A 50545-nucleotide genomic window follows, 5' to 3' on the forward strand; every position below is an offset into this window, starting at 1 on the left:
CGGCTGCTCAGCTCGGGCTGGACTCGAACCGCTGTTGCTCAGAGCTCAAACTCTTGAGCGAGCTCTTAACCAACTGAGCCACTCAGCCGGCCCTTTAATTTATACTTTTAACTGGCTTTTATTTTTTTCCTTTCTACTTCATTAATTTCTTATTTTATTTTATTAATTTTCTTCTATTTTTCTTTATTTTTTCCCTCTTTCTAGGTCTTAAGTTACATGTTTAGTTAATTTGTTTTTAGCATTTTTTAACCATAAAATAATTTGAAGTTATAAATTATCTTCTGAATAAAGATCACTGTACCCTGTAGGTTTTGATATAAAGAATTTCTTTTCTCCTTAATTTGATTATTGTAATTTCTGTTTCTATTTTCTCTTTACTGAAATATTTTCCTCCACCCACTTTTCCTGGCTAATTTTTACTTGTTTATCAGATTTCAGCTTAGACATTATTCCTCAGGGAAGTCTTCCTGACCCCCCAAATCAGGTTAGGGCTTCTTCTTGCGCAGTTGATACTTCTCCTTCTCAATACACATCATGAACGGTTATTTGTACAATTAGCTGTTCATTATCGTTTCCTTACCAGACTGTAAGGTCCAGAGCACAGGTACCATGTTTCTCACTGTTTCAATATGTGTTTATTGAATTAATGACTGGAAAATGCTTGTTAGGGAGAATACAAAATAGTACAGCTCTTTGGGAGGGGAACTTGGCAATACCTAAAAAAACCCTATGATTACTCATATATTTACCCTTTGGCCCAGCAATCCCATTTCCAGGATTCTAACCTAAAGATACACTGGAAAAAAAATGTTAAAGTGATCTATGCACAAGGTTATTCATGTGACATTATTTGTGATGACAAAAGATTGGAAATAATCCAAATGTTCTTTATTAAGAGACTGGCTGAATAAGCTGTGGTACATTCACACAGTGGAACACTGTCCAGCTATAAAAAAAACGTGGAAGGCACACTGCAGCAAAGTGATCTCTGTGATATATTGTTAGGTGAAAAACACAAAGTGTAGAACTGAGTATCTAGCAAACTATCTTTTGTGTATCAAGGGGTGGGAGGGGTATAAATATGCATACAAATTTTTTTATATTTGCAAAAAGAAGCACTGGAAGAATAAACCAACCAACAAACAAACCCCGCAAAAACAAACTAACAATAGGGCCGGTCGAGTGGCTCAGTTGGTTAAAAGTGGAAGCTCTGAGCAACAGGGTCGCCGGTTAGATTCCCACATGGGCCAGTGAGCTGCTCCTGAGCTGAGCTGCGGCTGAGCTGCCAACAGGAGGCAGGATGGCTCAGCTGGTGAGAGCACGTGCTCCTAACAACAGGGTTGCCAGTTCGACTCCCGTGTGGGGTGGTGGGCTATGCCCACCAGCTACTAAGGTTGAATGCAGCACCTTGAGCTGAGTGGCTACAAGCTGCCGTTGGGCAGCCAGATGGTGACTGGACGTGGAGCTGATCTAGCTGTGCCCTCCACAACTAAGACTTTAAAGATCTGAAAGATCTTAAGTGTATATCAAGTTGGTGATACATAACCACTCAGTGAAAATAATGATATCAAGTGGCTTAACAACATATTGACTGTACATGCTTAAAGAAATATTTTCTAAGGACAAAAAGAGCAGCAAAGAACTCTTAAAAATGTATCTGGAAGTCATATTGTTAGTACAGATACTGGCATTATTTTTGAAACTATTTTATATAAATCACAGGATAATGCAAGCAAGTAATTGTGTTAATGCTAGAATCTAAGATATTCAGTGTGTGAGAAAAAGAGTTACGAGGATAAGACCAAAGAAGTTAAGTAAAGGCCGGCCGAGTGGTGCATTGGTTAAGAGCTTGCTTGGAACGCAAACTCTGAGCAGCAGTGCCCCAGTTCGGATCTCACATGAGGGCCAGTGACACTGCCCTCTACAGCTAAGATGGTGAACAACAGCTTGACATGGAGCTGGGCTGCCGTGAGTCACCAGCAACGGTGTGGGTGGCAGTGGGCTGCCGTAAGCTACTGTGAGTGGCCGGCAGCCAGCGTTGAGTGGCTAGCAGCCAGTGTGAGCTGCCAAGAGCCACCGTGAGTGGCTGTCCAGAGGCCGAGACCAATCTGCCTCACCCGGGAAGAGCGCAATGATAATACCAACATGGACCAGTGAAGTAACATCCTCCACAACTAGACTAAAGAACAAAAGGACAGTAACTTGTCTGTTCCCCTTCCCTGATTCCCCAATAAAATCTTAAAAAAAAAAAAAGTGAAGTTAAGTAAAAATCCTGCAATCTTACATTTGAATTGGAAATGTTAGCAGCCACTCAAAATTCTTTTGTTTTTCTGTTCAAAAGTATGTATTTTTCAGCTCTGTCCACTGAAAAATTTAGAAGCAATGATAACCTGCCATCAATGAGTGTCCAGATTGTGTTCAATGACTAACCAGAACCAGGGCTCTTTTGAAAAATGGCTGATTCCTGGTCTGGGACAGGAAGTAGACAACATGAGTCTGGGACATCTTGTTGGGTCAAAGCAAGGACATTGTCAAAGAGCAATGGGATCATGACCAAAGGACATACAGCAGCCAACAAGAAAGGATGCTCACTGGTTACAGATGGGATAATTTGAGGATCAGAAAGCATAATGACTGGTAATGATTGAAATACACTGAATATAGAAATACTCATTTGTATATATTGATGCTCAGAAAGAAAGGGAGCGAGAGTCTCAAATTAAACAAATATCATTAAATATCATTGGAGGCAACTAGGGCACAATTTCTTGTCATAAGAATTAGCAGTGAGGGCTGGCTGAGTGACTCGTTGGTTAAGAGTTGGCTTGGGAGCGTGAGCTCTGAGCAGCAGGGCCACTGGTTCAGATCCCACATGAAGGCCAGTGATGCTGCGCCCTCTCCAGCTAAGATGGTGAACAGCAGCTCAACCTGGAGCTGGGCTGCTGTGAGTTGCCTGCAATGGCGTAGGCTGCAGTGGGGCTTCAGTGGGCCCCTGTAAAGCTACTGTGAGTGTACAGCAGCGGGCGTGAGCTGCCGTGAGCCGCCCTGAGCGGCCGTCCAATGGCCGTCGACTGATCTGCCTCAGCCGGGCAGAGCGCAATGATCACAATATCAACATAGGCCAGTGAAGCAATGTCCTCCACAACTAGACTGAAGAACAGAAGGACAGCAACTTGTCTGTTCCCCTTCCCTGATTCTCCAACGCTGTTCCCTCCCCCAATTCCCCAATAAAATCTTAAAAAAAAAAAAGAATAAAAAAGAATTAGCAATGAGTAGGGAAGAATTATGCGTTTAAATTATCATTCTTCTACTATTTCATCTCAACCTAAATGCCCTAGTTTATGAGGGAAAGTTCCTCACACACAAAATATTCCAATTAATAAATGTAAAAGGATTGATAGGATTAGAAAAATTGCCTTTTTTACAACCCTTAATAAAGTAATGGATTCAGGCAATAATTATCAATGGATGAAATGATTATATGCAAAGTTGATGGGGAATTTTATAATGGAGGGATCTGGTTGTCACTGCTTGAGACCACTGATCAATCTTAGCACCATTATGTGTGTCACACCATTAATGTGATATAGGATGTGTATAGCCCCACCTATGAAGTACTTGCCTTAGTTTAGATTCCCCTCAAAAGCAGACCTTATGAAAAAGATTGGGTGCCAGTAAGTTTATTTGGGAGATGATCCCAAGAAGTACTTTTAAGGGCATGGGGAGGTGAGGTAGCGAAGGAAGAAAGACAATAAAAAGTGAATTAATGAGGGGGTCACTCAGGTACCTGGGGCCAGTTCCTCTGGGGACCCTCTGAAAAACTGTGCAGAACATATGTCAGAAACCTCCTCTGACAGGAAAGGAAACTGGAGTACGAGACACAGACTCCTACCCGATGCTGATCAAAGGCCGCTCCAGGGGTACTAACTCCCAGTCCCCTCTCAGGACCAGAAATGCCCTCAGCTTAAGACTCAGAAGACCATTGGTACAGCATGTCTGCAACTGACCTCCAGGATTGGCCAGGAGTGTTTAGCCAGGCACCACATCACCTGCTATGGTGCCGTGCCAGCAGAGTTGAACTTTGGGCTGACTTTTATTTACAGGAAATACAGCAGATGGAGGAACAAGGTAGTTGATACCACAAAGGAGCTAGCAGACAAACCCAGAATGTGGGACATTCTACAGGCAAATAATGTCTTCTACTTTGTTGTTCTCTGAGCTGGTTACACTGTGGGCTCAGTCCCCCTGGGGCCCCTCTAAGGAACCACGAGGAAGGGGGCTCAGCATTGTTCTACTTCTGGCCAGAAAGCTGAGGCGTTTTTTGAGGACTCCAGTCCCTCACTGTTGAGGGTTGTTGCTTCAGGGGTGTGAGCCTCCCGCATTTCCAAATTGAGCTTCCTCGAAAGAGCAGTGGGGTGGCCTGCCCCAGCTAAAGAGAAAGCCCTGAGGCAGAAAAACCAAGGGGAGCCACAGGGCACATTTGAAATGGGGTGGGAGCAAGGGGCATAAAACCAGCTCCTCAGCTGCCATCAGCCTGTGGGCCAAAGGGATGTGGGAGGGGCACCACCTGCGTTTGTCAGCATCTCAGCAGAGCCTCACATGGGCTCAAAACCAAGTTCCTGCTGCCAGGTGCTGCTACTGGCCTACGAGGTGCCTCCAGCATGCACCCGCAGCCTTCGCTAGGTACCCGAATTTCTCTGTGCAGGCTGTAACAGATGTGCAGGGCCCTCCGTGGTGTGTGACGTGTGTATGAGAGAGTGTGTGTGTGTGTGTGGTGTGAAAGTGCTTTGTAGTCCCTGCCTTGCTCTCAGAAGTACCAAGTGCTTCGCATAGTGTTTGTGCCGGATCTAGCCCATTTCCTCCTCACAGACATGGGCTCTGTGAATATTCACGTTCGGTCATGTCACTTCCCTGCTTAAGATCATCCAAACACCATGGAGGGTCCCTGAGATGCTGGAACAAGTCTGGAGGATGGGCTGCTGCTCAGCTGTCTGGGTCAGGCACCGGCGCCTGTGGGGTTGACCTGGGTTTTGAGTGCTTGATGGGGATATGATGGGCCGGGGCCCTTCCACAGGCCTAGGCAGGGGCCTGGTCTCTGCCCTGGACCTTAGTAGGCTCCTGCCCCTGTCCTTGTTGCCACCTGTCATCTCCGTGGTTCTCTCAGCCTCACTCCTCCCCATCTCTCTGTCTCCCGGCTCTCCTTCCGTTTCTGTCTTCTCCCACCTCTGCGCCGGCTTCCCTACCACAGGTCCCATTTCTGCCTTTGTCTTGGCTCTGACCTCCACCTCTAACTCCCCAGTGTTTTTTTGTGTCTTTCCTCTTCCTTCAGGATAGTTTTCTGCCTTCTCATCACGAGCTAGTTAAAAAAAAATCATATAAAGAGATTTTAATCACAAACATACTATAAAGAGACACTAAAAGTTGGGTAGAGGAAAAAATTAATAATCCTTTCACTCTAACTCAGCAGCTGTGGTCAATTCTGGTTATTTCCTTTCAGTCTTTTTTTAAATGAGTTTTTAAACATATCACTCTATACTTTGATTTTATATTCTGCTTTTTAATCTTAGTAATAAATCCCTTCAGTGATTTCCAATCTCAGAGGAAAAACCAGAGTGCCTTTCCCATGGCCTATGGGGCTCTCCTCAGAGCTGCCTACCTCCTCCTCCTCCCAGGGGGCACCCTGGAGTGATGCCTTCCAGACTCCTCTCCCCTGTCCCCATTTCTTTGCTCCAGCCACAGTGGCATTCTCTCTTTCCTGACCATGCTTTTCATGTCCCGTCCTTAGGTCCTTCACACTGGCTGTTCCCATTGCCTGGACTGTCTTCTCCCAAAAGTTTGCATGGATTACATCTCAACTCCTTTAAGGGTTTACTGAAGGATGTGTTGACTGAAAAAGAACATTGACTAGGTGTTTCATCACCAACAAGGATTTATTTGGGGACAAGAAAGTGTTGCAACCTATTGCATGCAGACATGGCAAGCCACGTGCAGACATGGCAAGGCCCGAGTGCCAAGATAAAGGGGTATTTATAGAAGGGAAAAGGAAGTTAGAACCGTCGAGCTTTATTATAAACAGAGTTTTCTTGGTAGGGTTCTCATGATTACATAGAGTGTGAGAACTTCCATAAGCCCTAGTTCCTCCCACAGACCCTCCCGATTGATTTATGTTTGCTTAAAGTCCTGGTTCATCTTTATCAGATGGCTTTCTCAGTCAAGCCTACAGTGATCTACCCACTTACATGGCAGTACCTCCTTTCCCCTCCCCGCCCCACTGCACTCTCAATCTGTTACCCAAATTTTCACTACAACAATGTTGCAAAACAACTCTACTGACACATGTTGGACAGACCCCCATACCTATGATTTTCTCAACCATCGTCTGGTGGGAAATTTTGGTTGAAGTGGAATTGCTGGGTTTAAAGGTATACATTTACAATTTCTATGGAATTGCCAAATTGCCCTTTACTAAGTCTTCACCAATGAGTACTTCCACCAGTGGCGTATGACAGTGCTTTCTCCCCTTATCTGCCTTTCTAATTTTTGCCAATTTGCTAAACGAAATGTATTTCATTTTAATTTGTATTTTCCTAATGAGAACTGACACTAAAACGTCTTTCATATACTTATTCGCTATTTGTATTTCTTCTGTAAACTTTATTTTTCATATCCTCTGCCCATTTTTCTATTGGATTATTGGTCTCTTTTATTGATTTGTAGGAGTTCTTTATATTTAGCCAGGGTAGATTTTACCATTATCTAGTTCTAGCCAAGTACAGGTTGCAGGGATCTTCACTTCCATACTACTACTTCCTTTGTCAAAGATCCCACCCTCTGGCTTGGGAGGCTGATGAGTGTCCTGAGCATTTGAAAAGGGGCTGTATTAGAGGTAAGTGTGGATGGGGCTACTCAGCAAAGTCTCAGGACATGGGTGGGCATCACCCCTGCTGAGCACTCCAGGCACTTGCCAATGAAGGCCCTGGTGAGGCAGTGAACACCTGAATGGCTAATGTGGTTCTTCAGCCAAGGTGGCCTGTGGTGCCCACATAAGTGGTCACAGAGGATGTGCCGGTGACAGCGCAGTCCCCAGGAGGCTCCCTGGCAATGGTGGTGAAGAGGGTTTAGCCGTCTCCGGGCACTGAGTTCTTTACCCTCCTTGTGATCCCTCAAGTTCAATTCGCTCATCCCAGGCCCCCTTAGCTTCTTCCAAAGTCATGAGTACCTCATCCCATTCCCCTTCTCTCTCTCCCAGCCTAAGGACCCCATTTACTTCCCCAGGTGGAACATGGTCTGGGTCTTCTCTGTTCTCTTTTCAGTCTATAGTTAAGGCATAAACTCTATCTCCAGGGCCTCCCCTTTTAATTTTCAAGAGCATTTTCTTCTCTCAGCCTCTTGCAAATCAAAGGCTCTGCCTTTCGAAAGCGTGGCTTCTGAAGTGGGCTTCAGCAGACTATCTGGGACGTTAAAAAACAATGACATCTGAACATTAGCTGTTTTTCTTGCTTTATATTCCTGCTATAAAAGCACAAGTTCTCCTGAAGGTAAAATGGAACCTCTGATTGATTTGAAAAAGTGGGAAAAATAAAGGCAAAATTGTTATTTCGAGATATGTTCTTGTTGCATTCCTGTATGTCTGCGGCAGATTTGTCCTCCCAGTCTGTTATTTGTTTTTAACTTTGCTCATACGGTCTTTTGTCATTCAAAGGTTAAACGTTTTCATGTGTCAAATCTAACCACCTTTTTTGCTCTTCTAATGCTTTTGTTTCTTACATTTAGTTTTATTAAATCAAAGATACTTTATAGGTGTGTCTGGTGTGAGGTAGAGTTCAAATTTTATATTTTTCAAATTTAGGAGTCATTTGTCCCAATGCCATTGATTAAGTAATCTATATTTGCCTCATGGGTTCAAAATGCTATGCTTATGATAGATAGATAATCTGACAGACATACATACACAGACTTTCTCTTGTTTTAGAAGTATTCTTTTATCTCTAGCTTCATAGCTCACTCATTTTTATTCATTAAACATTTTTTTTTCTTGTGGGAAAGGGGAAAAGGAGGAGTTATTATTTAATGTGTATAGAATTTCAGTTTGGGATAATGGAAAAGTTTTGGAGGTGGTGATGGTTGCACAATAGTTTGAATGTACTTAACGCCATGAACTGTACACCTAAAACTAGTGAACGTGGTAAATTTTATGCTATGTGTATTTTACCATAATAAAAAAATCCAAAAAAAATGTTTTTATATTCTATTCTTGTGTATATTTTATGTATTTTTTTTCTTCCAGTTTAACTTGAGAATCAGCTAGTCAAATTCCATAAAAAACCCTTTGATATTTTGATTGGAATCACATTAAATTTATAGATTACTCTGGGGAGAACTGACATCTTTACAATACTGAGTCTTTCCATCCAGGAATGCGGTGTGTCTTTCTATTTATGCAGATCTCCTTTTATGTCCTTCAGTAAAATTTTATAATTTTATTCACATCAGCTTATTCCTAGATATATGATGGCTTCATTTGCCTCTGTGAATGGAATAGTGAGTATAGCACAGGAGCAGTCACTCAGGCCTATCCCCAGCCCTGCCCTGGATAAATGACTGAGTCCAAAAGACACATGAGACAGGAAGTAAAAGTTGCATGAGTCATTTTACCAAAAGCCTCTGCATTAGGCGGCTGGTGGATCCAGGCGAGCTGAGCTGAAGGGGGCTGGCCAGGTCAAGAGAAGGGACCTTCAAAACGAGAGAAACCTGAGTTTGTTATCCAAGGGATCAGGAAGAGGGAGAAACTGAGATGCTAGAGGGCGGGAATGATACTCAACATGAATACTGATGTAGCTAAAATGCCTCTTTCATTCTGCAAGGCAGATTGTGGCTTTGGAGCCAGGAGACCTGAATTTGAACCCTGACTCTGTCACTCACTAGCTATGTGGCCTTGGGCCAGTTACTGAGCTTCTCAGAAACCCAGTGTCCTCACTGGTAAAATAAGGGTAAATTCTAATTATATATGTAGTTGTCTCCCACTGGACTGTAATGCCACATGGGTGGACACCATATGGGTTTAATTCATGAATGTGCAGGGCTGTTTCTAGCCCATACAGTGCTTTTGAGGGAATTAGAAAAAGGCATCCTTTTGAGCAGACACAGCTCTGTGAGCTCACAATTTGGTGACTGGCCGTGAGCTGGATCTTGGCCCCTACTTGTCCCTCAACTGGGGTGCCCTTGTGCAGTGAGTGACCTGCCCTGGTGTGCATACCCAGTGCTTAGCACAGGCTTGGCATATGGGAGATGCTCAAGAAATTTGTTGAGTAAATAGATGATTAGATGTGGGGGTTTAGAGAGGAGGAGAGGAGGGAGATATTTCTGGGAGCCCCTGAGGGGTTTTCACCTGTGCTCAAAAAGAAGTCCTCTGTTTCCTGGTGCAGAATACCACGGAGTTTTCCAAAGGCTTTATTTCCTGTATTTCTGAAGGGGGTGGGGGTGGTATTTACTAGCTCCCAAGCTTTGATGCCTACGGAACGGGCCAACCTGATGATCTGGTGGGATGGACACCCCAGGGCTCATTTGCATGGGGACTAGGGAACTTCTAAGAAGCATGTTCCCTTGGGGGCGGAGGGAGCCTGACTTGGTAATAACCTTGAGCAATCTAGGGAAGTGGACATGATGAGTAACTGAGGGGGCTCTCTAAGGAGGGAAAGAATAATGGTGACCTGAAGGATAAGAAGGTGCCAGATATGTGAAGAGTAGAAAAGAGAGTTCTAGTCAAGGGGATAGAATGTACAAAGTCCTGGGTTCCCCACTGCAGAGGTAGTCCTGGAAGGAGGGTCTTAGTAAGGAGGGGGAGGAGGGTAATGCCAGATGCCTCCCTAAGGGTTTTTATGAGTAAAAAGGGACAGAAGATTCGCAGGGTTGTTTCCTGGTATTATTTGGACAAAACCACGGGCGTTGGCCAATGGCAGGGTGGGACTCTGGTCCATGGACTCTCTGGAGGGACAGAGGCTGAATGAACTGCCTTCCTGAGACAGCTATGATTGTTCTTTTAATTGTGTTTTGATTGTACAAATGACATTTAAACAGCACTAAAGGCAATGTTTAAAAGGAAATAAAAGCCACTGGATCCCATCCATCTTACACATCTGATGTGTTGGAAAGATGACTGGACTTGGAGTCCAACACACCAGGGTTGGCATTGCTCTCTGCCAATTGCTGACTGTGCCACCTCAGCAGGTGATTGCCCTTTTCTATGCCTTAGTCACCTTACCCGTAAAGGGAAGAACTCCCACCTCTTAGAGATTTGGGGATAATTGGAGAATTAAGTGAGATCATGTATGTGGAAGCTCTTGGCATAGTGTCTGGCATATGGTAGATACTCCATGAATTTTCTCTTTCTTATCAAGGCAACTGTATTCATTTTCTTGTATTTTCCGCCAAGCTTTCATTAAATCCGGATGAACATTTTGCACACTTGTGATCATGCTTTAAATTTAATTTTGCAGTCTGCTTATAATCTTACTATACCATAAGCACTCGTTTCAACATTTTCGTAATTATTTAATGATGGAACACTATGCCATTAAATTAACGTATCATTATTTATGTAACCATTTTTCTTCTACTGGACATTTTTTAGTGTTATAAATAATTCTGTATTGAATTCTGTATTCTATACTATTGTTGCCTTCATTTGTATCTCATTTCTATTTCTCCTGTTGAAAGTTGAATATTCTTCCGTGTTTACTTACTACTTCTATTTCCTCATTTGAATTACCTGTTCATAACCTTTGTCCAGATATCTCTTAGCAACTCAGATATTTTTTATTGGTGTGTATGAAATCTTTACATAATGTAGACATTAGTCATTTGCCTTTCTCCCCACTCCCAGGTGACATTTTAATTTTAGTTATTTTTCTAATATACAAACTTTAAGTGTTTTGTCTATCAGGCTTGGAATTTGTGATTTCTTTGATGGAGATAACTGTTTATCCAACGAAGTGTGTGGGCACCCAATCTGTATGACAGGTGCATGGAGAGGTATGGGGGACATAAAAGACACTAGTTCCTAGTTTTCAGAAGGTCTCAGTTAAGTTGGGATATAGACATGAAACAATAATAATATTGCCCAGATAAGCACTAGAACAGTAAGGATTGCAATAGCTACTGTAGTAGTCAGTTGAGTTATCTCTCTGTGTCACTTCTCTCTCTCTTAGACCCAGTTCTAAGAACTTGTTTACACTATCTCATTTAGATCTCACAACAACTCTGTGACTTACATACTATATTATCTCCATTTTATAGATGAAGAGGATGGTCCTCAAAATGACTACATGACTTACCCAAGCTCCAAGAGCTAGTAAGAGCTGAAGCCAGTATTTGAAATCAGCCAGTTAGACTGTAGACCTTGTCTTTTTAACCACCATACTTCACCAGCTCCCCAGGGCAGGGTGTTTGCGATGGTGAAAATGGCAGTCGAAGGGATGGAGTTGTTCTTCAAGGAAGGCCTCCTGGAGAAGGTGAGTCAAAACTGAGAACTGAAAGTTGACAACTTCACCATCAGGCAAGGTGCTGTGGAGGAATGCATTCTATAAAGGAGCAGCTTTTCCAAAGGCATGGAATGACAGCCCCCTGAGAGACTGTAAGTTGGCCAATAGCCTCAAAGTACAGGTGGCTTTTTTATTACCTGCATTTGGTTTATCTGTTTATTCATCACAGGCTCCATGTTAGGTGCTGGGAATATAGAGGTGAAGAAAACGTTTGTTCAATAGAACTTACCTTCAAGGTGGGGGAAATAGACAAGAAAGAAGGTGTACTAAATGTTTATCATTCATTGTTATCCAACAATTTAAAAATTCCTTTCTGCACTTTGATTACTCCTTGTATTTTGAGTTTCTCTTTCCCAAAATGAAGCCAGCCTCCCTTGTGGCTGGAGTGCAGGTGTGTGACCTAGTTTTCTCCAGTCACACTCACCCACCTGATATACCAACCAGGAGATGAGCTGTATGTGGGAATGGCTGCATATGGGGTGGCTCTTGGGCTGGCCTGGGTGATGGCCATTGTGCTATGGTCGGTGACAGCAGCAGCAGCAGCTCCCCCATCAGTCTGATTCTGCAGTGTGCTTCTCAGAGATACTCCTGAAATCTACATCTAGAGCCTGTTTCTCAACCAACCAATGAGTCTAATATACCTAAGTGAATTTCCGCCCTACTTAAACTGGCCAGAGTAGACTCTGGTATCTGCAAGCAAGAATATTGATGAATATGTAAACAAATAAATAAATATGCAAAGCGAGGAAACTCAGGAGTGAGAAGTTTAAAGACTGGCCCAGGGTCTCCCAGGATAGAGCTGAGATCCAAACCCAGAAGAGTGAGAATCCAGAGCCAAACTCTCATCCTAGATGCTGCTGGATGGACACCCCCACCTAGAGGTATAGGGCTTGCTGGCACTCCCAGGTGATCGTCCAGTCTTTTTCTTTTCATGCTCAGCCTGGGCAGAATACAGATGTCCTCTCCCCTTGTAAGGTGTACAGGTTCAGGTTGCAGGTGGCTGGGTAGAGAGCCTTTGCACTTGGTGCGCTGGCCCAAGGCTCTTGATCTTTTATAGGGACCATTGTGCTGTCCTCCTCCCTGGAGGACTGGAAAGTGATGGGATTGTGCATTTTTATCAATGCTATTGTCATGCAATTCTGAATCCTTCTCGTGGTCAGAAATGAGTAAGGGGCTGGAGCATGACTGGACCTGTCCCAGGAAGGGAAGAAGGGGAGGAACTATCCAAGGTGGCCTGGAGGTTGTGAGCCATCTAAACTTTGCATGTCAGTGTCCCAGGAAGCCAGATTTATGCCCTTTGAAAGCATTCTTATAACTAGCTGCAGAGGGGAAGATGGGGGCTCCTCTTTAGGATCTGCTTTAATTAAATCAGCATCTTGTCCTGGGAGACAAAACAACTCTCCAAGAGCACTGACATGATGGCAGGGGAAGTCAATCACACAGAAGTGGTTTATCCACTGGAAGGGCAGCCTATTAACAGCTCAGGCAGAGAGGAGTTTTTCTTGTTGGGTGCATTTCTTTGTATTTTCCAAGGCTAGTGGATCAATAGCTATAAACAGCTAAAATAAATTTCTGTCTCTGCTTCCCATACCCTCAGATGGAGAGATGGGCCATTAGATAACTCAGGTTCCCATCAGGTGTTACTGCTATCAGCGACTGCTTACCATGACCTTTCTAGGTCCTCACAACAGTCTTGTAAGGTCAGGGCTACTATTTGCCTATTTCAGAGATATGGAAACTGAGGCTCAGAGAGGGGACATCATTATCCAGTGTCCCAGTGCTTGTCAGTGACCTCAAGGTCTCTGTGCATGTAAGCTGCTTGTTATCACAAACTATGTTATTACCATTTTCAGTTTCCCAGGCTAGAGAGTAATAATGATCCTCAGACAGGGAAAGCTGTTTGCCCAAGGTCGCAGAGCCAGTGAATGGCAGGGCTGGAGTTAAAAGCCAGCCTGTCAGATTGCAGAGCTCTCTGCTAGGAGAACTCATCAGCCTGGGCTGGGCTGGCCTCTGCATGCCCACCCTGCAAATCAATGGGAGAAAGGCTGGAGGCATCAAGATCTGTGTTTGTCTGAGAGACCCCTGGGGGGAGAAGCAGGCTCCTTCCCTATCCACAGTACCAAGGGCATCAATTCCTGGCTATGGAAGGACCTACTCCTCAAAGCTGCAGCTCTATTTTTAGCCTTGAATCTATCAATAAATGGAGCTTGGCAGAACAACTCCTGGCTGCCTGATATTAATAAAAGGAAAGAAAGTGACCATTTATTAAGCACTTTCTGTGTGCTGGGCATTATGTGAAGTGCCTCACATGGATTATCTACTTACATCTTTACAACATTTCCATGAAATAACTACTCTTTTTTTTTTTTTTAAAGATTTTTTATTGGGGAATTGTGGGGATGGGAACAGCGCTGGGGAATTGGGGGAAGGGGAACAGACAAGTTGCTGTCGTTTTGTTCTTCAGTCTAGTTGTGGAAGACGTTGCTTCACTGGCCCAAGTTGGCACCATCATTGCGCTCTTCCCGGGCAAGGCAGATCAGTTGCCGGCTTCTGGACGGCCGCTCACTGCAGCTGCTGGCCGCTCACTGCAGCTGCTGGCCGCTCATGCTGGCTGCTGGCTACATACAGTAGCCCATGGCAACCCACTGCCACGGGGGCTGCAGCCTACGCCGTCGCTGGCGACTCATGGCAGCTCAGCTCCAGGTTGAGCTGTTGTTCAGCATCTTAGCTGTAGAGGGCAGTGTCACTGGCCCTCATATGTGGGATCCGAACCGGGGCCCTCTGGCGTCCCAAGCCAGTTCTTAACCATCGCGCCACTCGGCCGGCCCACTACTCTTATTATTATCGTTTTATAAAAAAGGAAAATGAGCCTCAAAGACCATTGGAAACTTGCTTGAGGCCACACAGCTGATAAGTTCCAAATGCAGATCACACCCAGATTTGTGGAACTCTAAGTCCATGCTCTTTCCTTCTTACCATTTGTTCTAATAAAACATGACCCTGACCATTGGGCAGGCTGGTCCGTGAAAGGGTGGGGGAGGGGGCAGACACATCAACACACAGTCACAGCTGTTTGGTTGGTTTTTGTCACTGAGAACAGAAACCCAGAACTGGACATCCCCAGATGGAGAGAGGCTGGAAGAACATTGTGGGCAGAGGGAACAGCATGGGCAAAGGCAAGGAGGTGGGAAGTGAGGCCTGTCTGGGGAACAGTGAATAGTCTGGTGGGATTTGGGGAGAAAAGGAAGATGAGGCCTGGGGCATAGAGCAGGGCAAGAGTCCTAAAGATCTTGACTTCCAGGGCGTTTCTGAATTCTGAATTCTGGATTCTGGAAGGATCATGAGTGGAAGAGTGACACTGTCATGCCTGAGCTTTAGAGTAGAGAATAGATTTGAGGGAGAGACTGGGGCAAGAGAGACAAATGACTATAATATTCTGACTACTAATAGTGATAACAGTTTCCTATAGTTGAGCATCTGCTATGTGTGAGCATCTTCTTAGGTGCTTTTCATCAGTTATCAGCTAATATACATAGCAAGTGCTCAATCGATGGTAGCTATTTGAAGGATATTATTATCCTTCTTTTACAGGTGAGGAAACAGACTTTGAGAGATCGAGTGAGTGCCTAGGGCTGCTAGGATTGGAATCCGAGTCTGGTTGACTCCAAAGACCTTGATGCTGTTACACTGGCCAGATGGGAGGGTGTGTAATAAAAACAGTCTCTGGCAAAATGACATTGATCTGAAGTCCAGGAAAGGAGAAGATAAGGTAGGTTTCAAAGATAATCGAAAGGCAGATTTTTAGTTCTGTCCTTTAAGTTTATTCATAAACATGGCGGGTATAGTTACATTACTAAGGTTACAAAGCTTTTCTGAGCCAGAACTGGACAGACTCAGCCGAGGAAAGGGTACTGTTTCTGCAGGGCGGTGGCTGCAGGAGGGTCTAAAGTTCAGTGTGTCCAGCAGCTCCAAGGTCCCCCATGATCAGAGGCGCAGCCAGGGCTCAGAGTTCAGAGGCCCAGTAGCAAGTGGCAGGGGTGAGTGAAGGAGGGGGCAGTCTGTGTCTCACCTGCATGCAACATCCAACATCAGTGGGGTCAAAAGTCTCCAGGGAGGAAGGAAATATACTTCCCCCTCGACACACAATAATGTCAAAGTGTCGAAGAGACATAGGAGCCAAGGAAAAGAGCTCCCAGTGGCCAAAGTTGGAACACTTTGAGCAACAAAATGTAATAAGTAAAGGAGCATTGCATTAAACCCAAAGTATAAAATAAATATCCATGAGTCCATACTGATATCAATAAATGATTAAATAAAAATATACATAAGTGATTAGGAAAAGACAAATCTCCCACAAAAAATTCCAAATAATTTATGTAGATATTCCACCCGCAAGGAGGTGGTAATAACTCCCCACTGCTTAAGTGTGGGCTGCACATAATGACTTCCTAAAAGTACAGTGTGGAAGGGGTGGGGGGCAGAGTAACCTTTTCAGTGGAAAAACCTGACAGACACTACCTCAGCCAGGTGATCAAGGTCAATATCAACAGGGTGAGTTATGTTGATAGGATGTGTGTCCATCAGCAGCCTTGGTCTGGGTGCCAGAAGCCCCTGGCAGCCTTGGAAAAGGTCTGCTTTTAATAAACATAAGCATATCTATGCCTGCAGCAGTCACAGCTCTGGTTTACTCCTGGCTCTGTCTGTCCACGACCTTGCAGGATGGGGATCAGGGGCTCTGGAGCACCTGCTGTCCTCTCAGCTGCTAGGAGTTCAGGGGCACAGGAAATCCAGTCACTTTGGCTGCGGCCCAGACTTAGAGGTAGCGTCAGAAGGCCTGACCTTAGTGAAGAGGAGCAATAGTGTCTCGAGGAGGTCCGAGGAGTTGGGGTCGGCGGGACAGCAGCACCTGGCAGCATCAGCAGAGTCCTACTGGTGACCCTGAGGTACAGCAGTGTCCATCTTTAGGCAGGGACCACGCCTCAGGACACTGAGCTGCATACACTGTGTTTGGAAGCCTCTTGCCTGGGCCCCAGAGGGTCTGCTTCTGGTTTTCCAGTTCATGAGGTCAACAACTTTGAACATGTCCTTTAGCAAATCAAGGAACCTGGGGGGCAGAGTGACAGTGAGCCACAGCCACATTCAGGCCGGGATCGGTGGAGCTGTGGACAGTGGTGGTAACCTCTGGGCAGGCAGCACACTATTGACTGCCAGTGCAGAGGGTGCCTCTGGGGAAACGTGGTTCCCACTGACTTTCTAGTCTCCCTCCAGCTGTTCACTGGCTGCTCAGTGTGGTCCACATCAGTGCCCCCTCTCTTTTGTTTTCACAGCTGGTAAAGCTGGGTTGAAGAATGTGCATAGAGGCATTCATGGAAAATGAACTTCTATCTTCCTTTCCCCTCATCAGCAGCAGGAGAAGCCAATTTACAAAAATCAGTCCATCTCAGGGAGGCAAGACTGAGAGATTCCCCTTAGTTGAATTAATAATGAATCCAGGGTTAAGCATATGCTTAACATCACAGATGACACTTTCTCCACATCATTATTCTTTGAAAACATTACCTCTCTCCATCTTAAAACTTTTTTTTTTAAATTGGGGAACAGTGTGTTTTTCCAGGACCCATCAGCTCCAAGTCAAATAGTTGTTTCAGTCTAGTTGTGGAGGGTGCAACTCAGTGGCCCATGCGGGGATCGAACCAGCAACCTTGGAGTTATGAGCACTGTGCTGTAATCAACTGAGCTAACTGGCCACCCCTCCATCTTAAATCTCTTAAAACAGTAACTTTGCAGGGGAGAAGTCTGGAAAACACTATCTTACTACATGATGAAGGTTGCTATTATCTGTGACATCATAAACCACCAGCTTTGCTTCTCCTCGGAGGTGAGAAGCAGATCCCAGGTAAGTCACTTCACCTACTGAAACTTAGGTTTTCCTCCTCTGTAAAAAAATGAAGAATGATGTCTACTTTATAGTGTTGATGTGAAGAGTAAATGAGATAATATACAAAAGTCCCAACCCATAGTAAATGTTCAATAAATATTGATTAAAGAAGCCATCTGACACCTGGATCATGTCTGCAGCCTCCCATGCAGTTACTCTATCTCTAGTTTCACTTCTTCAATGGAAGGAGTTTGTTTGTTTGTTTGTTTGTTTGTTTGTTTATTATTAGTTTTAGGTGTCTAATGGAAGGAGTTTAATGCAAGAAGCAACCAAGAGCAAGAAATTAAAAAAAAAGATAAATCCTGGTGATAAGCTGAAATGAGTATTGGCTGTAAAAAGGGGGTGCTGTCATGAATCAGTGGAGGAATTGGCAAACAGTTCAGTAAAGGGCATTGGGCCAAACCTCGGCAAAATTTTACTTCGATTATTTTTTATGACAATGAGACATTTTAGAATATAAGGAGACAGAGAGACAAACTGTGTTCCTAAACCAACTCTGCCACTTACAAACCCTTGGGCAACTTATTTAATCTCTCTGTGCCTATTTCCTCATCTGTAAAATAGGGATAGTAATGGTACTTACCTTATAGACTTGGTTTAAAGATTAATATAGGAAAATATAGGATTAAGATAGGTCAAGCATTTAGACCAGTCTGGCTCAAAGTAGCACGGTGTGTTAGTTATCACTGTTCTTTTATCCCCACGGTGTTTTATCATACCTTTTCTCCCCTTTTCGTTGCACAACAGTGGGAGATTTCTGTTCCCCAAATGGATCAGAATAACAGTTCACTTGGTCTTAGGGAACCTGGCCAAGCCACAACAACCAGGACAATTCCATAGTGGATGGTCTTTTCACTGAAAAAAGTTATTTAGAGCAGTAGTTGGATCTCAACTCTTACTTCATTTGTGTCCCTCATAGCCAGAGTGTGACAGCTTTCAATATGGACCACACAACAGTTGCCCCACCCCCTTTTGGGTAGTAAACCTTATTTTTAAGAATAGATTGAGATTTACAGAAAAAAACCTGAAGATTAGTACAGAGTTCCCAAATACCTGGCACTCAGTTTCCCTTATTATTAACATTATCTTGCTTTTTATTTAAAAAAATTTTTAAATTAAAAAAATTTTTTTTTGTTTGTTTTTCTGCTTTTTTTTTTTTTTAGCTGAGCCATCCTGCCACCTGTTGGCAGCTCAGCAGGGAATCGAACCACTGTTGCTGAGAGCTCACACCCTTGAGCGAGCTCTTAACCAACTGAGCCACTCGGCCAGCCCTTTTATAATTTTTTTTTTTAAAGACTTCATTTTTTCTGTTTGTTTAAAGATTTTTATTGGGGAATTGGGGGGATGGGAACAGCGCTGGGGAATTGAGGGAAGGGGAACAGACAAGTTGCTGTCGTTTTGTTCTTCAGTCTAGTTGTGGAGGATGTCGCTTCACTGGCCTATGTTGGTATTGTGATCATTGCTCTCTTCCTGGGTGAGGCAGTCGGTCGCTGGCCATTGGGCAGCCGCTCACGGCGGCTCACAGCAGCTTACGGCAGCTGCTGGCTGCTCACGGCAGCTCACGGCAGCCGACTGCAGCCCCACTGCAGCCTACGCCGTCACCAGCAACTCATGGCAGCCCAGCTCCAGGTTCACCATCTTAGCTGTAGAGGGCGCAGCGTCACTGGCTCATGTGGGATCCAAACCGGTGGCCCTGCTGCTCAGAGCTCGTGCTCCCAAACCAATTCCTAACCAACGAGCCACTCGGCCCACTCTATCTTGCTTTTTAAATTCAACATTATGTCTTTGAGATGCATCCATGTTGATATATATAATTTGTTCATTCTAACTATGGTGTTAGTTTTCCATTGACCTGGAAGCTTCTCATGGTCTCTCATGGCACAGGTTTAGGGCTAGGAATTCCATCTTCCTCTCAGTGAAGTCTATCAAATCCTGAGTTCTACAGTAAGAATACTTACATGGTAGTAATGTTATAAATGTCATCTGTTTTTCAGTGTTAAGAATCAATTTACAGGCAAAATATGGCAAACTGAATTACCTTTGCAGAATAGAATGTATGTGCTACAAAGCTTGACAAAGCAAAAGTAAAAATTGAGTTGACAGAAAAAGGCAGAAGCGGGGAGGGGAAATTATACATTTCACACAGAGGAGAATCAAAAGATACCATCTAAAGAAGAAATAGACATTTAAGACTATTATGCAAAGTGATAATAGCAACCAATAGAAAAACTAAAAATATGAACGTAAAAAAGAAAAACTGGGAGAAGAAAGGGGAAAAGGGTGGTTAATGAAATCACCATAGCAGAGAGTTAATAGATACTGCTAACATTATCAGTATATTATGTACAGTTGTGAAAGTAACATAAATAAAAAAACAACAAGCACAGTAAGAAAGAAAAGAAAGGTTACTCCCAAGAGTTGGGAAGTGAGAGGACATTTAAATTTTTAAATTTCTAACTCTTCTATTGGATGTGCATTTTTACATTATTATATTTTTATATTTGAGATAATAAAAATAATAAATAATTTGGCAAAAATGTAGGTCAGATTCTGACGTTTCCCTAGGGCTTCAGGAACTTTCAGTAACTCCCCATCACCATAGACTCAAGTTTAAACTCTCAGACAGATTCAAGGCCGTTGGATGTCTCCGACCTCTCGCTTCAGGCACACACCTAACCCCAGGAGCCCATTGGATTGATTTTGGCACCTCCTCCAGGAAGCCCTCCGAAGGGAGAGTCTGCCCTCTGCCCATGCTGGGGACACCAGCACGCCTGGGGTGCGGCCCTTTATCTAACATCGGAGGCTACACCCGCATCCCTCAACCAGAGCTCCCCGTGTCACGTGATCTCAGCCCCTGACCAGCGGATGGAACTCTGGGAGTGGGAGCCCGCCCCCGCGAGAGGTTCTGGACCGGTTTGAGCCGGATTCCCTGAGCCGTTGGGGATTGTCGCGGTCTGGCCTGGGAACATGGCTGGGGCGTCAAGCAGAACAAGGTTGATGTTGGGGGGACAGGCAGGGTGGTAGGAATTAACCTCCTTCGGGTTCGGGTCTTGAAGAGTGGTTTAGAGCTGGGCTTTTCGGCAGGGGAAGAGGATCACCGGTCTTCCTACGTCTATCTGCCTGATCTTCGGCGAGTCACGAAACGTCTCTATCTCGGCTTCCTCACCTGTCGTTGCCAGCCTGAAATGAAATAATGCACATAAGTAAGTAATGAATAAATGGTAACTGTTCTTGGATCCCGTTTAAGCAAAAGTGTAAACCCTCAGAGTTGGGAAGAACTTAAGGTTGCTGTAGCGGTCATGTTTGGTGGCAGGCCTTCCCTCCTTCACCTGCGGCCCAGGTCCTGCTGGGTGTTCACATCACTGGGTTGCTGTTTCAGGTCCCTGTGGCCTCCAGGCCTCAAGAGTGGGCAGGGCCTGAGGATGGCCCCTGGAAGGGAGGCCCGGTGTCCTGAATGGGCTGGTGAGTCAGACCCTTCGTGATGAAGTCTCTTCTCTGTCTCCTTACAGGGCCTTCATTCTGCTGTAGGCCCCTCTAAGTGGACAGACGTGTTTCAGGAGGGGGCTGCAGAGGGCTCCAGCATAGAGGACCCTGTTCTCAGTCCCCGACGCAGGTGGGGGCTTTTCCAGGAGGACATGGAAGAAGCTAGCTCTGTGTCAGGCCTGGCACCAGACCTGCCCGGGACGAGCTCTGAGGCCCAAGTTTGGGCTGGCAGAGCGGAGTGGGTGCTCAGGGAAGGGGCCCATCAAGTTGCCAGCTCCCCGGCTGGGGGTACTCCTGGAGCCAGTCTGGAAGCTGAGGCCCACCTGGTGGTCCTGGAAATGCAAGCTGTGGGACAAAGCCAGGATTCAGTGCCTGGCCCCAAGCTCCACACTGGTCTGCCTGCAGTGCCCACACAGGGGAGGGCTCAGGCCTCCAAGAGGCTCCAAAATTCTCTGTATGACATCTTAAATGAAAGTTGGCCCGGGAATCTTTGTAGCTTGCCTGTGGGTCTCCCAGACAGAGCTTTGGTTGGCAGGGAGAGCCTAGCAGGGGTGAAGAAGGTTGGAGAAGGTGGGAAGAGTACTCTAGGGTGTGATGGAAGAAGCCCTACCCTCAGCAAAGAGAAACCCCTCAAAAGGGACCTGCCATCCTCACCAGGCCCAGCCCCTGTGAGGGCAAGAAAGCGAAGCAGAAAGTGTGAGTTCTGCTCAGAGGGTGGGGAGGGGGCTGGTGGCTTTTTGCAGCTTGGTCAGAGCCCTGTTGGGGCCAACCCCCAGTGTGTGGGAGGCCCCCCACAAGGTGCTGACTGGGAGTCCTTGGGAGGCCTTTGCAGTTCTCTCTCCCTCAAGGACACTGGATCTGGGCCTGGAGATCCAGGTGGGAGTTATGTGGTATGTGCCTCAGGGACTGAAAAGTTTGAATATTTGCTCGTGGTGGGGGGTGGGGCCCAGCCAGACAGTCCCTATGATCCTGTCGAGTTCCCACTGCCCAGTGGAGGGAAGGCCCTCAGGCCAGCTGCCCAGGATCCTCCACAGAGCCCTGCACTGTGCCTGGAAGTGTCTGGAAACGCTTCCACAAAGCAGCGAGAAGCTGAGCAGGTCATGGGGACTGGCGGTGATGATGGCCCTGTCGCCTCACACAACCAGGAGGAGATGGAGGTCAAGGCTCAGACAGTGTCCATGGGCTGGGCAGGGCAAGTCCTCTCTGCTCCCGCTTACACTCCTGCCAGCTCCCAAGAGCCTGCAACCAGTAAGGCTCACTTGGCCCTATCCATGGGGCAGAGAAGATCCAAGGATGCTAAGATGGGGAGGGGCCCAGTGCCCTGTGCCCAGGAGCAGGGCACAGACAGAAGCTCAGACAACTCCAACCAGGACCAGCCAGAGAAATCCAGCTCAGGAGGCTGCCCCAAACTGGTAAGTTGAGTCTGAGTGGTTGGGATGGAAAGGGCCAGGCCAGTTTCTCAACACCGTGCTTGGTGGTAAAATATAATAGAGGCTAAGCTGGGTGGGCTCTTTATGACCATTATCCCTCATGCCCATTTTATACATGACTAAACTGAGGCCCATCAAATCAAGAAAGAGAAAATAAACGACATTGCTGTCATCTTGTGAGGGGTCATTATCTTTTGGAGTAGGTAAGTCCTGGGTTCAAATCTTGCCTCTGTCTACTTCCTAGCTGAGTGACCTTGGAATGTTTTTTAATCTCATCTGTAGAAAAGGAATACTAATTCCAATTTAATGGGGTTGAGGGGATTAAATGAGATGATGGTGTAAAATAATATTCCTAGCACAGCATAAGGTGCAAATTAATTTATGTTATATTGGCTTTTTCTTTGGTGTCAACAATTGCCTTATAAGATAGGCATCGGCTCCATATTTCCAGTTGGGAAACAGACTCAGAGAGGTTCACAAACTTCTCCAAGCTCACACAGCAAGGAAGTCAGTGCCCGACTGTGTTCCCTGTATTCACTGCTTTCTTTTCCATTGTTCTTTTACTTATAATTGTCATTTTATTAATAATCGTAGCTAACATGTTTATACACCAAAGGCAGAAGATGGCACTACCTGTTTTTGGTGTATACTTCTTACATATTGAATTTTTCTCCCATTTATTGAACATGTATTATGTGCTAGGAGCTTTTGATTGAATCTTCACATGAAGCCCAGAGAGGTAAGGTAACAGGTGCTAGGTCACACATCTGGTATATGATGGAGTCAGGATATAAATGCACGCAGTTTGTCTTGAGAGCTTCCTGCACTGCCTGCTTGTGCATATTCCCCGCTGGGGAGGATTACTACTAGGGAATATTACTACTATTACTATTAGTAATAGTATCAAGCTTGCTTGTCACGTGCTGGGTACTATACTAACCACTTTATCTTCAACCTGTTTAGCAGCCTTATGACATAGATACTGTTGATATATACCCATTGTACTGATGTGGACACTGAAGCTCAGAGAGGTGAAATGAACAGTTCAAGGCCAAAGAGCAAATGAGTAGCACTGGCATAGGAACCCATGAGCTGCCAGTGTGGTTTACCACTATTCGGTACTATAATTACATTAGAATGCAATTACATTAGTTTTGTAAACATCACTCAAAAACATTAGTTTTTAATAAAAAAGCTAATATGTGTTTATTAAAGAAAATAAAGAAGAAATAGAAATCCTCAAAATGTCAACATTCAGAGCTATCTCATGCTGACATTTTGGTATATGTCTTTCTTCCATCTTTCATATATATATGAACATCTTTCATACACGCACACACGCACACACGCACACACACACACGCACACACGCACACACACACACACACACACACACAGAGGGTGCCAAAAATATATACATATTTTAAGAAAGGAAAAAACTGTATTAAAATTGTAATACTCAATATATACCAATAACAGATGAATACAAGTCATGTTTGACTTTTGCAATTATAAGATATATATTTCTATATATAGATATATATCTGTCTATAGCTATATCATCTATCTCTCTCTAAAAATCTGTTTTCTTCACCTAGAAGTGGGATCACATGTGCCAAATTTTGTAACTTGATTTTTTTTTTTTGGTATTTAAAAAAATGTTCACGGGCTGGCTGAGTGGCTCAGTTGGTTAAGAGCTCGCTCAAGAGTGCGAGCTCTGAGCAACAGCGGTTTGATGCCTGGCCCGAGCTGAGCTGCCGCTGAGCTGCCAACAGGTGGCAGGATGGCTCAGCTAAAAAAAAAAATGTTCACAATTAATTGTTAACACAGAACAAGGAAATCCCTTTGAGTGCCTCCTGGCCCCACTCCCCTTTGTCTGGAGACAACCACTATTAACAGTTAGCGTCTTTCTAGTCTCCTTTCTATGAACTGTATACATACGTGAACACCTACATATTGTGCCTTCTTACGTATAAATAGGCTTATACTATGCCTCATTGTTCTGGGATTTGTACTTTGTTTATTTTTCAAGCGCTGTAGTATTTGAAGATCTCTCCAAGTTGGTACATACTGTTCTGCCAAATCTGTGCTTTCCCTGCGTCCTGCATCGTAGCAGTTACAGGCATATTTGTTACAGCCACAGGCGCTGCCAGGACTAGAGGATGGGCTGGGACTTCCTTTTCTCATTTCCGACCTCTGTAGGGTGTGGTTCAGAGCTTGAAGCCTGGAGGCGGACACACTGGCATTCCATCCTGGCTTTGCCACTATCTGAATAACCTGGGCAAGTGGCTTTGCCTTTCTGGTGTCTCATAGGGTGGTGGTGAGGACCAAGTGCAATGACGCGTGCTTGGCATCTAGCATTGGTGCCTGCTGCAAGAAAAGTGCTCAAAAAATGTTACCTGCTACTGACATACAGTTTCATCCTGCTCTAAGTAATGCTGGGGTGAACATGGCTACGCATCTGACGTCTCCCCATTTCACATTAGTTATTTGGGCCAGGTGCCCAGAAGTGGGCTTCCTAGGTCCACAGCATCTTGAGGGCCTTGTTTGAGCTTGGTGGTGGGTCCAGGTACTCGCTTGCCTTAACCAGAGACAGCCCACGGATGCTCTTCCCTCCAGGCCCCATCCTTGACTCTGCGGCACAGCCTGTCTTCCCACGGCTTCCCAAATAACCCGTTGCCACGGCAACTGGTGCCAGGTGCAGGAGAAGAATTGAGGCTGGGCTGTGACAGGGACAGGCAGGTGGTTGAGGACAGGGCTGAGTGAAGTGTGAGCGTAGTGTCCAGCTGGTCTGGAACCCCTTCTAGGGCCCTAGCACCTTCTCCTATAGGCAGCCTGGCTTGCGCCGGGGAACAGATGGATTCAAGGTCAGGCCCTATTTCTTACTACAGGGCAGCTTTGGACAAGAGATGTCTCTCCTCTGAATCTTAAGTTGCTTCCCTTTGAAATGGGGGAGTCGGCTAGGCCCCAGACTGCTGGGAATCCAGTATATGAGATTGGTTGTGTTGTATTCCTCTGGCTTGAAATAGAGACTCTTGATGGGGTGTGGGGAGGTGGGTTGAAACCCTGTTTTCTTTTCTGTCCTGAGCCTCTCAGTGGCCAGTGAGGTCTGAAGCTGCTCTGTGGGTGGGATGGCAGGGGATGTGGGCAGGGCAGTGCTGCCAGTGCTACCTGCTCTGCCCATCACAACCCACACATTTTCTCTGGCCCCACCAGCTTCCCAGGCTAGGTGCCCTGTGTGTAGCTGCAACGTGTCAGGAGGCATGTGAGGGAGAAGTGTGTCTTTCCATCAGTTGGGCAACCTAAGAAGAGCTCTTTTTTTTTTTTTTGGCCGGCCGAGTGGCGCATTGGTTAAGTGCTGGCTTGGGACGCCAGAGGGCCCCGGTTCGGATCCCACATATGAGGGCCAGTGACACTGCCCTCTACAGCTAAGATGCTGAACAACAGTTCAACCTGGAGCTGGGCTGCCCTGAGTCGCAGGCGACGTAGTAAACTGCAGCCCCTGTGGCAGTGGGTTGCCATGGGCTACCGTGTGTAGCCAGCAGCCAGCGTGAACGGCCGTCCAGAAGCCGGCGACTGATCTGCCTCGCCCGGGAAGAGCGCAATGATGGTGCCAACTTGGGCCAGTGAAGCAACGTCCTCCACAACTAGACTGAAGAACGAAAGGACAGCAACTTGTCTGTTCCTCTTCCCCCAATTCCCCAGCACTGTTCCCATCCCCCCAAATCCCCAATAAAAATCTTAAAAAAAAGAATAGCTCTTTTTATTGAGTCCTTACTATATACAAAGAACTTCACCTATGTTGTCATCTCATATTTAATCTTCACACTAGCATTAAAAGTCAGTTTTGTTTTTTAAAGATTTTTATTGGGAAATTGGGGGGATGGGAATAGTGCTGGGGAATTGGGGGAAGGGGAACAGACAAGTTGCTGTTGTTTTGTTCTTCAATCTAGTTGTGGAGGACATTGCTTCACTGGCTCAAGTTGGCACCATCATTGCGCTCTTCCCAGGTGAGGCACATCATTCGCCGGCTTCTGGACGGCCACTCATTGCAGCTTCTGGCCGCTCTCGCGGGCTGCTGGCTACACACGGTAGCCCATGGCAACCAACCAACTGCCACAGGGGCTGCAGCCTACACTGTCGCCGGCAACTCACGGCAGCCCAGCTCCAGGTTGAGCTGTTGTTCAGCATCTTAGCTGTGGAGGGCAGTGTCACTGGTCCTCATATGTAGGATCCGAACCGGGGCCCTCTGGCATCCCAAGCCAGTTCTTTTTTAAAGATTTTTATTGGTGAGTTGGGGGGATGGGAACAGTGCTGGGGAATTGGGGGAAGGGGAACAGACAAGTTGCTGTTGTTTTGTTCTTCAATCTAGTTGTGGAGGACATTGCTTCACTGGCTCAAGTTGGCACCATCATTGCGCTCTTCCCGGGCGAGGCAGATGAGTTGCTGGCTCCTGGACGGCTGCTCATTGCAGCTTCTGGCCGCTCTCGCGGGCTGCTGGCTACACACGGTAGCCCATGGCAACCAACCAACTGCCACAGGGGCTGCAGCCTACACTGTCGCCGGCAACTCACGGCAGCCCAGCTCCAGGTTGAGCTGTTGTTCAGCATCTTAGCTGTGGAGGGCAGTGTCACTGGTCCTCATATGTGGGATCCGAACCGGGGTCCTCTGGCGTCCCAAGCCAGTTCTTAACCATCGCGCCACTCGGCCGGCCCCCAAGCCAGTTCTTAACCATTGCGCCACTCGGCCGGCCCAAAAGTCAGTTTTAATACGCTTGCTTTGCCAATTAAGAAAACTGGGATTCAGAGAAGTAAAGTGATTGACTCAGGGTCACACAGTGAGTGAGTCGAGCAGCTGGGATTTAAATCCAGGCCTATGTGACTCCAGAGTCCCTGCCCTGAGCCATGCTGCCAAAGGCCTGGCTATGGGGTTTGGATTTTTATGGGACTTTATTATAATTTGTTCAACAAGTGGGAGACAAGTCACCAGAGGGGTAAGATACAGACTGAAGCCCAGCAGACCCTGGATACCCAGAGGGAGGAGTGGGTAGGAGGATTTTAAGGTAGGGTAGGAAGAGGAGGGGGCTTTCTGAGCTGAGTCTGAGCAAAGGAAGTAGGTGTTCAGCAGGCAGAGAAGGTAGGAAGGGCATGGTGGGAGGAGGGCAGAGCATGAGCACAGGAACAGAGGCAGGAGGCGGCTTGGAGTGTTATAGGAGTGGAGCAGTTGGGATGGGGTCAAGACAGCAGGAGTGAGGTGGGAAAGATCAGCGAGGATAACATTGTTTGAATGGAATTGGAGAGATTGTCAAGTATCAAGAGGGGATTTCTTGAGAGCAGGTGCCAAGGAATCTTAACATCAGCGTATACAGAGAGAGCTTGCTGTGTTCCAGGCACTGTTCTAAGAGCCTTGAATAATGCTAATGATCCTTGCATCAACACTATGAGGTAGATACTGGTATTACCCCCATTTTATTGATGAGAAAACTGAGGCACAGAGAGATTAAGTAACTTTCCCAAGATCACACAGATCCTAACTGTTGGCAGCAAGTATCCCATTGCATAAATATGCCACAATTTATTTGTTGAGTCCAAAAAGACATTGGGGTTGTTTGCAGATTTTTGCTATTATATATGGCGCTACTATGATGAACAGTTACGTTTATGTTTCTTGGTGCATACGGGCAGGAGTGTCTCCATGGAAACTTCCTGGGAGTGGAATTGCTAGGTTATAGGGTATACATACCCTTAGCTTTACTTAAACAGTGACAGATATTTTCTGAAGTGGTCAAAACAGTTTACAGTCCAACCAGCAATGTGTAAATTCCAGTAGCTTCATGTTTTCACCAGCATTTGATATTATCAGACTTCAATTTTTGCTGAAGTGGGGATATGCTATGGTGTCTCAATGTTTTAATTTTTATTTCCCTGTTACTAAGGAGAACCCTTGCATGCATTTTGACTATTCCTGTTAGGTCTTTTGCCAAAAATATTTTCGGTTAACTTTTCTTTATTGATCTGGTCTGTAGGAGTTCTTTATACTCCCTCTCCCTCTCTCTCTCTCTCTCTCTCTCCCCCCCCCCTCAATTGTTGCTTTCTAGCTGAGTCATATTGTGGTCTGAGAATGGGATCTTTATCTGATATGGTAGCCACCTGTCATTTGTGTCTGCCGAACACTTGAAATTTGGCTAGTCCAAACTGAGATGTATTATAGATATAAAATACACACCACATTTTAAAGACTTAAAAAAAAAGTAAAAATTTCATTAACATTTTTTATATTGATTACATATTTAAATGATAATACTTTGGATATGTTGAATTAAATAAAATATACAATTTATTTCATTTGTTTTTTTTTTACCTTTTAAATTTTTTAAATTTTTATTTTTTTAAGATTTTATTGGGGAACTGGGGGTGGGGAACAGCATTGGGGAATCGGGGAAGGGGAACAGACAAGTTGCTGTCCTTTTGTTCTTCAGTCTAGTTGTGGAGGACATCGCTTCACTGGCCCATGTTGGTATTGTGATCACTGCGCTCTTCCCAGCTGAGGCAGTTGGTTGCCAGCCATTGGATGGCCGCTTACGGTGGTTCCGGCAGCTCACGGTTGCTTACGGCAGCCCACTGCAGCCCCACTGCAGCCTATGCCATCCCCGGCGACTCAGGGCAGCCCAGCTCCAGGTTGAGCTGTTGTTCACCATCTTAGCTGTAGAGGGCGCAGCGTCACTGGCCCATGTGGGATCCAAACCGGTGGCCCTGCTGCTCAGAGCTCGCGCTCCCAAGCCAACTCTTAACCAGTCATTCGGCCAGCCCTCTTTTTACCTTTTTTAAATGTGGCTACTAGAAAACTTGAAAGTACACATATGGCTCATGTTTATATTTCTGTTGGGCAGTGCTAGTCTGAAAAATACCAATCTTTAGAAATTTGTTGAGATTTGTTTTAGGGTGCAGGCTGTGCTTAATTTTCATATATGTTAGGTGTATGGAAGAATATGTATTCTCTAGCCGTTAGGAACAGTGTTGTATGTATTTCTGTAGTCTAAGCTTGTTAATTGTTTTCATTGAGTCTTTTTATCCTTACTGACTATTTTGTTAGCTACATTTATCAATAGTTAGAGCGATACCTTAACATTTTTTGGTATAATGGTGATTTGTTCTTTTTCTTGTAGTTTTGTCAATTTTTGTGATGATATTATTAGATGCTTACAAATTTAGGGTTGTTACAGCTCCTGGTGAAACTGCTTTTCACTATATAGTAAGGTCTTTGCCACCAGTTATTTTTTGCCTTAAAATCTGTTTTATCTGATATTAATATAGCTACAAACCTGTATTTGGTTGGTAATTGCCTGTTCCATTTTTTTCTTCTCAATCTTTTTGCATTGTTGTATTTTAGACATGGGTCTTATAAATATTTTATAATTGGGTTTTCTTGTTTTAAAGGCCTGATAATTTTTGTATTTATCTGAAGTATTAATCCTTTTACATTTGTTGTAGTTACTGATTTATGCGAATCTATTGTTACTGTCTTATTTTGTGCCCCCTTTTATTGCCTCCTTTCAGATTGATTATTTTTCTTATTCCTTCCCCCTGCCTCCCCCACCCCCAGTAGTTTGGTAGTTTTCTATCCCTTGTTTATATATTTTTTGGTGGCTGTTTTGGAAATTTTAACACAAATACCTAACTTATCAAAGTATAAAGGTAGTTACTGTTTTTATCTTCCTTTGAAATGATATAAGGAACTTAGAATGCTTTACTTCCAAGCATGAACCTTCTCAATTTATGTGCTGTTATTATCCAGTGAATTGGCCCTAAGTTATTTTTTTAATCCCACAAATTACACATTGTTATTACAGTTTCATAAATCAATGTTTGTTTAAATTTAACAACATATTTATCATTTTCTTTGCCCCACACTCCCCATTGCACCTCAGCTTTTCTATCTCAGAACATTTTTCCTTTCTGCTGCCTCAAATTCATCCTTGAACATTTTGCATACTGAGAAGAATTAAATTATCCAGAAAAACAATGACTCTCGGTTTTCTCTATATTTTTATTTTATCCTCATTCTCAAAAATGATTTCGTCTAGGTCCACAATTGATAGTTATTTTCTTTAAGCACATTGTAAATATCATTCTACTATGTTTTGCCTTCCATATTACTATTGAGAAGTTAGTCTAGTTGTCATTCCTTTATAGGTATAAAACATCTTCTGGGGAGAGGCATTATAGCATAGTGGTTAAAGATGTGGCCTCTGGAATCAGACTGCCTGGATTTAAATCTTAGCTCTTTGGTTTACTAGCTGTATGACACTGGGCAAGCTGATTAACCTCTTTGTGCCTCAGTTTCCTTTTCTGTAAAATGGGGGCAATAATCATACTAGTATCTAGCTCATAGGGTTATGGTGAGGATTAAATGAACTAACGTGTAAAGCATTCAGAACAGTGCTATTAAAGTGTTAGCTGTTATTTTTTCTTTCTTTTTTTTATTAAAGATTTTATTGGGGAATTGGGGAAGGGAAACCGTGTTGGGGAGTTGGGGAAGGGGAACAGCCAAGCTGTTGTCCTTCAATCTTAGTTGTAGAGGGCACAGCTAGCTCAGCTCCAAGTCCAGTTGCCATCCAGCCGCCCATTGGCAGCTTGCGGTCTCTCAGCTCAAGGTGCCGTGTTCAATCTTAGTAGTGGGTGGGCATAGCCCACCATCCCATGCGGGAGTCTAACTGGCAACCTTGTTGTTAGGAGCATGTGCTCTCACCAGCTGAGCCATCCGGCTGCTCGTTGGCAGCTCAGCGGCAGCTCAGCTCAGGCGCAGCTCACTGGCCCATGTGGGAATTGAACTGGTGACCCTGTTGCTCAGAGCTTGCGCTCTTAACCAACTGAGCCACTCAGCCGGCCCAGTTGTTATTTTTTTCTGTTGATGCTTTTAGGATCTCCTTATCATTGGTGTTGAGCAGTTTCACCATGATGTGTCCAGATGTGGATTTACTTTTACTTATCCCGTTGGAAATTCACTGAACTTTTTGAATCAGTGCATTGTTGTCTTTTATCAATTCAGGAGAAATTTTGGCCATATATCTTTAAATACTGCCTCTGCCCCATTCTCTCTCCTCTCTCCTTCTGGAGATTAATTAGTCCTTTTCACTCTATCTTTGACTGTTTCACAGTCTCTGTGCTGTGAATATAGTCAATAGTTTATTTAAATGTCCACTATTTCACTAATTTCAGCTGTGTCTAAAATGCTATGTAAGCCTGTATATTGAGTTTTTAATTTTAATTATTATTATTGTCATAGTTTTCATTTCCAGAAGTTGTGTTTGGTTCCCATCCAAATCTGCTTGATCATTTTTAAAATATTTTTTTGCCTTTCGCTCATATGTTTGACTCCTTTAATTTTGTTAAACATCTTATACATACATATTTTGTATTCTGGTCTTTTAAGTTCAGCATCTAAAGTCTTTGCTGTTCTGATTGCTGCCTGTTTTTGGAGCCTCATAACGCTGCTCTGTGGACCCCTGAGGCAGGGGCCAGCTAAAGGTTTTAAACTGTGAAGGACTAGTCTTAATATCTTTCCTGCTTCCCTTCCCGGATGTCCCATTTCCTCCCCGCCCCCTTCTCAATGTACTTTTTTGAAAGACTGATTCATTCCTATGGTTTAAAAAAAAAAAAAAGTGAAAAGCCTCCTTCCCAGCTCCCCGTCGCTTTCCTTTTGGTAGCCTCATTTATTAGGTTCTGGTGGACACATCCAGAGATACTTTATGCAGATTCAAGCAAATACAAATTAAAAATTCTTTTTCTCCCTTTTTAATGCAAATGGTAGCACATGATACATATTGTTCGGAGCTTGTTTTTTAGTTAAAAAATATGTTTCCGATTATAAAAGAAATATGTGGTCATTTTGAATAACATAAAAACACTCAAGTGTCTACAAGTAGAAATGCAGAGTCCCCCTGGATTTTATTCCCCAGAGAAAACCACTATTATGCATCTATAAATACATGTTTACATAAATGGGCTTATGTAACACACACTATTCTATTTTTTTTTCTTTTTCTCCTAATAATATGCTATGACATCTTTCCACATCAGTCAGTACTTCTGCATAGCTTAGCAGTTAAGCACCTGGACTTTGGAGTCACACAGAACTAGGTTGTAATCCTAGCTCTGCTGCTTGGTAGCTATGGGACTTTTCAGAGTCTCTCTGAGCCTCACTTTCCTTATTTATAAAATAGTAGAAATAGTACATACCTCATGGTGTTGTTCTGAGACCTTTGTAAGATCACATATGACGTGCTTCCTCCAGGGCCAGCTATCTTATGAGCCACTGGTGAATGGTGGTTTTATTATGACTTGCTCTTTAAAAAAATATATTTTTTTTAAATTAGGGAACAACCGTGGTCATTGGTTACACATTGCTTTCATGCTGTGATGGCATGGTTGACTCTTTTAAGGAGGGCGCAGCTCATAGTGGCCCACGTGGGGATCGAAACAGCAACCTTGGTGTTATCAGCACCACGCTCTAACCAACTGAGCTAACCAGTCACCCCGCTACTCGCCCGTTTTTAATGACCACATAGAATCCATAGTATGATGGGTCACTGTTTATTAACCATCCCATTTTGATAGACATTAGATTGTACTCAATTTTTTAGGTTATAAATGCCAACCCAGTGAATACTAAATGTACATATTTTGCTCTGTGAGAATGTCTTTTTGTGAGTTCCCTGTAGTGGGGTCCCTGGGCCCTCTGGATTCTAATCTCTGCGTCCTTTTTTCTCTCCAAGGAGGAAATGAAATTGCCCCACGGGGTGAAGCATGTGTGTTACGTAGGTTCTTACTTTTTATTCCTGCCCTTTTTCTCCCTCTCCTCAGGTCTGGTGGGGTGTGTGTGTGTGTGGGGGTCCTCCACAGTAGAGGCCATCCCAGCCCCCCTGGCCTGCCTTCTTCCAGAGCATCCCAGTGCCCCCCACTCTCTTTGGTGCTGAATCTTTGACTTCCAGTTCCTCCCAGACCGTGGACCTTGACCACTCCTGATAATTCATTCAAGGATTGGTTTTCAGACCCGTCTGCTTTCAAAAACAATTCCCCATGGTGAAAGAATCCAAACATACTTAAAGTGGGATAAATGCCTAAAGAAAGCAAGGGAAAGGGAAGGAGAAAGGGAAATCTTGTTACCATTTCTGCCCTTCTACCAGTCTTGGAAAGGTTCAACTGTGAGGCTCTAAGTTAACACTGAGCTTCCTGGCAGCCATAGCAAAAAGGGGAGAAGGATAGATTCTTTAGCTCGTTAGAAGACCAAAACTCACTCTGCACCTTGGAGTGGTCATGAAGGGCTTTCTCTCAGGGACAGTAGTGGGGTGATCAGCAGCCTTTCAGAGGGGGGAAATGAATGCTTTTGCCATGTGGTTGTTTCAGAGGAGGGGCAAAGAGCTAGTCAGTGACCCTGAAAAGGAGTATGACAGAACTTTGAGGAGGAAGGGGACTCAGAATAGGATATGTGTTCCCTGATGAAATACAGCTCTAGTCAGGAGGGTAAAAAGCATCCAGGTAACTCTGAACGTGGCTGGAAGTGAGAGGAAGATGAGAGGATGGGAATGAAGAGAGGCCCTTCTCCTGGGACACTGGCCAGACAGCAAACATTTATTGAACCCTACTATGTGCCAGGCCTTTTGTAGGCATTGGGAATACAGTGGGGATCAAAATATACCAGCTCCCTGTCCTCATGGAGCTTACAGTCCAGTGGGGGAGAGCAACATAAACAATTACAGGAGAGGTGAGCCCTCTGAGGGCAAGAGCCGCGGTCCACACTGCTCAGTTCTGAAGTACTCTTCTCTGCCTGCAGCTTGATTCCGGGGCAGTGATCCACCTCCTGGGGGCCATCAGTCATGGCCAGGCATGGGGGCTGCAGCCTCCAAAGCTGGAGGCTCTGCAGAACATGATGGAGGTCAGCTCAGCATTACCTGCCCAGAGGTGCAGAAGGAAGAAAAGGCGCATGGCCAGGGGCCTCACTGGGTGCCAGGTACAGAACAGGTTTTTTACATAGGTAATGTCACTTAATCCCTCACACCTGATTCACAGAGATGCCACTGCAGCCCAGAGAGATGCTGTGACTTATTCATGGTCACACAGGACACAGTAGCCAGAGGCGGGGTTAGGCCCCCACCTGGCTGACTGGCTGGCCTGGGGATTTGTGGCTCTGATGAGTTCAGGAGCTTGACTGGAGCAGCAGAAGGGCAGGGCCTCCAGTGCATTTGGAGAGGGAGCAGTTGCCCACCTTTGCTCCTGGTGACCAGCAGGTCCTGCCATTCCAAGTTCCTCGAGCTGCCTCCCTCAGCAGGGACAGCATGGGGCTCTGGTGGCCACTCTGGCCCCTTCCACTATCTAAGGAGTCACTCCCTGACCCTCAGGAGTTCCATCTTCTCCTCCACATCCCCTTTCTCTTGCAGGAGAGGCTGCCTGTTCAGGAGGCTCGTGCTGAATGTCCAGGGGTGAGTGCCTCTGCCCCTGCCACGTGGGCTCCCTCACTGGAGCGTGGGTCAGGAAGAAAGTAGGAGTGGGGAGGTGACGGGGGAAGCACAGTCCTGTAGGGCTGGGAGGCTGAGCCCGGAGACAGTCTCGGTTCCTCACTTTTCCCCTACAGTTCAGTCCAGTAGACGCTGCAGAGGAGGAGCCTGGTGAACTAGATGGGGGAGAGGACTCAGGTGAAGGGCTGAGGAGGCTGCCCTTCAGCAGCTGCTGGTGTTCTGGGGCCTGGTGGGGCCTGGGGGGACTGGAGGGGACTCAGCTCCTGGCCCCAGCCCTACTAGGACTCTTCTCCCCTCCCTGCCTGTAGTCCTTTCCCAAAGGGGTGGGGACCGCTGGCTGCCTGGGCTCCACTCCCAGACAGATGGCGGGAGCTAGGTCCCTGAAGGTGGGACCCCTCCCTTGCCTGCCTAAGCCCCTCAACATCAAGTAACCCCCTGCCCTGGCCCCTGAGCATCCCCTGGGGACCTGTGACTTTTTTCTCCCCACAGCTCAGCTTCAGCCCCAACAGGAGAAGCCATCTCTGGATATTGAGATACGGTGCACTGTGATCCGTACCCTGCAGGAGGTGCTGTTGAGTCGGTAAGGCTTTGCTCCCTACTTCCCTGACATCCCTGACATCCCGATTGGCTGCCCCCACATACCACCACCTCCCAGGGCCATGCCATGTTCTAAGGGCTTCTGTGTGTGTGACTAGCCCATTTTCTGGCTGTGAGGTCACTTGATCAGGCAGAGTTAGAGGAGAGCTGAAATTTGACCCTGGGCCTCTCTGGCTTCAAGGTCATGCCTTCCCATTAAGCTGCTGCAGCTCTCAGTGTCTGCTAGGTCTTCCTGGATGTCACCCACAGCAAATGTGTTCAGACACAGTGGAATTCTGTGCTGGGAGTATCTCAGAGATCTGAGCTGCGAGCTCTCATTTACTAATGGTGAGACCAAGGTCCGGAGAGGACAGGACTTTGCAAAGGCCACACAGCAAGTCAATGGCAGATTCAGGGTTACAGCCAGGGCCAGGGCTCCATCCCCTGCCCTGACTGATGCCTTATCCCCCCACCCCACCCCCAGGCTTTCTCCCCTGCATACATTCCTCAGTTCCACTGGCCAGGAACAGAGCAGGGGCTGAGCAGTCAGATCTTGCTTTGCCACTAATCGTGTGGCTTCGGGCAAGCGCCTTATCTTCTGTGAGCATCAGTTACCCCTTCTGTAAATGGAGAATGATAATACTTCTTCTTCTCAGAGTTGGGGTGAGAAGAAATGGGTTCATGTAGGAAAATGCCCAGAATAGAAACTGGATTTGGCCTAGACCCTGCTCCCCACCCATATCTCTCCCTCTTGGGCTGAGTGCCTGGATAACCTCACCGCTCAGAGCCATGCCCTGCCCTTGTCCCCCACAGCCTCAGGGAGCTCCCAGACCTGGTGCTGAGTGAGGAGGAGGTAGAGGGCATTGCTGCTGACATTGAGGCAGCCCTCTTCGACCTGACACAAGCCACCAACTACCGCTACAAGACCAAGTACCGCAGCCTGCTGTTCAACCTGCGTGACCACAGGAACCCTGTGAGTGGGACTCTGGGCTGGACCAGGCCCCCTCAGGTGCGAAGCCCTGGCAGGATGCCGGGGTGGGGGTTCTCGGAGCGGTGTGGTGCAGCCCCTGCCCCTGCCCCTGCCCCTGCAGGAGCTGTTTCTCAAAGTGGTTCATGGAGATGTCACTCCCCACGGACTGGTGCGGATGAACTCAATCCAGCTGGCCCCGCAAGAGCTGGCCCGCTGGCGGGACCAGGAGGAGAAAAGGGTGAGCTGCTGAGCCAAGTCAGGACAGGCGGAAGGACGTAGCAGGGAGAGGAGGTGGAAGGGGGTGGCCTGAGGAGGGAACAGGGAGAGGCAGGCAGAGCAGAGTGACGGAGAAAGCCGTGAGACAAGGGGAGCACAAGACAGACGGACAGAAACAGGAACAAGGAAATGGAAAGAAAGAGCAGGCAGACGGAGAGTTAGAGAGACTGTCTCCACCAAAAAAATTAGGAAAAGAGGCTGAAATGAAGGGGATTAGGGATGGAGAGCTCAGTAGAGAGGTGACAACCCCGAGAGGTGTCATCTTCCACTTGTTTTTCAATGGACAGGGCTTTGGGGGTGGAAAGGAACTGGGGGTGATAGTCCAGAGTCTGGAGTCCAGGGTTGTCATCCATCATCCATGGAGAATAGACCCCCTGGGGTACCTCATTCTAGCCTCAGAAGCCCCAGAAAAGACTGGAAATCTTCCTGGTGCCCCAGGCTGGGTGAGGGACCCCACAGTCACTTCAGTTACATGTCCATATATCCTGTGTCCTAGGCTCTGCCCCTGCCTAGGAACTGCTCAGGGGAGGGGAAGATGTGGACACTGAGCCGGTTTTGGGGATGTTTGTGGAGTGTTTTTTGTGGCCCAGTGGGAGAGGGAGGGACTGATCTAGGGATAGGGGCCAGTGTAAGGCTCCTGTTCTGGAAGATACTGGGCTGATTAGAATTAATCACTAGAATCCATTAGGTGAATCCATCCACTCTAGTCTGAACTTCTGTCCAGGCACTGTGGGGACCAGGGAGCAGGACCAGGTCGATAATTTGTGGGACCAGAGCTGAATGAAAATGTGGGGCCCTTTGTTCAACAACTATTAAGGATTTCAAAATGACGACAGCATTGAACATGAGGTCCTCCTAAGCGCAGGGCCCTGTGCAGCTGCAGAGCCTATGCCCAGGAAGCCTGCCAGGAAGGACAGGACCTCTGTCCTCCGGGGGTGGTTAGAAAGGCAGAGACAGGCTTTCAGGAAACGTTTCAGATAGGATGACATTCATCAACAGGAAGAATCAGGAGTAACCTTTATTATGAGCCAGGCTCCAGGCTAAGCACTCTACATAGGCTGTTTGATAAAATGCTCTTAACTGAATTCCTAGAGAAGAAATAAACTGAGGCTTAGAGCAGTGAAGTGCTTGCCCAAGGCCACACTACCTTGTGGGTCTTTATTAATATTAATAGCCCAGCTGGCACTCTCTTTGACCACACCAGTTTCTTCCCAGGCCAGAAGGTGGGTTACAGTCAGAAACAGAATTGACTTGTGGGTGAAGGTGAAGTTCGAGAAGGCTTCCTGGAGGAGGCAGGGCTTGTGTTGGAGGGCGAATGAGTGGAATGTGGAGAGGTAGGGCTGAGGGTGGAGGCCTTTCCAGGTGAGGGGAATGACAGAAGCAAAAGTGGGGGGGAAGAGAAAGGGCTGGCATGGATGGGATTCACAGGAGAGGGGCCTCAGGGGAGGAAAGGGAGAACGTGGGCTCTTGGTGGCCCAGACTCCTGAACCCAGGGACCTTGGGCTGCTCTACTCGCCAGGGCCTGGAGATCATTGAGCAGCAACAGAAGGAGCCATGCAGCCTCCCAACCTCCAAACTGACCCACAAGGGTGAAGTGGAGATCCTGCGGGATGTGGACCAGATGCTGACCCTGGAGGATCTGGTGGTAAGTGGGAACCTGACCTGGGGCTGGACAGGGCCCGTGCCCAGGGATCCCACTCCTCATCTTACCAGCTGTGTGGCCTTGGGCAAGTCACCTGACTACTCAGACCCACAGCCTTCACTGTAGAGCTGGGTAATGATCGTGAGTCCAGGTGAGGATGGGGCAAGACAGCCACTGGCACAGGGCCTGGCAGCGCCTTCTCAGTGCTGGTCCCCCTCCTTTTGGTCTAACCCCAAGGGACCCCATGTGAGTGGTAGTAAGTCCTATCACTGCCTTTCCTCCCAACTTCAGACATTCTGAGCAGATCCCTGGTTGGGAAGCAAGAGGGCCACACTGCTTGAGTCAGTGACTTTGTGCATGTGAGGAAGAGAACTGCTGCTGGGCAGAAGGACTTGCGGGTGATCCAGGCAGGGAACCGCCCGGATGGCAGGGCAGGCTGTGCAGAGTCCCCTCTTGTTGCTGGGATCTGCCCCATCCTCTTGTCCATCTTGCTCCTTCCTCCTGCTTTGCCTGTCCATCTTGCTCGTGGCCTGACATTGTAGCTCAGCAGCCCTCCAGTCAAATGAACCCCTTGGCGTAGCCTCCTATAGCCCGTCAGCTCCCTCCTGGCTCCGTTCAGTCACTCTCAGAAGGTGGCTCTGACTTTTGTTGGGTGTTCTGTGGGGGTAGATGTTCACCTCAGTCTAATCAGCAGTGTATCCAGGACGGGGCGTGCAGGGCGGGCCTCTAGAGCCATGTTCTCTGGGGAAATGGCAGTGAACACGACAGATAAAAATCCCTGCTCCCCCCAACCGGTCTCCAGGCCAATAACCAGAACAGCTGCCTGTGCAGAGAGGAGCCCTTGGGGGTGGGACTGCTCCCCAACCAAAACCAGTCTGTATTTCCTGAATAAATTGAATGGAAGTGTCAGGGGAGGAGCTAAGGAGACCTGGAGAGAAGAGACAGAGGAAGAATAAGCAAAGGGAAAATAACACCTAACAATCTTTACTCCTTAGTGAACACCCGCTATGCATCCCTTTTACAAACAGTGCCTCATTTGAATCTCACAATGACATACCAGGTAGGCGATGCGAGTTTCCTGGATGAGGAACCTGAAGCCATTTGACCAAGGTCAGCTAGCTGGCAGAGGGGGAGCTGAGATTTGAGGCCAGGCTGATTCCAAAGCCTTAGTGAGCCTTGGCACGACTCTGGAGGTGGTTTATAGGTTTATAGGGCAAGTGTAGGGTTTTAAAATCTTAAATCTTCCTAAAGCAATCCTTGTTTTGTGTTTAAAGCTGTTTCTATCATGAGGAAGAAAGGTGATTTGGCAGTGGGCATTAAGAGACTTAAAAATGTTCATTCTCCCTGATTCTGTCATCTGCTTCTGAGAGCTTGTCCTAAGGAAATAATTGAAAGTTCAGGAAAATACTTGCTGCCCAAGGATGTCCTCAGTACCATTTGTGATAGCGAAAACCTGGGAATCTAGTGGTGTGTATACTGCCATCCACCCCATCTAGGGACTGTATAACATGGCAAATGCCTCTGCTATAATTCATGGACAAAATGAGAAAACAAGCTACCTCGTTTGATTGTGCTTTGCTTTATTGCTCTCCGCAGATATTGCACTTTTGCAAATTGAAGGTTTGTGGTAACCCTGTCGAGCAAGCCTATTGGCACTTTTTTCCAACAGGCTCAGGTGATGGTTGGCATATTTTAGCAATAAAGTACTTTTTAATTAAGGTATGCTCATTGCTTTTCTTAGACATAAGGTTATTGTACACTTGATAGGCTATAGTATAGTATAAACATAATTTTTATAAATGCACCAGGAAGCCAAAACTTTCATATGACTCACTGTATTGTGGTATTCTCTCTATTGTGGTGGCCTGGCCCCGAACCCACAATATCTCTGAGGTATGCCTACACAGGTTGAATATTTGATCTTAGCTATTTTAGTAAAAGGACCCCCAAAAACCAGTGTATAGAATAACTATTGTAAAGGAATATACAGAATATCGACAGCTGTCTCTGAGGGGTGGGACAAGGGATGGTTATTTTTCAATTTTCTATATTTTCTAAATTTTCTTTAACAAGTTCACCATACTTTTGTAACAAAAGAACATGTTATTTGGGAAACTAAAGCCACATCCCTGAGGCTCCCTACTCATGGAGGACTCCTGACTTCGCCAGCTGCCTGACAAGCCCACCCTCTCTTCTCCTGTGTCTCCCAGGGACCCATGGTGCCCATAGACTGCAGCCCACTGGCCCTGCCTGCCACATCGAAGGACCCCACGGCACAGCAGGAACACCACTTCCTAGACCCCTATTCCTGCAAGGGTAGGGGGGAGACAGGAGGGACGCAGTGGTGGTGGGCAGGCTGGGGCTGAGTGTGGGGTTCAGCGGTCACAGGGATGTGTGGCCTGGGGAGAAGGTGGCAGGGTGGGGGTGCCTGTGCCCCAGGTCACCTTGAAAAGAACCTGCCTCAAACCCCAGCTCTAAAGGCCTGGGCTGGCTTCAGCCTAGCTGCCTGCCCCTGTTTCAGCTCCTGTCTCTGCTGTTTGCAGACTGGAAGCCCTCGGGTGAGCTGCCAGCCTCCTGCGAAGCCACCAGCAGGGTGGAGGACAGTGTCTTCCAGAGAGACCCAAGCCCAGGCCCTGTGTCCTCTCCAGAGATGCCTCAAATCAGGGAGAAACTGCCCATGGAGCCCCAGGACAGGTGCGGGGCTGGGGACAGGGAGGTTGGGAGGCCACCCACTAGGGCGGCAGACACGGTAGGGGCTTTTCTTTCTATATGGACTTGGACAAATCTTACCTTTTCTGTGGGTCTCAGTTTCCCCATCTGTGCAATGGAACTAATCATCCCAGCCTACTGGTTACCCCCAGCACAGGCCATGCTTGGACTAGTGTTCCAGCACCCACAGTAGAGACACAGGTCCTTCTCTGAAAAGTAAGGAGATGCTGAGCGAAGCCCTGATGACCTTTTCTTCCTGGCCCTGTCTCTGTCTCTCCCTCTAGGCTCCAGATGCCTGCTGGACCCAAAAAGGCCCTGCCCAGCCAGCCGCTCTGGGAGGGGGCTCTGGAAATGTTCTCCATCAAGCGGTTCCGGGTGAAGGCCCAGCTGGTCTCAGGACACAGTAGTTGGCTCATCACGGTATTCCTGCCCTGCTTGCCAGGGACTCCCTCACACACTGACCAGCCCAGTCAGCTACTCACACCCCCATTGATTGATTCATTCACTTGTTCTAAAACAAGTCATTGGCACCCTCTCTCTGCCTGGTTCTGTGCATGGCATGGAGTCAAATGAGATGCCAGCCCTACTCCTGCAGAGACACATATGGGTAAAGGCCAAGGGTAACCCAAGGCATAAAGCAGGAAGGGCCCAGGAAGGCAGGGGGGGGGGTCTGTGCCTCCCTGCCCCAGAGGAGGGTTTTAGGAGTGATTGCTGAGTGACAAATAGTCAGCTAGAGTGTGGGATGAGTGCAGGAGGTTAGAGGAGGGAGCGAAGGGCTTCTGAGAAGTTGGAAGAGATTGACCAGGACAGGCTGTAGGCCTCCAGGGGCAATTGGGGCTCCCTGGGCAGCCACTAGGGGTACTGATAGATTGCCTGACCATCCTCTTAGCTGTAGACTGTGGCCTCCAGGTGGTTGGTATTGAGTCTGCCTTAAGTGGGTGGGAATCTGGGGGGCTGACTGGTCATGCTACCCGCCCCCAGGCCCTGCCGGAGGTGATTCGCTCAGCAGGCTGCATCCCCTCCAACACCATGTGGGACCTTCTGGCCAGCATCTGCCCAGCTGAGGCCAAGGTAACCACCCCCTCTGGGGCACCACCTCTTCTCCTATCACCATAACCCCAGCTCTGTGCCCCCTTTCTCCAGGTCTGGAGCAAAGGTCTGGTTTAGGATATCCAGGTCTAATTCCCACGGTGACTGTAGGATCACTGTGTGACCCCGGGCAAGTCCCTCTGTTTCCTTCTTCAGAAAATGGGGACATGCTTCCTCACAGGGTTCTTAGAGGTTTGGATAAGACCAGGGGTGTTCGTAGGAGCAAACGATGACTGCTCCTAAAGCTGCTCTCCTTCCTGCAACTGCAGGACGTCTGTGTGGTCAGACTGCACCCACAGGGGGCTCGGGACACCGAGAACTGCCGCCTGCTCTACTCTTACCTCAACAATAAGCAGTGCCACAGCCTGGCAGCTGTGGAACACATGACGATGGTGCTGCTGCCCTTGCCTGCCTTCCAGCCCCTGCCCTCCAGACTGCGCCTTCTTGGAGGCCCAGGTGAGTGTCCCGATTCCCATACCAGACCCCTGCCTCCCCTCACTTGATGATCTGATGGAGCATTGTTAACACATTCACCTGTATCTCCATGGAGGCAGGCATGTCTCAGAAGGGAACTCCTGAGACAGGCAAATGTGATAACAATAACAACAGTAGTTCATCCTCGTATATTGTTTACACGTGCCAGACAGTGTTCTAAAAGCTTATTGATATTAATTCACTTAGTCCTCAAAATAACTCTAGGAGAATGGTACTATTAGTTTATTTATTTTACAGATAAGGAAACAGGTAGGGAGAAAGCAGGTGACTTGTCCAGAGTCGCATGGCCAGGCAATAGCAGAGCCCGGCTTCACACCCAGGCAGCATGGCTACAGAAACTGGGCTTCTAACCGCCACACTATAGTTACACTCTCCACTTAGGCCCCCTGAATAGAGACTCACGGGGCAGCCACATATGACATGGACACAGCAGAACAGAGGCAGGACCCACAAACAGTTGATTAAAAATATCACCTAAGACAGGAGGAAGGATGTTTTCTCCACAGCTGTGCTGGGCTGAACTTGGCCTTTGTGCTTGGCCAGGTGCTTTCCTGGAGCCACACCCTGGGTTTGTGGCTCCAGGAAACCTTCCAGGGTGTGGCTCCAGGAAAGCACCTGGTGGGTGGGGGGATGGGGGCTCGTGGGGTAGACTGTACCCATTGCTGAGCTGAGTGCTTGGCCTTTCTGGGCTGCCTGTTCTGGGGACAGTGAGGTAGACTGAATCCATAGAGTCTGAATCCATCCATGCCTACCCTCTGTCAGGTGAACCCTTTCCCACGCTGAGAGCAAATCTCCTGATACAGGTTCACCCTCCCACTTTTCCCAGCATCTCATGGGCCCCCATCTCACTGCTGGAAAGCTCTTCTTGGGGGTCTAACCTCCAGACCTCCTTCTACAGCCAGAATGCAGCTTCTGGGGGCTATGCATTCTCTCCCACCAGGCCTACTGTCTCCCCCTCTTTCCCCAGGCCTGGAAGCTACTCACTCAAGTCTGCTGCTGGCTGTGCTGCTCCCCAAGGAAGGGCTTCCAAACACAGCAAAGTCCAGCCCCTTGCTGGGGAAGGTTCGCAAGACGGTCTCCTTCAACAAAAAAGTGGAGACGAGATGCTACCATTCTGATGACAGGAGGCCGGATGTGGCCCTGAAGGGCTCCCCTCCCCCAGAGGGTATCCAGCAGCAGAGCCAGGGAAAAGGAAGCCTGGTTCCCAGGGGAATCTGTGGTTGGCAGAGGCCCCACAGAGGCAGGGGTAGATTATGGGAAGAACCTGAAACCTGGCAGGCTCCTGGGCAAGGGCAATGGCCCCCAAAATCAGACTGTTGGCAGGCCTGGCATCCCTATTTTGCAGCACCAGTTGGCCATGGCCAGCACCTCCACATGGCCTCCTGTCCCCACCAAGCCCTGCTCCAGCATCTTGAATCCCTGGTGACCATGAGCCACCAGCTCCAAGCCTCACTGAAGTCCCCAGACCAGGAGCTGCTTTCCCAGCCCCCTGTAACCCCTGGAATTCTTGGCCTCTTTTGCCAGCCCCCTGTAGCTCCAGAGCCCCCTGGCCCAGCCCCCAACTCCTCTTTGGGCCCTATAGATGGAGCTGGCTTTCAGTGTCCCCTCCCTAGAGAGACCTACCCTCATTACCCACCAGAAGAAAGGCTTTGATTCTCTCCCCAGTACTGAACCCCGAACTGTTCAGAGAGAGACCGGCCGAGGAAGGGGAGGGCCTGTTCAACCCACCTGCCCTGTTTGAGTTTCCTGTTCTGCATTCTGCTTAGCGTTGATTTTTGGTTCAATAAAGAATTTGACAAAGTTGAGACTGCATCAGCTGGGCAGGCGGGGGAGACCCTGGTTCTGGCCAGGTGTGGGTTAGGGTGGGTATGTCTGAGTTTCTGTGCAATAATGTAGCATACCTAGATGGTGCTGCTTTGCCTGGGACTGGAGTGAGCTCCAAACAGCAGCTACAATTATAAAGCATCTCAGTGTGGGCTGTACCTCGTGAGAACTGAGTCTGGGGATGGACCGGCGAACTAGCTGCCCCTGGCCGCCTAACACACCCAGAAGCAGGGCCTGGTTTGGAGAGAGCTTCTGATGGGACCCACCCTTTGCTCCCGCTAGACCTAAAAGGGTGTACCTTTGCCCATCCCTTTACGAAGTCTACTCATGTACCTGCCTCGCCCTGGACCATTCTGGACTGGGAAGGTTGGGGCGTTGGTTGTTTGGGAGAGTCCTCTGCCCCAGGAGCTCTGCTGCTGCCCTACCCGCGGCCGACAGCAGAGGGGGCCCTCGGCCTTGGGATGGAGGTCGGGGCCGGCTGGCCTGGAGACCCAGCTGGGGGCGGGGCGAGGTGTGGGATTTTAGCCAAAGGGATTGCAGGCAGGGGTGGGGCGCGGGATAGAACAGGGAGAGGGGACGGACAGGTGAACCCGGTCGGGAGTGGGGCTCCTTCGGGAACTTTTCAGCCCCGAGCTGCTTGTGAGCGCCAAAGCCTCAGTGACATATGTAAAGGACACAAATTACTATGCAATCTACAGCTCTATTCCGAGTCGGCAATTTGGGTCATTTTCCTAACGCTTTTGGAGGAGGGGATGGCTGTGCACACCCTCCCCCCAGACCCAGGGCTTCCTCCTAGGGAGACGAGAGCGTTTGCTGCCTTCTCAGGCCACTCAGAAAAGAACAAGCTCTGTACTCTGGGCTGGGACTTCCTTTCAGTTTTCTCCTCTGTAAGGAGAGGGCTATAGGTGGACCTATAGCCTGACGGCTACGAGGCTGGAGGCTGGTCAACATGACGTCCATCCACCTTTGGCCCTAGTCCACAAACCCCTTGCCTTTCTTTCTGCAGAGGAGGCCAGGAGAGCGGATTAGGCGAGCTGTTGCTAGGGGGCGAGGCCGGCGGTTGCTAGGCTCGACGGACGTTGCTAAGCAACGCTGGGCGGGGCTCACTGGGCTAAGCCGAAGTAGGAGTTGCCAAAGACTCGAAGGGCCACCGAGCTCCCCTTGGTTTTAGTGGTAGACGCCCCACGACGCTGTTCTCCTTGCGACTTTCTCCAGGCCTTAGCTTCCCCGGCTGGACTCTTGTGCCTGGGGATCCTTCCGGTTCACACCCTCCGCGACTCCGTGATCCTTTGGGCTCTCTGGAGCAAAGAACCCTGGGCCTTTGTGCACGTGTCTTTGCGTTGCTTATTCGGTTGGGGGCGGGGGAAGGGGTCGCTTTTGGGTTTCCATAGCAACTTCTCTGTGTCACCCCATTGCTTCCAAAGGTTTGAGCAGTTGCTTGTGCAAATTTACATATATCTGCATATTAGTAACATAGAGGCGGGGTTGGAACTTGTTTGGGCAACTATCCCTGGACAGTTCCCTTTGCTTCTCTCTCATCCCACCTGATGAGCACGTGGACCGCGCATGCGTGAGTGTTTTTCTCATTAATGTTCCCAGATTTGGGGGTGGGTGGGTAAATTGTAATAATAACCACCGGTTCCGGACCCTGGTCACCTTATTGAACAATTAGCATGAATCCGTCCAGGTGCCCCTGACCAGACACTGAAGCCCCCCAGGCAATGTCAGGCCTGGTTGGAATCCCAGTTCTGCCCTTTCCCGGCTGTGCGGCCTTGGGCAAGTTTAGTTCCCCTCTCTATAGCTCAGTTTCCTTCTCTGTAATAGGGTTAGTGATCCCTAACTCATCAGATATGTGAAGGCTCAGTGACATGTAACTTTTGCATACACTTATTGCTGCTTCTGGCACATGGTAGACATTAACCCTCCCTTTCTCCATAGAGCCCAGCTCCTCTCAGGACCCAACCAAAGCAAATCAACTTCCTTTGCAGCTCAAGACATGACAACTAAATAACGGGAAGAACTTCCAGATGTCAGGGCAGACTGGATTTGAGGCACAGGATGAAGACTATAGATTTGCCTATTTGTCCTTCTTGGAGGATGGAGACCAGGTTGGTGAAGCATGGACCCCCCCCCCACCCCATCACCACCACCCATACACATGCACATCCTTATATACTTGTCTCTCTCAGGGTCCAACTGTTTCCAGAAACCTTACATTCCTGTCTCAAGGGCGCTGGAGCTCAAGGTGGCTGTAGCAGTGGCAGCTGAGGTTGAGAGACTTTAAGACCAGAGCTAAGGAGGTGGTGACTGAGACAGTCCCCTCCAGGTCTGAGATGTCTGAGATGGATCAGGGCCTAGGAGGAGACTGAAACTTTGCTTGGAGAGCTGCATATCTGAGCCTTTACCAGAGAGGACGAGGGGACCCTGGGGTTGCTCTCCTGCCCTTTCTGGGCCTTGGAGTCCCATTGTGGACAATTGGGACTCCTCTGCTGTGACTTGGGGCAGGGGAAGGCAGAAGTCAGCTCAGTACGGAGAACCTTCTCACTGCTGTCGCTGTGTAGCAGTGCCATGGAGGAAGTGAGTTCCCTGTTGAGGCCATGAAAGCAGAGGCTGAGAGGGGCCCCTTGAGGGTGGCATGGGGAGGAATATCTCCTCCCGGAACTTCTTATTCTTATTTGGACTCTAATTTTTCCAAATGGCCTCTTCAAAAGGTGGAAGTTCTTCCTGGTCTAACTTCACCTTCCTGCTCTGCAGAAGCTCCTTTGTCTTGCCCTTCTTTCTCCTAATGTCCCTGTAACCTTAACAGCCTTGACTACCAGGCTCAGCGGGGAGGAGAGGAGGTGTTAAAGGATGAGAACCAGCTCCACTCTATGTTGGTCTCTCAGTTCTCAGTGAGGTTTCACATAATGAAAATAAATGAGGTTGGCTCCTATCCTGGGTCGAGGATGGTTGTTGGTGATGAGAGTGTAGGAGCTGGATTTTAATTGGTTGGTTGGCTTCCTGGAGGAGCGGACCATACCCGGCAGTAGTCACTCTTAGCGCTGTATGCAGGACTACTGTCTGCAGGTGAATTGCAGTGGGCCAACTCCTTCCCTGGTAGCCACCTGTGCTCCACAGGTAAGGGCTCTGGGGACAGGCTGAGAGCCTGGCAGTGCCCGGCTGGCCTGCTTGTGTCCCACTCTCGGGGCCAATTAAGTCTCCATCCCTAGCTGTGCCGATTAACGGTTAATAAGGCAGTGAACACCTGCAGCCACGGAGGCGAATTAAGAGCAACAGTCGGCATAATACACAACCCGATAAGTGAGCAATTAACAACCGGAGAAAGATTAATAGAAGCAATTACGTCCGACTCAGAGCTCTGTAAATACGACTGTCAATGGCTGAGGGATTCGGCCAGGTCCCACCTGACGCCATCCTAGGCCATAGCCTTTGTCAGAAGGGTAGCTAGCCCAGCCAGCCTGTGGATTCCAGACCACAGAGCCAGAAACACATGAGAAATGCACATTTATGCAAATGTTCACATAGACATACATATATAGACATGCTTAGAGAGATAGTCCACAAGATGGAGTCATACAGATAAATAAATTCCCCATACCCACATTCACACAAATGGTACACACAGCTACACATAGATCCTGCCAGAAATACACACAGACATACACACAAAAAACCCACTGTGTCACAAAGAGACCCTTCCCTGTTTCACAAAGCTAGAGCCACATAGACTACCAGACACACAGTGACACTCACATATACAAATTTGGACATGTAGACACACATATCTATCTACTCATAGAGCCCCCTGTGCATATGGCACCTGGCCTGCTTTGATGCCCACCTCGCAAAGGGCTGTCCACAGTGGGTGAGAGCCGTAGCAGGGTGTTGGACTGAGAACTGAAGCAAGGGTGGGAAAGGACAGAACAAGTGTGAATACGTATGCAAGCAGGTCTGCAGGCATGTCACTCTAAGCATGTATGTTCTTGCAAGAGTGTGTTTTACCAATTTATGGGCATGTTCCTGTGTGTAAAGAGGCATGTGCCTATACATTTGTGTGCCTGTATGAATGTTTGTGTGTCGTGATGTATACATGTGTACATGTGCTTGTGTCCAGCAGATCTGTGACAATACATGTGGGTTTCTGGTTCATGTGTGATGTTGTGACAGTGCCCATATCTGGGTAATTATGTGACTGTACCTCAGAGTGGCTTTACGTGTGTCCTATCTCTGTGCTGGGACAGGTTAAGGGAGTGTCTACAGGATGCTTCCCAGGAGCTTGGGAGCCCTGAGATACCTGAGCCCAGGGTCTGCCTCCGGGAGAAGGGGCTCGAGGACAGCCAGGGATCCTCTAGGACTCCTTGGGCTGCTTTGGTTTTCATCACAGGGACTTCCAGGCCCTCTAGTGGGACTTGGCAGCAGGGGGCCTCACTCCGGAGAGAGATGAGAATAATTTTTAAAGAAATGGACTTGGAGGTTATTTCTCCCAGTTGCAAACTGAGCCAGGAATTCACTGAGAATGGGCACCTCCCTCTCAAGGTCACAGCTCCAGTTCTCCACTGGGCCTGAGTTCTCCCCACTCCTGCATCCACCTCAGAGCTTCCCACAGAAAACCCCCAGACCCAAGACCCATGCACTTAGCCCAAAGTCAGGGACATAAGCAGCCATACACAGATACTCCAGACCACCAGGAGAAAGTTGTGCAGACACACAAACATAGATAGTCATGAATACAAACACATAAAATCCTACTTACAGTCATACCCAGACCTAGCTACCCACGCGCAGTCTCACCACACATACAAAATCTGTCACACACACACACACACACACACACACACACACACACACACACACCCTGGCACATGTGCGGTGACACACACACCTGTACTCCCACATGCCCACACTCCCATCACTCTTAAGATGAGCCTAGTGCCAAGCCTGAGGGCCCAGAGGGGCTGTCCTTCGACAGGTCCCCCCACCTTCCCCAACACTAGCCTGGCCAGGTGGCTGAGGCTGCCAGGCCCCAGGAGAGCTCTCTATCACTGCTAACCTGGCAGCTGACAAGTGGGCGCACTGAGGCCAGGCTCTGCCAGAGAGGGTTAGGGGTGTAAATAAAAAGGTAATGAGGCTCACCAACATCGCCCCACCCCCCACCCCAGACCCTGATGTGGCCTGCCCCAGGGCCTCTCATTATTGGGCCGGGAGGAACTTCTGAGCAGGGATACACAGACACAGAGACACACAGGTTCACACAGAGACACCCACAGGACCCAGACATAGTCAGGCACTCCTCCTTTCACACCCATAGTCACAGGTGGCCCTCCCCAGGCATAAGCCACTCACCAAAGCCAGGGCTGACCTTGCAGAGAGCCTGGCCAGGCCCCTCACCCCCTGTCTGCTTCTTACCATCTAATGAAAGCAAACAGAAAAGGGTAATGTGATTCAGGGAAATGGATCTGAGGGCCCCCAAAGCCAAAACATCTGCCTGTCAGCCTTCTGTTTGACTTTTATTCATTTAGCCTTTGTTTTTCATTCATTCATTTGTTCATTCATTCAACCAATAAGGACATTAAACAAATCATTCCATTCAGTCCAACAACCTGGCTGCCCTCCTGGCATCCTGGCATCCTGGCCTTGGGGAGGGAGAAAAGGGTGTCGAGTCTGAGCTCTGAGGGAGGAGGCAGAGGGAGCAGAGGGCATGTCCCCATTCCATACCTCTTCCTCAATCTCTCCAAGTGAACGGAAAGGTGCTTCTTGTGCAGCTGGAGGGAAAAGAGCCAAATCCCAGGATAAGGGGTAACAGCTAATACTTACACCCTCTTACTCTGTGCCAGGCACTGTTCTCAGAACATGAACTCAGTTCATCCTCATAACAACTCTGTGAGGCAACTACTATTATTAACCTCACTTGGGGGCACAGGGAGGTTAAGTAACTTGCCCAAGATCAAACAGCTTGTCAGAGCCACCCTAAACATTTTTTTTTTTTAAGATTTTTATTGGGGAATTGGGGGAAGGGGAACAGACAAGTTGCTGTCCTTTTGTTCTTCAGTCTAGTTGTG

The 50545-nt window shown here is 47.6% G+C and overlaps 1 protein-coding gene across 2 annotated transcripts; it reads left to right on the forward strand.

Moving 5' to 3' along the window:
• The first annotated feature begins 22283 nt into the window (after nt 1-22283).
• On the forward strand, nt 22284-44441 carry SPOCD1 (SPOC domain containing 1). 2 transcript variants are annotated; one of them, XM_019657435.1, is made up of 15 exons: nt 22284-22594; nt 33166-33207; nt 34224-34400; nt 34828-34869; nt 35022-35082; nt 35395-35485; nt 36295-36454; nt 36573-36689; nt 38247-38372; nt 40580-40685; nt 40913-41063; nt 41363-41498; nt 42060-42149; nt 42437-42623; nt 43630-44441. In XM_019657435.1, the coding sequence occupies exons 2-15, from the start codon at nt 33172-33174 to the stop codon at nt 44313-44315; spliced, it is 2166 nt and encodes a 721-aa protein (XP_019512980.1). In that variant the 5' UTR covers nt 22284-22594; nt 33166-33171; the 3' UTR covers nt 44316-44441. The 2 variants fall into 2 exon arrangements, with proteins under 2 accessions (XP_019512980.1, XP_019512970.1); XM_019657425.1 differs by lacking the exon at nt 22284-22594 and adding an exon at nt 23070-23130.
• The last annotated feature ends 6104 nt before the right edge of the window (nt 44442-50545 follow it).

The sequence above is a fragment of the Hipposideros armiger genome, unplaced genomic scaffold (assembly GCF_001890085.2).
Source record: "Hipposideros armiger isolate ML-2016 unplaced genomic scaffold, ASM189008v1 scaffold_10, whole genome shotgun sequence".
NCBI classification, from domain to species: Eukaryota; Metazoa; Chordata; class Mammalia; order Chiroptera; family Hipposideridae; genus Hipposideros; species Hipposideros armiger.

Excerpts from the sequence above, each read along its gene's own strand:
- SPOCD1 (XM_019657425.1), top strand. Across the intron at positions 34,401-34,827 it reads GGGGCCTCACTGGGTGCCAG|GAGAGGCTGCCTGTTCAGGA; the intron begins GTACAGAACAGG and ends TTTCTCTTGCAG. Across the intron at positions 34,870-35,021 it reads CTCGTGCTGAATGTCCAGGG|TTCAGTCCAGTAGACGCTGC; the intron begins GTGAGTGCCTCT and ends TTTCCCCTACAG.